At 46.6% G+C, this 51,190-nt stretch overlaps 1 protein-coding gene, 2 long non-coding RNA genes and 1 pseudogene across 5 annotated transcripts; 2 read left to right on the plus strand and 2 right to left on the minus strand.

The window, feature by feature from the left end:
* Positions 1-2,209: 2,209 nt before the first annotated feature.
* Positions 2,210-21,053, minus strand: LOC144143140 (uncharacterized; annotated as a pseudogene).
* Positions 5,442-8,490, minus strand: LOC144141040 (uncharacterized). 3 transcript variants are annotated; one of them, XR_013316421.1, is made up of 5 exons: positions 7,992-8,489; positions 6,772-6,855; positions 5,941-6,004; positions 5,705-5,839; positions 5,442-5,575 (listed from the first exon to the last, which is right to left on the minus strand). It is a non-coding gene; the product is annotated as an uncharacterized LOC144141040 (long non-coding RNA). The 3 variants fall into 3 exon arrangements; XR_013316419.1 differs by lacking the exon at positions 5,941-6,004 and having other exon boundaries at positions 7,992-8,490; XR_013316420.1 differs by lacking the exon at positions 5,941-6,004 and having other exon boundaries at positions 7,816-8,488.
* A 1,746-nt stretch (positions 21,054-22,799) lies between the features above and the next one.
* Positions 22,800-33,890, plus strand: LOC144141042 (uncharacterized). Its single transcript, XM_077672543.1, has 3 exons — positions 22,800-23,087; positions 25,635-25,824; positions 31,945-33,890. Exons 1-3 carry the CDS (start codon positions 23,012-23,014, stop codon positions 32,387-32,389), a joined length of 711 nt encoding a protein of 236 aa, XP_077528669.1. The 5' UTR covers positions 22,800-23,011; the 3' UTR covers positions 32,390-33,890.
* Positions 33,891-41,909: 8,019 nt separating this feature from the next.
* On the plus strand, positions 41,910-50,002 carry LOC144141043 (uncharacterized). The gene is made up of 3 exons (XR_013316422.1): positions 41,910-42,586; positions 45,686-45,834; positions 49,861-50,002. It is a non-coding gene; the product is annotated as an uncharacterized LOC144141043 (long non-coding RNA).
* Positions 50,003-51,190: the final 1,188 nt, after the last annotated feature.

Here is a 51,190-nt window from a genome sequence, read left to right on the forward strand (position 1 = left end):
TGCACGGTGTAGATAAAAATTCAAATTAGGTGTTCGGCATCGACAGTGTGACCTCACACAGTCGAGACTGCGCAAAGTCACACTTCCAAGAGTACCGGAGATGCTCAATGTCAGGGCAGCCAGCGATGCTGTCTGGTGGGAAGCTGTCCAGCGAACTGTACCTTCGAAACCTAGTTGCAACAACATAGGCTATCGGGGGAACAGTATCAGCCATTCATTCAGTGCTACTCCTGCCAGGTAATCAGCGGTTTCGTTGAGTTCAACACCTCTGTGCCCTGGGACCCAGACCAGACGGATTTTCCTGACATGTGCCGGTATAAGCATCGACAGCGATCGGCGAAGTGGAGAAACGGTTGGTGAAGATAAAGTGGAGCAGACCGAAAAAGAATCCGTCACAATGATCACCTGGGAATGCTCTTCGCTGAGCTTTCGAAGAGCGAGCGCGATTCCCAAAAATTCTGCCAAATATATTGACGTGAAATTTGGAAGACGAAAAGGAAATGCCCAGTCAAGCGCAGGTGAAAAGATACCTACACCAGCTTTTTTGTCTCGAACAGAAGCATCTGTGGTTATAACCACATGTGTCGGGAACTCTTCTAGGTAGTTTGCTAAAAGGCCAGATGTCGTTCTCTCCGGCAAACATTGGGCATTGGAGGGGAAAATGTTGACGAAATCAATGTCCACCATCGCAGTGCGATAGTCAAACGTAGGTACAGATAATATGTTGATATTTAAAGGGGCGAGCAAGGTCTGGACGAACACCACCTGTGGACGTGTGTACATGGGCCATGACTGGGCAAAAAAGGACGCTGGGGAGTGTACAAAAACCATTTGTGATCGTGATATAGGCAATTACACTCTTAATACCATTTCATGGAACTCTAAGCACTAGAAGGTGAATGTAGCTGATAGTTTTGCAGAAAGCAAGAAAACTACGAGAGGTTTAGGCACAGCATTCACAAACTTGATTTGACAACAATGAGTCGCTGTACACTACAAAATGCATCAATTATTTTTGAGTCCTCGCAACTGCATCTTCACGGAGGCTAGAGGCCCCGACTTCGCGAGTGCTTACGAGCCACCGAATTTAGAAGACGGCAACGTGGTAATGAAGGACGAATAGCACAACTATGGCACGAACGAGGCGACAGGAGGTGAGCCCTGTAGCCTCGGCGTCTAGAATCGAGACCGAACGACTGGAACAAGAACTGCGATGTTGCATTCGGCGCTGACACGGCTAACCGCTTACGAGAGGAGGCTTACGAGGCCAACGAGGCTAAAAAAACATGGAGGAAGAAAAAAAAATAAAAAGGAAACAGCCGGAACCGTAAAAAGCTGATTCTCATGCCAACGGATTTCACAAGTTCCATTTCTGGTTCCGTTTAAACGGTGATGGATACACACAAACACGGGCCCCTGGCACATCACCCACGGGCCCACTGCATTGCCACAGCCTCGCACTCTGGCACTGCAGTCAGATTGTGAGGATCGCAGCACTGGTGTCACGATGATGATGATGTGATGGCTAGTCCCTTTGTAACGGGTGGACACCAAAATAATATCCAAGCCAAGAGGAAAACAAAAAAAAAGAAAAGGAGAGAAAAAAATGGGCCCATCTCCCCGCGAGGGGGACTCGAGCAAATGCGTCGCATAGGGGGTGGGTGTATTGCGTTAACCTTTAGTGTTTGGGGGGTTGGTGCTATCACGTGTACACCACGCAGCTATCACGCCGCTGAGTCGCCAACGCACGCCGCTGACCACGTAGTTTGAATGAGTCAAGGATATAAGGCGCGTTCCTAGCCTTTGATTCTGTGTTGGTTTTGTGGCGCAGTGGGAAGAGCACCATGTACCTCGAGTTCCGCCCACAGGTAGTGAATGCGTTGTATCAGCAGCTTCTTGACGTAGTTTGAATGAGTCAAGGATATAAGGCGCGTTCGTAGCCTTTCATTCTGTGTCGGTTTTGTGGCGCAGTGGGTAGAGCACCATGTACCTTGCGTTCCGCCCGCAGGGTCGTGGGATCGAAACCAGGCGCCGGTAACTGTTATTTCTTTTTATAGTGTAGGGGGAGGCTGGCTGCTGCGGATGCCGACGCACGGGTGACATCGTGAGTTATACAAATGCTCTGCATTTAGAAAAGAAAGAAAGTTGCTCATGTATGCACGCACAAACACAGCGATCCATCTGTGCCGGCACACACTGTCAATAGGAGTCAGGCCCGGCGCACAGTGGTCCACCACTCAGTCAGTCGCTGTTTGGTTGCCGAGATTGCTTCCTGGTTGTGCCGCTCGCGCCCTTCCGCCCCACCCCCACCACTCTCCCCCACACTTTGGTTCTCACCGTCTTCCTCGAGGGGCGCGCAGAAACCGAGTGCCTGAGGGAGCGAGGCACCATCCACCGGAGCGGTCCGGAGACTAGCACACCAGAGGACGAGATGCTCTCGCGTCTCTGCCTCCAGTCGGCAGAGCCTGCAGAGGGTGGACGTGACCGTGTCGTCGAAGCGGCTGCGGTATTCGAGGGTACGAAGAGCTCCTGCCCTCGCCTCAAACAGAAGGCTGTTGCCAACGCTGTTTTCGTAGAAGCCCACAGCACTTATGTTCGGCTTGTTCTGTCGGTAGCACTCGAGGGTGGGCTTCGGCTCCATGCCCTTGCACCACAGGGTGTTTTCTTCTTGCAAGGTGCGTCGGCGGGCCTCGGTCGTCCACTTGCCTGCACTGTCAGCCGCACTTCTTCTCTAGCTGATATAGCCGGCGTGTCCAGTCTGTCCTCACGCAGGTCGCCGAGAGGTACTCAAACACTTTCCGTGCCCAACGAATGCGTGGCAGGAAGAGGAGACGGCCGCGGTAGGCGATCTTGCTCGAAGCTTCCCTTGCCTCGAAGCTCGACCATCCCACATCCCCCTGCACAGCCTGGTTGGCGACAAGGCCATGGCATCCAAGGGCGACTCTCCCGACTTCCCGCTGCTGGCGCTCTAGCCACTTTTGTGTTCCAGGCGAGAGGCAAATGACTGCGTTTGCAAATGTGAGGCCTGGGACATGCACCAACTTCCATAGGTCGCGGACCATCAGGAAGCGGTTACAGCCCCACATGCACCGCCGCCGAAGGATCCGCTGGGACCGAAGTGCCGCCTGCCGAAGTGCGGTCTCATGGAGGCTGTACTTTGATGCCTCGGCGCAAAGGGTAACCCCAAGATACCTGTAATCAGTACAGGAGACCAGGGGCTCTCCATCCAGAGTCAGTGCAGGTGCATTCGCCCTCTCTCCAGCCAGTTGCACAACCGCCGATTTCCTCACATTGAGGCGCAGGCCGAGGCTCGATATTTCCGCCTGGCAGATGTCAAGAAGGGCATGCAGGTCCCGGCTGGTGTCTGCCATTACCACCAGGTCGTCTGCGAATGCCAAGCCGGGTAGACGGGTGTTCTCGTCGGCGCTGGTGGTACTAAACCGCAGACGACACCCGAGGTTGGAGTTAAAGGAGCCATGAAGAGAAAATGCAAGTTGGTTTTATTCGAAAGATTTCGTGTTTTATAGTGCCCCAGCACTTGTCCGGATACAAACGGTGCTTTATTCACTGAGAAATTAAACACTTTAGGTTAAAATTTTGATTTTCCCGCTCAATCGTGCGTTTTCGTGGTCCCAAGTGACATCACTGGAACCGACCGCTCTGCAGCCTAGAGTACCTTCATTCACGCATCCGCCGTACAGGGTAGAGACACGTATACGCTGGCGCCGCCATTTTCGGTTGCTCGCTCGCCGCCGAAGCAAGTCATTGTGTCAAAACCGCGCTAAAATTATCGCCGCAACGCGGCTTACTGAAGAAGTTTGAATCATATTGTCTGTTTCGCGTTGCTAGGTCTCGTGGGAAACGAAAAGAATAACGCGTTCAGCCCGTTGGCCCAATTGCGGCGGCACGGGACCGTTCAAAGGTTGTCTCCACCCTGTACAGCGGTGTTGGTTTGTTCCCGCGTTTCTTTACGTTCCGTAACCTAGATGGCGCCACCATACCGTGGCAAGCGTTTGGTTTGTTTTTGCCCGCATTTAAACCTGGCTTGTTTTTGTTCTGGGAGAAAATATTCGTTCCCTGAAACAGTGCTCGCTCGACAAATGGGGTCACGTAAGACGCCGTTGCTTGCGTCAATCGGCCAGTGTCGTCTGAGACAACCCCAAGCCCCGTAGGGCTGTGCAGCTAAAACCAAGCATGCTGTGCGCAGTACGAACAGCAGAACGCATCAGTACTTCTATGTTTACATGTGCTTTCGTAACTTCCACTGTTTGTCCCATCATTCTTATTGCGCGCCCAAGTAGCACCAAAACATTAGAAGAACGTATTTTTTTTGTTTGGTGCTAACGTTAGAGCAATGTTCTTAATGTCATTTTTTTTAAATGTTTAACTAATGTTATCAAAAACGTTACAGTAATGTTTTGTCAAACATTATTTAAACATCCACAAAACATTTTTACAACATATTATTAATGTTAGTGTTACGTTGCAGCGAACAAGCTAATAACGTTCAAAAAACGTTTAAAAACAATGTAAAACGTTACATCACATTTCGCCAAACGTTATGCGAACAGTAAGAAAGCATTTCTACAACACATAAATACTTTTGGAGTTACGTTTACCTAACGTTGCAGAAGTACCCTACAAAAACATTTTAAGAACAACTAAAAAACGTTACAGTAACGTTTCGTCAAACATTATTGGAACTGTGAGGAAGCATTTCGACAACATAGTAATTATGTTGGATTTACATTTACTTAACGTTGCAGAAAACACGCTTGAAACAATCTTTTAACGTTGCAAAACCTTTTCAGAATGTGGACCAGGAACGTTACAGTGACGTTTTGCCAAACGTGTGGAATGTGTATCGTGGAGCATTGTTTCTGTTATCCACGTTTGCCGGTTACGATATATTTTAAGCATTTTCAAAATAACAAAGAAAAGTGAAATTTCAAATAAAATTTCATTTTATTTTTGCATGGTTACAACATTTTTTTTATTTACACTCCATTGCTGCTGCTGTGCAGGAGAGGAGGCTCCATCCAGGGGCTGGCTGCGTCTGTGTGGAAAAAGCAAACAATTCCTACTTCAGTACGCTGCGGCAGTAGGCGGTTTTTGCGCGAAAAAGTAGTCGCCGCCTAAGGATTTGTTTAGTTAACGAGCGCACACACGCACACACACGCACATGCACACACGCACGCACTAAAAGGAGAGTAACTGAACAAGCAGCTACGCAGCAACTCGTGCTAACCATATGACCAGAAGAAAGCAAGCGCACAAAATTTTGGGTCACCTGACTCCCAACTTGAATCTCCCGAGTCAGTAACCTATACAGGTTAGTGACTGTTCGTCAAAGTCGCTCGCTAGCGGAGTGTTATGTCTTCAGCATGGTTCATGTATTTTTATTAGGCAGAGATTAGGATGAAAATTATTTAAATATAAATGCACTATTAAATTTTGAGAATATTAGTTTATTGCTTACCTTGTGGGTTCCTGTAAGCCCAATATTCGCAAAGTGGATCCAGTCACCAATGATGTGGCCCGCTATCGACTGTGACCTGCGTCACACCAGCAGCAGCTGGAAAGCATAGGGCGCGACTAGTTATGGGCTGCATAGCAGTTCATAAATTGAACTACTAAAAAAATCAAAATACGCTCTCAGAAATTTTCTACACTCACCAAATACTACTCGGGAACGGATACTAACCTCTCGGACCTTTTTCTTCTTTTCTTCCTGTCCAACTGTATATAGATGACCGCTACCTCAATCGAAACAACCCATCTGAAAATTCGCTTGGTTGTAGAAGCGACGTTTGCTCCTCCAGTCCGGCAGATCTTTCACCTAAAAAAGAACACAAAGTGCTACAGAGGTATTACAGATGGTTCACGCAAAAGAACACACCCATTAAACACGAATATGTATAATGGTCCAAGTTTACTTACGTAATAAAGGGAACCAAAGTGGGAACTCATAAACGCACAACTTCGGTCCTAGTCTTTCTCAGCACTGAAAAGAGTTGTCTGACATGTTTAATACATGCTTGGAACAGGCTAGGGGAAGAAAGGAGGAAGAATTTGAGCATTTTACAACCCGGGCATTCTTCTTCTTTTTTTTTTTTTTTTTTTTGCACGCATGCAGGAATGTTCCGTTTCTCAGTCAAAGCCATGCGTATCATTGCAGCCACTAAATTTGTTAGCGTTCACTTTAACCATGGTTTTTGTTTTTTCACGCTCGGCGTTGTTACCTCGTCATATGAAACGCACCCTGTTATTCATCAGCTGCTGAGCATTTACAGGATTTTTCAAAAGTTGGGAAGAGCGCCTGGAACCACGGCTGTAAAAGCCTTTGATTCAAGCTGTTCGAAACCGCACCACCGATGAACAGTACTAGAACTAGCCTTTTTGTTCGAAGCATGTCGGTTTTATTTCGGCGAACGACGGCTGTGCATGATCAATGCGGCCCCAATGAAAGCGTGTTGGTTCCAAACTTCTGATAAAGTACGCGCAGTAGGCAAAATTCTGTATCCAGAGTGACCTCTTTTGGACGGAACGGCTCCCTCTAGAGGGAGTGGGTGATCGCTAGCATGACCAAGTACCTCCAACACCCCTTAACCCCAATTCCCCCCTTCGGATCTTTATCGGCTTAGTTTAAAGTGGCACCTGCCCTGGTCATTCCAGCTCCTGTTGTGCTGTGCGCTATCGATTGAATTCGCTTTTCCATTTTGATTCGCTAAACCCGCTAGCCATTTACACAATTGAGCAATATTTACTTACCAGTTTCTATGGTCTCGGGATTGGCACTCATCGTCGATGAACTCCGCGGCTTTCCCGGTTTGAGGGTATCTTGAAAACCATAGCCTGCAATGAAAGTGACTTCGACTCTTTACCAGCTGCTATTTACCAGCCTTTTGGGGTGCATTTCTCACAACTCAAGAACGCGCTATGCTGCTTAATGCATTTCAAAAATGTAAGTCGCAAACGAACGCATGTACTCGAACAGCGCACTTTTTCCCACCCGACACCTTCAGCCCTCAAAGTTCCCCTTTCTAACAAAGTTGGCTATATAGTCACGCAGGTTGTCTGGTTGCTTACTCGCCAGCGAAGAAAGCTACGACAAAAGGCTCAGGTTTGCAGCTTTTAACAATATATCCCAGAAGTCTGACGAACTTTTTGCGATAGGTACACCGTCATACCGTCTAAGTTAACCAGCGGCAAAATAGGCTACCAAGGGGTGCATTCTGACCTGTTCGTTTGCATTTGTATCGACTACATTCCGAAGTAGCTGCACTGGCTGCACCCCCCCCCCCCCCTTTTTTTTCACGTTAAGGAACCCCGGCGTTCTCAACATAATTATCGCGTCGCCAGGCAATTGGGGGCAAACGTAATGCTTTTTTTTTTTTTTTCAACATTTCGCACAGCGAACTAACGTGACACGCACATTATTTTGTTTCGCGTGCCCAAGCCGCTACCTCACTTGCCCGGCTGAAGTGAAGATCCTTCGAGTGTGGGCGAGGTTAGTTATCCGAATTCACTTTGCTTTGCACAAAGCACGCAAAAATCGTTTCCATGCAACGAACAAAAATCGTTTCCATGCAACGTACCCGTAACATCGATTCTTCCATCAATACTGCCTACTATATAGTTCACCAAACATATATATAAGGCCCGTTCACACTTGCGACGATGAGACGCGATTTCGGAAGCTTTTGCCGTCCGGCGATCCGTTTTGTCGTTCGGTCTCGGCCAATTTGTCGCCGCGACAGAAATCGCGTTGCTCGTCGCAAGTGTGCACGGGCCTATAAGCAAGAAAATACTCACGAGTTGCTCCTGCACACCTTCCTTGTATGCCGCTTACATTGCCCAAACGCCGCCTCTGGCGCTTCGTTTTGAATATCCAGCGATAAACGGGTCTCGGTTGGACAGACCACGGAGAAAGATATAACACCATCGAACAGGCTACGACTGAACAAGCATGCGCTTGCGCATATACTTACGTCTACAACTGCAGTGTTCCAGGTAAACGATCCGGTGTAACGACTGGAGCTGGGTGCGCACGGGGTCCACTCGGCAGTGGCGAGAAAAGACCCCTTGAGCCCTTGCCCTTTTTTCTTTCCCTCTCATATGGGGCGAGAAGGCAGTGGATCTCCAAGCAACTTTCCGCAGCCGCTGTCTGCGGCTGAAACCTGTCTGAATGAACAAAAAGTCGTGGGGGGATGCTACACAAAGGAACGTCGCACAATGCGACGGGACACTTCTCCACCCGCCCTTGGGGACAGCGCCGCGAAGTTCGCCTTTTACATCGCAAAGTGAAGACAGCCTTACCTGCTCGTCTCAACGAACAGAATGAAGAGGACTCGCGAACAAGATTGACTTTGAACGAGACTGATCGTGATGCCCGGATCAAGGAACGCTTCATAACCAAACATGAAATACGAGTGGTGTAGGGAGAAAATTTGTAAAAAACACCAGTGGCATTTTTTTTTGGCAGCGTCTTCTGCCACGCGCGTGGCACCAGCCACGCCCCCCTGGCAACGGCTGCTGCCACGCGTGACGTCATAATGACGTCATAACATTAATAATTGTCAATATTTTGTGTAGTGTAGTCCGAAATACACATTTTTTTTATTTGTAGTACAAAATAACGCACCATTGAACTGCTAAAACTTTTCTAAACAAACACTTTTTGTTCTTGCGGGAGCAGCCCGTATCGCGTACATGGAGTCGCGTATCCGAAAGCGTTACGAAGCTCCGCTTTTCTCGGGCCGACAACGTAGATAAACCGAAGTTCATATTGTTAGAAGCACTATCTGAAAACGTGAGAAAGTTGCTTGCGATTATGTATTGCGTGGGGACCCAGCCAGCCTTTCCAGACCGCAGCAAAATAGCCGCTCTCGAGTAATGTTGACCCGTGACCGCTTGGTTATGCTTGGTGTACGCCGATGGTACCTGCGTACAGTTTCAGCGTACGTGACGACGTCGCACAGCCGACTGGCCCCGTTCGAACAAGCTACGTTCCACACAAGAAAAGACACCGTCCGAGCGTAATTCTGTGAACCTTCCGACGCATGTCGGCGCGGCGGCATCTGCTATCAACAGTTTGCACCACGGCAAGTTTGCACCACGACCTGAAATCGCGGTGTGTGTTCTCGAAATGAAGACAACTTGGCAGCGCCAAAAGATAATCGGAATGTACAGTGCCGAGGATGAAGGGTAGTGGCGGCAACTGTTTTTTACTAGGCACATGTGCACATTACAATTACAGACAATTGCGCCAAGAATAGGAAAGGTAATCTTTGGTGTCCCCACACATGTACCACGTATGTACCACTACAGTAGATCTCCTCTTCTGAAATATTCGCAAGGAAAACTTCCGAAAGTCGGGAAGTTCTTATTTTCTAGTGGGCGAAATTGTAGCTTAAAATTTGTTTTACACCCACGATACGTTTTATGAGCAGAAAAGTCTTGTGAGCATGCGCCACAAGCATCATAATTGCGTGATATTCAGCGCTTAAAAAGATTTCCTAGTAGAAACCAAAGATTTCGTAGTAGAATACATAATTCTACGACAGTTTAGGACCTGCGACCTTCAAAAGGTAGACTAGCTAGACGCTTCATCGCATAGCCACTGCACTGGTATAACTTTCACGTCTCACTGTACCGTGGTGTACGCTATGTTGGCCAGACTTGACTGTGTCCCTCATGCAAAGGAAGTTAATTCAGGACACCCAGACAATAGGGTCAGAGAAGAGGCTGTACAGACGGTAATAGGAAGGGTGTACGCTTGGCCGGCCATCATGTCTAATACACCTACATGCACTCCAGCATATGAAAACCTATGGGTTCTGCACAGGCTCCATGAGCAACGTCAAAGAGAATCTAATCTTAAGATGTGCCTGGAACGTGAAAGCATCTACGGATTGTTTGTGTAAACAGGTATAAGCAGCGAGCATGCTGCAAATGTAATTGATAGGCAAACGTCAAGGCTGTCATGGGGCGAATTTAACAAAAATAAATGGTGAAAAAGATCCCAATTTCAAACTACACTGATGTTATATGTGCATGCACTATAAACACAGTCATCAGTATGTTAACTGTACGTAAACACTCAAGTGATATGATCAAACGGAACTAGAGGCCCCACTACAATCGCCCAGTTATGTTTCTTTGCAGTGGAATAGGTCGGTATCTGTTAGTCGCACAAACAAGATTCTCTGATGGCATGGAGAAATAGCTGGAAAGTGGCTATGGAGCTCCAGCTGCTTTACACATTTTCTGTTATACTGTTATTTGTTTGAAGTTTGCAATAAAATTGATGTCATTTGTTAGTCCTTTTAATGAACGAAACTTTTCGTGGCCACAAAACAGTGGTCGATAAACAAATGCTCACTTTCTTTGGTGGCTTGTAACGATTCACTAGAATTCCACATGGCCAACCCAAGGAATACATGGCTCGTACACTGCAGGGTAGTGCTAGTCTCCAAAAACATTTGACAGGACGACTGGAAACTAGCGCGGCCCACACGCTCCATAGGTGGAAACCAGTAGGCCACCCACACAGTGCCATAAAACAGCTAATGAATGGAGTGAGTCTCTGCTAAATATTAGGCAGGTTCAAAGGGTAGGTTCGCATTGATAGATTTTATGCCATCGTTCACTGTGCGTAGATTAACTATTTAACGGGCAGAATAGTCATTTTTGTTATTTCGGACAGTTCTTGAAGGGTTGCCTAAATGTTCTTTAACAAAACAAAAAGTGAAAGCTCTCAGGGATTTTAAAAACATTGTTTAGCTTCTCCAGCAATTGTCCCAGCCTGAAGGAACTCTGCTGATAGTTGGTGCCGACTGTCGTCCTCGCTTGCTAGCTCCCTGACCAAGCACATGAATGCAGTGACTAAGAAAGATGGTGACCAAAGTGAGAAGAGAAGGCGGATCCCTTACAACAGCCCTTGATCATCTAAACACCAGAAAAAAACGCCGATGACTCACAGGCCACGACTAGGACGTTAAAATACCTTTTGACATACATTTACAGGGCATTTACAACCTTTTATAAAAAAAAATCTTATGATTACACACAGTCCCTCCATAGAAAGGTTTGTTTCAGACAAGGTCGTTGAAATTTGTTATCAGTAACAACATAAACTCATCATTGGTCCCTTTCATTCAGCACACTTACCGGCTTCGGTTTAAAAACCCTGCTGTTTCTATTTCACATATAAATGAACTGCTTATGCAATATTCTCTTATTTACCTATGTTCGAAGTAAACTGTGTTATACTGTAAAATGTGATGTGCCGAGTGCATGCAGGTGTGACATTCTTCAATCTGACATGCAGCACATAAAGCTCAGTGCTGATAAACTTAAATCAGGGAAAATAAAGCTTCCCATGTTGCTTCTTTATTTTTGTAACTATTCTCTCTACCAAATACCTTGGTGATAACTCGACTAAGCTCACCTTTACCCTAGGCCTTTATAATTATTTTGCTCTGCAATAATACATTATCAGCTGGAGCATGCCTGCTGAATTCAGGCCCCAACCACGCTTTGCTATTTCACATTTGCAGCTGTATGAAATGTTGCTCTTTAGGTTTTGCCAATGATTTCCAACAGGCCACTTCACTAGTGTCAAAACCATTTTATACCTTTAATTGCTATTTATAGCAAACAGTATATCATTTTTCATAACACATTTTGTTGTAACCTCATTCAATGATTTTGTTACCCCGCCAGCCTGGTTCATAAATCTTTGCATGAACATGCCCATCTTGCAGCTAATCTGCAGTAACAGACACCACACATTTTGGCTTTCCAGCGTAGCTTTGGTGTCCGCAAAAAGGAATGTTTTTCTTGGCTCGTCTGCACCGCTTTGTAGAAAAAGATCACTTGCTGGTTTGGCTTTCCCGCAGGACTCTAGTGTAGTGCAAGAGAGTATCGCTTGCTTATTCCTTTTTTGTTGAGGTTTTAATGCTGCATCTTCCAGAAGAACCCTGGCATTTTGTTTAGAAATGGCGCTTCACAGCACAAACAGTGCACAGAAAGTAGAGCTACTCACTTTTTGCATAGACACGGAAGTTTGGCAGATCACTTGTCATTGACAAGCGTTTGATTTCTGGCTTAAGGTGCAATGCTGGGATAGTTTACTAGTTGGGGGGAAAAAACACAGCGGTGATAAACGGTACTGAAGTACTGGAAAGGTGCCGTGACCAACATGGTTTCTATGTGTTGGCAGCTTTTTGGTCCAGTGTTTTTCATGAATATTTGCCAGGGGGCCTTAACATGGCCTGCTTTTGTGTAACAAAAATGTCAACAGTGAAGCACTTATCAATGCTCACATGCTGTTCATTGATACTAGAGCAAAAGTACGTTCAGCAGTCATTTTATTGTTAAAGCCACCCATGATCCATACACCTTCCAGCTGTACTGCAACTTTCACAAACACCGACAGACATTCACATCCACGCACGTGGCCTTGGCTCCAGTTCTTGCGCAAGGTATTAAGAAGTACTCTCGGGAGTGGGCAATGCCACGCTCGACACCAACCTTTACCCCGAAGTTGTACTTGATAAACTATTTTTTAAGCCTGTTGGCTTAAAGGATTGTCTAAGTGCCCGTTTTGTGGAAGAAAAAGAAACAGCTAATGGGCACACAACACACAACCCGTGAATGTGTTTTCTAGCAGCTGGCTTCTGACGAGACTTGCATCATTGTGAACGAAATGTGGGCTATTTTATAATGCCCCTTAGCACTAAGTAAATTCACTTAAGCAATTTTACAAAACAGTTTACACAGTGCGGAGTTAAAAAGCAATAGAATGTGAAACGTCCCCTCACAATTGGAAACTCTTCCTGTTCACTACCCCAAAGGCTTGTACAGTAGACGCTTAAGCACGCTTCACCAGTTGCGAATACAAGCATTAGTGTCAAGTTGAACTCCGCAGAGTGCTTGGGATGGGCATATAGATGTCACAGCCACTTGGAATTTGTGCATAGACTGCAAGCCTCCGAGATAAGCTCTCATCATCATTAGCCTATCCTGCTGAGTGAATGTAAGTATTGTGGCTGGTTATGTTCAATTCCAACCAAGCCAAACACAAGAGTAAAGAAGGAACGAGCCTATCAAAATACATACTCAAAGCAGATGCAGGAGGAAGTTTTGTTGCCTAACCAGGTTAGAGGAGGCGAAAGGTACTGGAGCAAAGGAAAGGGAAATAAAAGCCAAGCAGTAATTTTAAGCCTTGCCTATCATTTCATTAAGTTGAAAGCACAATGGTACTCTAAGCAACAAATCTGAGCATAGATGAACAATAACTGAACTGTCACTTGTTAACCTTATGCACACCATACTTTTAAAGGACTATTAGCAGAAGTTCCAAACTTGGCTCACACGGCGATCTTATCGGCTGCACTTCTCCCATGCTTGCACAGTTGGAGCTTGAGCCTCCTTGCACAAGAAGCCAGCCAGTCAGCGAATGGTTTCAGTGGTATCTTGAGTAGATATCTTTGGACGGGCAGTTGGGCTCCCCCCACGGAAGTGAAGCTGCGCTCCCTGCACGGATTCTGCAGCGCCGCGTGCACAGATCGTTTCTGCAGAATAGTCAGCTGGATACATTTCTCGGCGATAGTACTACTGCCCCGGGGGAAAAATTGCAGAAGCTACATGCGAGGTCGGATTGCGTTCGATGGTTCCGTGCGCTACCTGACGACACTCGATTCGTGCACACGCTGACGCTACGTCGCTAGCGTTGGCATGTCATCAAAGACAGCTACCTCGTTAGCCACGGCGCGACGCGATGGAAAATACTGATCCCCACGTTTTATAATTGAGCCACCACTCCAGAATAGAACACAAGGCTTGGCATGGAAGAAGCGAGGCACAAGTAGACAACGAATGCAGGCGCGTAAAGCCGATAGCACGCGAACTGCAAGACAACGTGAAGCTTACAAAATATTAAACGACAACACGACAGTTCTAGCAGCATGTAAAAAGCGGGCGAAGCAGCGTGCAGAAAACAATTCGTTAGGCTTACCAAGACGTGCAACAGCAAGTTCAAAAAATACCCAATCTAAATAATTACAAGCACATCGCCCAACAAGAAAAACGCGCCGCGAAGCAGCCGCTGTACAGGGAGATAGGGAAGTAACGATGCGTCAGGCCTGCCATTCGAACCACGGGCGGAGAACATCGGGACACAAGACGTAAACACCCGGCTGCCGTCATCGTTAACGCAAGAAAGCGGCATGAACAAATAACGTAAATATGACGTTTGTTTTGTGACGTCACAGGAAGTCACGTGATTATTTTAGCTTGACGTCACTTCTGCGTGGCAGCAGCTGTTGCCAGGGGGGCGTAGCTCGTGCCACGCGCGTGGCAGGAGACTTAACCTTTTTTTTTTGTAAACTAGAGCTTAAACGTTTTGATTCACTAGTCAGAAATATCATGCTTCGATGAAAAAAGAATTGTGGGCAACTTAACCAGTCCGGCTGGTGCGTACGGAATAACTGTGTGGTCACATAACTACAAAAAAGGGTTTTTTTTTTCGTACGTGTATGCTTTAAACAAGCGAGTTACCCCTGCAGCCTTGAGCACTATTAGCGAACACGATTACGTAATTTCTCGCCTGATCGCCGATAAAGCATGCCTTCGCCAGGAATGCCTTCGCACATGGAGTCCATCTCTTCCTCCTCCCCCGTTAAACGGCTCCGAAAATTACATAGTCTCACGACTAGAAATAATAGGATATCATTTCACAGTAAATCACGGAATATTACGCAAATTACGGGATATTACGGCTAGAAACTGCTCTTTCTAATGTTTTCTAAAATGTTTTCTGAGTGAATCTAGAGGAATCTCTCCCCTGCCCAAAGAACCACAACTTAATAGGAAATAAGCCGCAACGAGTAAAATAAATCTGCTTTATAATAGGTGTTGCTTGAAGTGTGTTAAAGAAAAATCAAACAATGGACACAAATCGTAAGATAAACTTTTGAAACGCGGCATTAATATAATAAAAAAATTCAGTAAGTACAGTAAATAGTCATTCACGACATATGATTTACCAAAATCAAAATACAACAATACGTTCAAAGCAAATAAGGCATACAAGAACCAGACCGAAGTAGGTGGCTAGTACCAACAAATATATTTTACATGACCTGCTCGAGACAGCTAGCGCACCGCTGGCGTTGTCTTATTACCGCTGTTTCCAGAAAACTGCCCGTGCACTGCTTGCGTACTCAAACGCTTCGTCGTCGTTTTCTACCGTCGTTGTCTTCTTCCATCGTGGCACGTTAGGAGCACACTACGAGTAACCATATATGTTCTTCAAAATGTTTTCGCATCGAAATGCCTTTGAACCGAGAAGTCCGTGCATCGGAAAGCCCGTGCGCCGAAACGTGCTTCACCGAAATGTCCCAGACCCCGTCATATCAGTAACAGGGAGACACTGTGATCGGATGATTCGTTTCAAATAGAGCCACTATTTAGTGGCTCTAGTTTCAAATTAGCTCGATGGCATAGGCGCCAACAAAGTGGGCGCTGAAAGGCTCGATCCCCCCCTCTTGCCTCCCCCTCCCATTTTTCGAGGGCTTCGTGTCCTTACGCCGCACACGATGATGGGAAAAATATGGGTACGCAGCTTTTCAACAACAAACGCAACTCAAGGTGTTAAACGAAGTTCGCGTAATTGGAGGCTAAATATTGCGCTTCGGCTGATTATAAGGACTCGAATACTTCCTATAATCGCCTTGCCCTTGCCTGTGAGAAGAATTCGGGCTTTGAGTTAGCACAATGTCTGCAAGGCACAAAATGGGAAAAAAGGAGTCATTTCAATTACATTTGAACCAGGATGTAACTAACTTCCATGTGACGAATTCCTGGATTTAACAAAGTTTTTCAAATCCCCATTGCCAGCCTCATTGAAAACGATGCGTTTTCGACCTGACGTCTATATAACGAAGGCATGGCAACAGTTACACCTTCATGTAACGAATTCGCTACGCTGATGAGCCATCGTTTTTTGTACTTTTTCTGAAAAATTGGCTGGAGATATGCACTAATTTAGCGAACATTGCCCGCTCTGCAAACTACCGTGTGTTTCCAATGTGAATGTGGTGTCGCTTAGGTGCTAGGCCCAACTGTCGGTGAGTATATTCGCGCGTCTCCACTGATTTCTGAGGTGTAGGTTCGTTGGTGATGAGTTCTGCTACTAGAAAACAAAAAGATTTGTCTTTTCAAGACAAGCTCGCAATTTCAGGTGCCGTCTCCGCAGGCAAGTAGGATCAACGTTGTCGTTCGGTACAGCATCCCAGATAGCACCTTCTCAAAAAGTTTGAGTGCACAATTAAATAGCATGAAGTTCGCGAAAAGGCGCCGTTTCAGCACACGTTTGCTCCTTGAAACTGGTTAAAGCAGCGAAGAGTGTCAAAAGGCAAAATTGATAGTTACGTTACGCTTGCGAATACAGGGGTATAAGTGACCTTGATTCTTTGGACTGCCGTGTACTGAAAAACTTCGTGGAAAAGCAGAAGCCGCAAATAGAGCATTTTTTTCACTCTGAAATAAATTCTTGAAGGGAGAGTTCACTGTCCCTGATGTCAAGTATTCTGATTTAGTTTCGGCTTCATTTACGGGTGCCTTAAATCGAAACTTGCATATAATGAAAACCTGCATGTAACGAAAATTTTGAATTTTTATCAACTTCTTTACATACAGGTTTAACCCCAGGTGAAAATGTATGTTTTTTTTCTAGCTGGATTATTGAACCAGAAATTTCTTCTAGCTAGAAATATTCTAGCTAGAAAAGGCAAATTTCTAGCTAGAAATAGCAGATTTCTAGCTAGAAATAGCAGAATTTCTAGCTAGAAATAGCAGAATTTCTAGCTAGAAACTAGTTTCTAGTTCATTTCTAGCTGGATTGAGATTTACTTCTAGCTAGCATTTGTCAGTCCAGCTAGAAGGAAAAAAACCGCAAGCTGGAAATAATCGTTTCTAGCTAGACAAAGAATTTTTCTAGTTAGAAAGTTGTCGATTCCAGCTAGAATCTAATAATCTAGTCAGAAATGAAGCTGGAAATTATGATTTCTTGCTAGAAATGATCTATCCATTTTCACGGGGGACTGTACGCGTAACTCTATATTTCGACGTGGTGCGTGCTTGTACACGGCGGATAAACCTAGGCTTGCATCAAAATTGACGAATTGATTACGTCTGCCGCAAAGGGAAGTTTTCAAAGTTTCAATTTCGTCGCCTAAATATTTTATGAAGTTTCATCAAAGGTAATACAGTTGTCAAACATTATAGCTTTTGCAGTGAATTAACAACACCGCAGCAGCAGACATCAAAATATTTAGGCAGCAATCGTGCCGCCAGCGCAGCGCTATGGGGAGGAATTGGAGCGACAGCGGAGTGCAGTTTATATACGTAGATGTTAAAAGTTGAAATCCACTCTAGAAATACAGTTATGCGGCTACAAAGGAAGGCTGTACAGCTTGGTTAGATACTTCGCAAGGGTCCCGGTGCTTGATTTCACCTAGGGTCTACCGCCCATCGACATCATGAAGTCGATTTCCCGACTAAACTTATAACCAGGAGTCTAGCCGTTTGTAGCGCGAGCGTGAGCGTAGGGTATCATCGATAGTGAGCACTTACGCGCTCGTATAGGCTCAAGGCAGGAGCATGGATATATGGTTAGCAACCGCCACCAAAATGTTACAGAGAGGAAGACGTGAAACGAAGATGTATTTACAAGGCGTATTTACACCCGCCTTGGTGGCTCAGTGCCTAAGGCGTTGTGCTGCTGGGCACGAGGACGCTGGTTCGATTCCCGGCCGCTGCGGCCGCTTTTCCGATGTAGGCGAAAAGCAAAAACGCCCGTGCGTACGAGATTTAGGCGCACGTTACAGATCCCCAGGTGGTCAAAATTAATCCGGAGCCCTTCACTACGGCGCGCCTCATCGCCTGCGTTGCATCGGCGCGTTAAACCCTACAATCCATCAACCAACAAGGCGTATTTACAGAACAGAAGGCCCCGCGCAGACCAAGAACGCCAGAGCTTCGGCTTCTTCCTTTTCAATACATGTACACCTCAGAGTCGATCTGAGCGCGCCCAGCGTGTTGTTTTGGCTACAATTAGCACACGTGCGAGCAGGCTAGGCACTGGCGTTCGTGTCTTCTTCCTCTGTGGCTGATGCACCATAACAATGCTGTTGTACTTTATATGGCTAATGCGAAACAAAATAACGCGAAGCTGCGGTGTCGCAGTCTCGCGTTGCATGCGCAGGGCAACTCTGGCTTTCACTGTAGGTGTGAGTTCGTTACAGATCTACCAAATCATGCAATGGGTGTTAATTCGATCGCCGCATTGATAAGAAGCAGCTCTCGCATTTTTGTTTTCTGCTTCAATGGCGCAGAATTTGCGGTGCAAACGTGACAGGAATGTAAAAATTACACATAACACGGTCAATTCCTATTCATTTTTTTCTATTCCTATTCATTCCTAGTCATTCATTCATTATTTCATTCATTCATTCATTCATTCATTCATCCTAGTCATTCATTCCTAATCATTCCTAGTCAATTCCTAAAATAAATTTAACTTCATATGATGCTTACTGAAAATAGTTAAAAGCGTGCTTTCGTGTATATTTGAAGTAACCTGCATTTGACTTGCAAATCGTTGTTTCCCGGCAACAAGTGTATTTCTCGATGACGCAAAACACCTTCTGCTGCTCTGTGCTGTCGCTCTTTCTTGCGCTCGGTGCAGATGGCAGAAAAGAAAAATACCAGACACAAGAACAGGCTTTTGACGCACTTCCCCTGCAGGTCTTGAGAGGGGGAGCAAGCCCCCACCCGCCGCGCGCACCCGCATGATACACGCCTTGCAAAACGAGGGGAGCGGCGGTGGGCAACAATAGGACTGGTCATAAATGGGACCGGTTGTTGACGGAGCTATTCCTCTGAGGGAACAAAAGGCAACTGAGGGGAAAGCCGCCTTGCCTGAGAAATGTTTCGCGCGGACTCGCAGCGGCCAAAACCACAACTGATGACACGATTGGCGCTGTAATTTACCCTCCTCAACACGTTGGCTTGCCTATGTCCTGGGCTGGGCTGGGCTCATAACACAAAATAAACACGCACGCATACACACTTACAACATTTGTCTCAGCACATCTCCGGCGGCGTCAAAATGCAGTCAAGCACTGAAATAATGTGGCTGCGATTTTTAAAAGCATTGGCGTAGCCAGGATTTTATATCGGATGGGGGGGGGGGGGGGGGGGGGGGGGGGGGTGTGAGCCGCCAGAGCTGCTCAAACGAGCTGGAAGTTGGACGCGGAAGACACGCCAAAGATAGCAGAATCGGTGGCGACACGCCGACGGCAGGAGATGCAAAGTTCTATATATGTGAAATAAGGAAATAACCCGAAATATCCTCCCCCCCCCCCCCCTTTAATATGTCAAAATGGTGAAGAGGGAGCCAGAAGAACCGACCGGTACGTGCTGGAGCCTGGAAGCGTTATCTGGCGCGTGCGATTCACGTTCGCGCGAATCACCCGTCCTGGATGACCCCCCCCCCCCCCCCCTCTCCACTTCCCTCACGAGAAATTTCGGGGGGAGGACTTGTTTTGACCCCCTGTACCCCTGAAGACTTTGGTAAAAGCCAGTTGTATTGTGCAATTAGTTTGAACATTTCGCTAATGCTTCAAGCATAACATCACCCTGCCGTTGTAACATAAATGTTAGTATGCTTATGTTCAGATTTATTATGTTACCTGACAGTATTACCTGGAGCATTTTAATAACGTTAAATTTCTAAAATTACTTCAACGTTATGCCTTGAACATTGTAATAATGTTGCAATAAAGATGTTACCTATAACGTTGCTTTGCGGGTACTTCTTAACATTATAATAATGTTTACATTTTTACATCCCATTAATTTTCTGCCGTGAACATGCCCTGAACGTTATTATAATGTTTCAATTTGTACATTACTTTAATGTTGAGTCCTGAGCATTTTAATAACGTTACCATTTCTAACATTGGTGATAAGTTGTTTCCTGAACATGTCCTGAACGTTATTACAATGTTTGTATATTTACATTACTTTAATGTTGAGTATGAGCATTGTAATAACATTAGTATTTCTAACATTGGTTTTAAGTTGTTTCCTAAACGTTAAATAAATGTTCTGAACAAAACGTTAACATACACGTTTGTTTTCAACGTAAAAATAACGTTTCTAACATAACATAAACATTGAATGTTTTTTTTAAACGTTACATAAACATTGCCTCGTAACATTTAACGTTATTTAAACTTTCGCAACTTCCAGATAACGTTATTCTAATGTTCTGTGCTACTTGGGGCGCTTTGTAAAGAATGCGTCTAGTTTGTAAGCTCTACCTAATTTGCGTCTGCTTCTGCCAGCCTCCGCCAATCGCAGAGCTTAGCTCATGTGACGACATAGGTTCTGTTGCGGGAAATGAGCTGGTGGGTCGCATGACTATTCCCGTTTTTCCTAATTATGTAGCTTATTTGAGCGAAGTTTACGTTACAAGTGGTGTCAGTATGATTCTAACGAGACAATCTTTTGAATGAACCAAACTTGTGTTTTCTCTTCATGGCTCCTTTAAGCAGTGCCCGCTCCAGCCTTGATGCGTACAGGATGTAGAGCAAGGGTGAGAGCGGGCAACCTTGTCTAAGGTCCTTAGTGACCACAATGCGGTCAGCCATAGTGGTGCCCAACTGAACGGTTACGACGTTATGGCTGTAGGTCCGCTGGATTGTCGACAGGAGCTGTGGCGGCAGGCCAAGAGCAGAAAGGCAGGCGAAAAGTGGCCCATGGGGGTCACTGTCGTAAGCTTTCTCCACATCGAGAAAACAGCACAGAAACATCCGCCCTTCTTTCCGTGCTATTTCGGCACATTGTGAGACAACGAACAGGTTGTCGTCGAGCCGCCTGCCCGGTCGAAAGTCATTCTGCATTTTTGTCAGTAGACCCTTCGCTTCGGCCCAGGCGCTGATCCACTGCTTAAGTACTCCCGCAAACAGGCGGTACATTAGGACCAACGCCACCTTGCCCTGATGCCAGTCGTCGGGGATAGGCGCGCCCTCGATGATGGCAGTGAACAAATCCGCCAGGTGCTCCCTCGTGTCAGCGCCCATGCACCTGAACAAGCGGGCTGGCATGTCGTCGGGACCCGGGGCTGTGCGAGCACTGATCCGCGCCAGTGCACAGTCCATCGTGCGTCTCGACACGGCCCAACGCAGATCTGCCTGGCTCTGGGTTCCTCCGGCTGGAAGCGAGCCAGTGGGACTAGCTGTCGGACTAGCTGTTGCACCGACCAGTTGGGTATGACCATCAGGGCTTGGTGAGCTGAACACCCTTGCGAAGTACCATGTGAGGTATTCTTTGAGCTCGATGACCGGCTGGCCAGTCGTTGCATCCACAAGTGAGGGAGGCGGGGGAGAAGCTCTGTCCAAGGACCGGACGTAAGTCCAAAACTTGTGAGCCGCGGACTTTCCTTCCCTCCTGATGGATTGGATGAGCTGAGCGTTGTGATCCGCAATCTTGTTCTGAACCAGTGCCTGCACCTTGTGTTTTTCGTCCAGGTACACTGCCCATGCCGCCGCACACGCCTCGGTGTCCAGTTCCTTCATGGCCCTCCGATGCTCTCGATTCCACGCCGCCTCAACCTCTCTGTCCCACCATGGGTTCCATGGTTTATGGGCCGCCCGACGTCTTGCACCATGTGTGCGCGCATGATCGATCGCAGAGTGTGGACAAATTCGCCATACGTCCGGGACTCTCGCCTTTGTGCACATTCCTCGAACTCCTCGGCCACCCGTTCGAAGGACCGACTAGGCTGGTTTTTAATGCACCCGCTTAAAGGAGTACTGACACGAAATTTCAAAGCTGAGATCCGCTCTAGCAATCAAGTACAACGACAACACAAATAGGTGTCTGTGAATAAATGCATCTTTCTTTCTTTGTAGTTGTGTGTGTGTGTGTGATCTCTCTTTCGCGAACATTACCGAACCGCGCAAATTCAACTCGTGCATTCGCACTTTCACGTTCTTCCCCTCGGGGAAATGCGGGGAATTTTTCTGACGGAGGCGAAAAGCAAAAACGCCCGTGTGTTCGAGATTTCGGCGCATGTTAAGGATCACCAGGGGGTCAATATTAATCCGGAGCCCTCCACTTCAGCGCGCCTCATCGCGCTGAATCAAAATACGCGCATTACGTTCGGGGCATTCGGGGCGCAGGGTGAACATCTTCGACGACAGGACCCGAGACCGAGTACATAATGTAGAAGGATTGTCGTGTTGAATTTAACTTTTCGGCAATACCTACGTGCTAATAACGAAGGAAGAACTCTATGACTGAACAGACTCCTGCAAGAATAATAAAACAACAAAATAACAAGAAGCGAACATGCTAGTTCACACAACTCCCGTTCTGTTGTTGCAAAAGCGGCGCTGCCGTTCAAGCGCTGTGTGGGGTTGTTAGGCACTGTGCGTCCTCGAAAGGTGATCGCAGAGTTACGACGTGAAAATTTTAGGCAATTTGTTGGCTGCAAGCTTAAGCCTTAGCTGTTGGTGAACTTCTTTAGCCCAATTTTTTTTAATTTGATTTAATGTGCTCTGCATTACGTGATTGCCTAGACAGTTTTGGAGGCAAAAGCAGTACTGCAAACAAAAATGTGTCCCTAAATAATTGAAGTAAAATTTATTACATGCAGCCGAGTTTTACACACTTGAAATTCTTTCTGTCATGTTTACAAAAAAAAAAAAAAAAACGTAACAAAACCGACTAGAATCCCGGCCACAGAGATCCCCGCCAATCCAGTCCCAGTGTGGTCCCAGCCGCTTGTCTTTGTGCATTTTCCCGATTTAGTAAGAAAACAGAGTGTCTGCGAAGAAATACTCTGCCCAGAAACTTCTCCTTTGCGGTACTCCATCTATGCCAGCCGCTTCCCGTGTGATCCCCCGCTTGACACTTTCATCCGTTGCTTTGAATGGCAGCGTACGAAGAGAATCCGCCAGCAGCGTGGACGATGATGATCCTTGTCGAGCAGTGCGCAACGAACTCGGGTAAGTGGTACGTCAACCACGAGTCATTTCAGCCCAGTGGTTTGAGAAGCCCCGCTGGTGCCTCTAGTTGTTTTCTTTTTAGCCTGCGTAGTACGTCGCGCTGAATTCCGCTGTACATTCTGGTGTGGCGGGAAGCGTTGACCAACAACGCGACAGGGCGTGCTCAGCGGAAGAATGCACTTGCCAGCGCATCGTGGACGGGAATTCACGAGCCCGCAATCACGCGAAATTCGCACTCTGGCCCGTTAAACCTCACAATCAATCAATACTCGCACTCTAGCCCGCGGCGACACTTCGGAGATGCGCTCGGAGCTATGGGGCGATCATCGTTATCCAAACATGCCGCGGAAGCCACGGCGAAAGGAAACAGCAGGCGCATCTGGTCGACTGCCCGTTTGTGCAGGGCATCCGAAACGTTTTTGCGGGCAGGTTCACGCCTCCGTAGCCTGCACAGGTCCGCGCTGAAGTAAACGGAGCACGGACGGGGTGGACGAATGGCATCGCGGCGCCGCGTAGGCAGGCCAACGAAAAATGACGGACGAGCGGCGTTGTGGGGATGTGTGCAGGCCGTCCGGTCTGATTAACCATGTTCAATCGTCGCTCTGCTGGCGTTTACGACTGGGCGTGACAGAATTCAAAGGGCAGCGCTTGCAACGTTGGCGCAGTGGCCACCGAGTCCGCCGCTGTTGGGATTGAGGAGGCTGCGCGCTCTTGAAAAGGTGCCTCGCTGCCAGATATAAGGCGCAACCATCAATTAACCGAAAAAAAAAAGACCCTCCAAGAAATCCTGAAAAAGAACGATCTATATGCTGCCGATCTGTGTTCGCTGAGTGCTCTGTTCACTGACCTAATAAGCATTAATATTAATACCATCGCAGCTGTTATCCTACAGGATAAACAGTCCAGGCAAAGGATGAAAGCCTGGCTGGTTAATTAGGTGTGGTTTGTGTCACCGCTTCTGATGCTTTATTTTCCTTCGTGATTCCCCGGCTGCGAACGGTTCTGAACTTGGAACCTAGCGCACATGAATGCGAAAGCTCATTAGTGATGCAGCGCCCCACTCTTAGTTGAAGCTTTGCGTGGTCCGTGCTGTGCAGCTACATTGCTATAAGGCTTGAATTGGTAGTGGACCTTTTTTCAGTACCAGTCCACCTAGCGGCTGCCACGACGAACTAAACAATGAAAATCTGGCACAACCCCCCAAATATCTTGCTGTCTAAAAACCCGTGCACAAAACATCCTCATTGCTCAATCTCTTCCACGCCTGCCCGTCGCACCTTTCACATGAAAGCCACAGAAGGAGGTGTACATTCCCAAAGACTTACCTGCAGTGGGCAAAGTGCCTTTTTCGTAAGTGCAGAGCACTTTAGGCACTCGCCTTGTCATAGCTCGCTCAGTGGACCCAAGTAGAGCAACAGGATGTTTCGTTGTAGCGCTGTCGTCACGCGTACCCCAGAGGCTTTGAAATCCAAGCGGTTTGTTTAGTCATAAGTGTTTGAAACTCGTGAACCGCTGGCGCTTGTCCTACATCTCCCTGTTGTTTAGCGCAAAGAAAAATATAGGTACGTTTGAGGCAAAATATATGTAATTAACCAGCAGCGCTCACGTTCATTCAGTTAGGAACGCTCGTTCGGTTAGTTTTTACGATAGTAAGTGACAAAAGTGGCCGCACAAGAAATAATTGCGCATTAGAAATGACGCAGAAAGGCTCCATGTGCAAGAAGAAAATGATGCATTTGAAATGCTGCGGAAAGGCTCCAACTGTGCATGAAAAAAAAAATGGTGCATTTGAAATAGTGCAAAAAGCTCCAGCCCCCGAATAAAAAAATTGCGCATTTGAAATGATGCGAAACAGCTCCAGCATGCGAAATTAGAGCAAGCACAAAAAGAACAGGGCTCCTGCTTACACAGTTTCAGGCAGGGGGCCGCGAGCACTGCGAAAGCGGAAAATTTGAATTGCATGGGGTGGTAGCAGTGAGCGGATAACAGCGGTACAGCCCATAATGGCCAATCGCTGCTCTGCACTTCCGACAGCTTTCACATTGAGTGAAACGGCTTTAGTTTTTTTCTTTGTGACTCCCTGGCTGGTAGCCGTGTGCTCCCAGCGTGGCTATCCTCAGGTGTTTGCGCTTTTTCTTTGTAAGCATTTTTGTTAACAAGTAAACTCACCGCCAGCTGTCGAAAAATTGGGAATAAAGACGTGCAGCGGTAGAAAGCTCAGCCTTAGTCGAAACAGCAAGCTGAAGATGCTGCTGCCATGCGTCCTTTTGTTTGTGTTGCCCGAGGCGACTGCAAGGAAAAATGGAGCGACAGTGCATGCATGCACACATCGCTGCTAGAAGAAGGTCGCTCAGCTTTTATTGGAGCTGTTACTCGAGGCAGATGAGCTCCAACGTCGACATTGCGGAACGTTAAACCAAGTGCAGTGGTGAGGTTGAATTTAAAGAGACTAAGCCTTCTTTTGAAATGTGCTTGATTGAGCTGCAGAAATTTATGGGAATGCTTGCTGGCTGTGTTAACTTCTGCCTGTTTCATTGCTTCTTCCAGAGGACAATGCTGCCCTTACAGAAGACAGTGCTTCCCGTGTTGCTGCCAGTCCTGCGGTCTTCGTATGTCCTGAGTGCGGGGACTGCTTGTCCTCGCAAGAATACCTCAACAAACACATGCTAGATGCGCACACGCAACTGCCAAAAGGGAAATGGCAGTGTCCTTACTGCCCATACACAAGCAAGAAGCGGTAAGAGCATGATGAGGTTTGGTTGAAGACCCACTAGCACGTTTTAAGGGGCGTTTTGCTGGCTTATCTTCCAGTTTTCTAATCTTTAACAGCTGTGTTACTAGGAAGCAGTGCCTTTGTCTCTACGAGAGGTACAGCTGGCACCAAATTTAGGCAGTACATACAGGGTGATTGGTGAAAGTTGTTCAAAGATTATTGGTATCAATTGTTCACCTTGCTTTGCTACTGGCCTTCCAATACATCCACATGCTTTTCTAACAGAGGCCTGAGAGGTCTTCTATGCTTGGTGTTCTCATTTAAAAAATGGAGTGCCCTTCCACTCTGGGAATAAGGATGACCAACAAAGCTGGGTGCTCTCCAATGAGTGTACGAAACAAGGCACATTTGCTTGTAATTTGCACTTAGCATACCTCCTAGCCAATTAGCTGAATGAAAACTTGGAGGGACCACAGTTTTACTCTAGCGGACAAAGTGGGGCTGTCTGCTTCCCTGCCGTGTCATGGGCATCTTAATGTCTGTAACGCACCAACCTGAACTGCCGGATTGTAGAAGAGAGCAGACAGGTCGCGCTGGGGCACGAGACGTTTACGTTTAAATCGTCCACCAGCACAGCGGGCATGTTATCGGTAAGGGCATGAAGCCTAACTGCACGTGCACGCCCCTCTCCCTCTACACCCACCCGTGCCCGCATAAACCTGCCACCGGGGAAGTGCACGCACTTAGACGTGAAAGTCACCGGTCGGTGAAAACGTCACTCCGAAATCCCGTCAAGCTGAACAAGAATTAATCGCTCGCGTTCGTGTTCCAATTGGCAGAGTTGACCTTCATCCAGGAGAGATTCACAGCTACTCCATGAGGTGGAACTTGAGGCAGCAACGGTGGCGGCTTCACATTCTATGGCAGTGTCTTTCCATTGTTTTTGCGCCCCTTCGGGCGCGAAATTTCATGCCGAGGTTTCAATATCCACTTTTCTTCTCCTGAGCGAACAACATGCGCCCGTCGCATAGCAACTTAAAGGAGCTATACAAGTTGGGTTTATTAGAAATACTGCTTAGTCCCGATAACAATGGTACCAATATCATCGTAATGTTCGAACAAATAACGGAGATATGAAAGAAAACGTGTGAAGCATTTGCGACCCCCTAGCTAATTTCCTGCAACTGTTCTATGACGTCACGGAACATTGTTTGTGCGATTGGCGGCTGCGACGACACGACTGGACGTCTGTAATGGGGCCTCTAGTTTCATTCGACCGCATCACTTGAATGCTAACGTGCAGTTAACGCACTGAAAATTATGTTTTATTGTTGGCCCCTATGACGTCATTCTTGCTCATAACACGTCACTGTGGCGCAAAATGTGAAAGTTTCTAAACACTTCTTGCTTTTTTTTTTTTCGTTAAAAAAACATCTTTTGTGGCTGTAATGGAGCTGAGTGCGATACTGAATCCTAGTTCTTTCAAATTAAATGAAGTTGTATTTTCTCTTCATGGCTCCTTTAAAAGTGCAACTGCTGATATTGGTGCGAGCACTGTTGTCAACCAATTGCGGTGTGGAACTTGTGTGGCATTAGTGGTGGCGAAGCAAAGTGGAGAAGTGATGCCGAGTAAAGTAGCTTCACCGGAATGAGAGCGTGGAATGTTAGCCATACACAGCCTCACTTTAAAAGTTGATATAGAATGTACTTTTCTGCTATGCTTCAACTAATATCAGAAATGGTGATAGTTGGGAATGACAAACTGTAATAGGGAGCGTTGCCAAAAGTTTTGTTTTGCTTGAAAACTTAGTAAGACAGTGGCTCCCATCGTGCCATTTCGATATCGTCATGTTTGTTGTACCACTATTTTTGAATGTCGGAAAAAGGTAAAAACTATTGCAACGTGCCAATGTGTTTACAGCTGGAAGTTTACGTGGCTATGCAGCAACGAAATTTTCGTTCCCTTAAATGCACTGCTTTTCTGGCAGTATTACTTTAAAAGGTGCTAAGTGCGAAATCTGGAGGCCCAGATATGCGTCACTGCATCTCAAATGGTCAAAAATTGCTCTTTTTCCAAAGCGAAACTGGATGAAAGGGCGGCTAGTGCAGCCAGCCCGATCTGACGTTAGACATTATTAGACTCAGAAATCAAATTGGTGCGACTGGCAGATTCACTCGTGGCTGCCTGCGAGAAGACAGCGCACATTTGAGGTGCTGCAGGTAGTGCATTTCCTCGAAAACTCAAAACATGCACGAAAAAGGGTTAGGAAGTTGGTGCAATCATTATTGCTTCACTGTGTGCAGCTGGGACGTGCCTGTTGTTATCTGGTAAAATGTAAACATGGGCATCACAAGGTGTCGTGAGGCTAAGAGCTAGGAAACTAGGTTCACAAACAGCAGTGTAGCGTGCAAACGGGCTGTGCAACATTGGCTGTGCTGAACGAACTACCCTGCGTTTGTTTATAAAAAAAGCTACCATATGCCGTCTACCGTGTATGAATTCAGTTACAGCGCATGTTATTTAAGTTCATATCCGGAATTTATTCTTTTTGTTTTTGTTAGCAGGTTGCCCACACCAGATATTTAGATAAATAGCAACGCCCACCTGTATATATAAAAAGTCGTGCAGCGCCAAAAGCACGGCAGTGTCTTTGCTGGCGTCGGGAGATAGCCACCCTACCCAAGACTCAATGTCGCCAACGTTGTTTTTCCCATTCTGCCAAATGAGCCCCGCCCCCGTTTTTTTTCTTTTTATTTCCTGTGGCAGTGAGTGAAATGCTGCCAACAGTGGGTAGTTGGTTGTGTTTTTTTTTTCTTTCTTTCTTTCTTTCTTTTTTTTTCCGTGACGTGGTTTGAACTGAATCGATTCCTTGTAGTGCGCCGTATAGCTGCTGTATGCCGTACAATTGTTGACGCCCCAACAGGCCCAAACAACAGCTTATCGCCTTGCATCGGCAGTGTGGAGTGAACTTTCCTAACGAATTTTGCAAGGCAGAAAAAATTCCGCAGCAAGATGCCTCTGGGTTGCTCTCAGCGTGGAGGGTAACTGAACCTCCATGAGGAGAATCAGCAGCGTTACGTCTGCGAAAATATTTGTTTTCAGCTTGCAAAAGCATCAACGGCAGTAGGAAAAGGAGGAGGGAGAGTCAAAGTTGAACAGCAAAGAAAAAAAGAAAGAAAGAGAGAACACTGTCGGGGAGATTCGAACTAGTGACCTCCTCCAAGGCATGGAGCCGGCGTTTGCCCTGTCACCCATACCAATATATGGCATCCTGTTGCAAAATAAACCATGTCCAACTAGGCCATCAATACATACGGCTTGCTGCTTCTACTTTTTGTCGTATTTGAGAGGCCCTTGCAGTAATACTGCCTGTTCCTCACGTGCTGATCTTGCAGACGAGCCTCCTTTTGCTATTAGAAAGTTTTAGCTCCCCGTTTCTGATGGTTTCTTCCGCTCCGATTGCAAGTGGGAGCGCCATTGCGCCTGCGTGGCGCACTAGGGTGCTAGCAGCTATACCGGAGTGGGGCCCCGCTGCGCTAGCCGGGGCCTCTTGTACCCCTGTCACACGGCAGATCTAATGACATTTACAGCAAATGTCATTCGCTCTAAATGTCATTAGTTCGGTGCTACACGAGAATACCGAATGACATTTGAGGCGAATGACATTTAGCGGCTAACTGAGGTCCCGGACCTCAGTTAGTGGCCAAATGAGTAGCCTCGACAGCAGTGGCACGTCCCTGGACAGGAAAGTTCAGTAACAAACCAAAGAATACTGTTTCCAAAAACTGTCAGTAAACTTATATTTTCTTCTTTGTATTGTTGTTCAAATAAAGAAAGACAAACAAGTACTAACAAAAAAGAAAATCTCGTCCCCAATGTGCCCGCTACCCTAATCCGGATTTTTTGCAGACTTGTCTCAGCTTATGATGTCTACTGATCACCTAAATCGGTAGTTTTCTTGTTCTTATTTAAAAAATATTTTTTGTTACGTTTTTTTTTTAAAATAGTATGCGTGAAAACATTCTAGATGCACTTGGAATGTAATTTTGCGGTTTTGCGAGCTCGCTAATCGTCACTGCTATCACAATCAAATGACATTTGTTCCTCCGTGTAGACCCGCACGGCCGAGTCGAATGTCATTTACAGCTAATGTCATTTAGTTTGAATGACATTAGATGTACCGTGTGACAGGGGTATTAGTGGACCGTCGCGCAGCCTGCGCTACTGCGCGGAATTACAACATGGCTGCCCCCTTTGATGTGAGCGTGCTACGGCAAACTAGTCTTTCAACTGACCAAACGGTCAGTTGAAACACGAGCGATGAAACCGCGAAGGTGCCACACACCTCAACAAGCGTTAGAACGGAAGCAAAAAAACGTCGACCGAGGCAGGAGCGTACTTTTATGCAGCGCCGAGAAAGACTGCCTTGTCTAGGCTACTCCTACTTTGAACGGCTTCTTTTAAATTATTTAGGACCATTGTATCGTGCCAGCCAGCGAGTACATTGTATTAAAAAAGAGAAATAAGGCAACAAACATGTATTTTACTTTTATTTGAGCAAGCAAAGTACCAGTTCTAATTTTTACTTTGGAATGACGTTTTGGTGTACACATGCACAGGACACGATGGTGATGCGAATGATTCCCTTCGAGGGACATACAGTTATCACTTCGCCGAAGGCCTTTCTGCTGCTGATGCTGCTGTTCTGAGCGGGCCGCCAATACCGGAGCAGTCCATCTAAAACAGTCAGCTAAAACTCTAATAATGCAGGTAGTGTAGCCAGATTGCCTTTATTTAACCTAATAAAAGCTAATGTATATGCCTATCTTTTTGACACAAGCCACGGCAGTTGGGTCGGGACCGTGTTTCGCTTGCAGCTTAAGCTATCAGAATCACAGGGACTTCACTTGTTGCAACCTCATTTTCCTCAAATTATCTCTGATTTACAATTTGCAATCCGCTTTTTTTCCGCCTCCGCGCATCGGGCGGGTGAAGCTGGGCATTGTCCATCGGCTTTTCGCCGCACATTCGATCCATGTATTCCGGCCGTGACTCGTTCGTGCGCCGATGCACCGACTGGCTGCGCCAACAGTATATCGTCTCCCATCGCCCATACTCTCATCTCGCATAGGCTGTAATCGCAGTCCGCGTACTCGTATAATCAACCGCAAACCTGCTACTGCCGTCACGACCACAAAACCAGTCATTGTGCAGCTGCCATACACTCGATCGTCGGTGGTGTATCGCCTTGTGTCGACCAGCCCCGGCTCCTCTCTTTGAATTCGACCTCTTTGTCTCGGCAACCCTGCGCTTCTCCAGCTTGTCGCATTTCGGGAATGCACGACAGCAGCTATTCCTGCAAGAGTCACGAATTACACCACTCACTCGCATAAGGCCGCACTAAAAGGGCTACTGAGGAGAGATGACAAAAAGCAACGGGAGACCTGACTCGAACTTCACATCCGGAAGTGCGCCGCAGTGGTGACACTCTTTGCGTTGACTGGCACGGCATGCTTTCAAGCGGTTTTAAGAAAAATACTGCACATGTGTACAGTTCAGAATTAGGTCACAAGAGTCTTTAGTGGTGTATACCACACGTTGAAACAAAATTTGGGCCAGGTAAATGTTCGTTGCAGTTCGCCTTTAAGCACAGAAAAGAAGCCAAGGCGGCAGCATGCGTTGCCACAAAGGTACCAGCTGTTTCACCACGTACTGTGTGTTCCGCCACAGATGCCACTATCAGTGTGCGACTAACAGTTGGCATTGTGCCAGTGAATTTTGGGCTGCCCATTCGCATACAAAGGATAGGTCTGGAAAAAGCGAAATGAGTGCCACGGGTTATTTCATTGACAATTAGTGGAAATAGGTATGTAAACATGTGGTAAGCATGTTTAGATCTTTTTTTTTTGTTATGTTTTTTATGGCCGATATGAATAGCAGATTCTATTTTAAATATTATAAAGCGTTTAATATGCTTAATTATTATTAGGGCGCTTTCATGAACTGTTTTGTTATGTTTCACCTAAAAATACAGGAAGTTTGTCGATGACCTGTTCTTGTAAACAGAGTTTTCAGTCCACTGGTGTAACCAAAATAATAGCCTGTCTGATCACTATCTGCTTCACGCTTGCGGCCTTTTCCAGGGGCAATTTGGTGCAACACGAGCGAACGCATACGGGTGACCGGCCCTTCACCTGCCCATTGTGCAACCGGGGCTTCAGGCAGAAGAAGAATCTCGTCAAGCACCAGAGGGTCCACACGGGAGAAAAACCCTACAAGTGTTCCCTGTGTGGCCGGCAGTTCCGGGACGAATTTTCGCTGTCGAGGCACAACAAGCTGCACCTGGACGACGACAAGCCCCACGCGTGCCACTTCTGCGGGAAAACCTTCCGGCACAAGTTCAACCTCACGCAGCATCTCCTCATCCACATGGCGGAAAAGAGGCATGCCTGTCGCGTGTGCGGTCAGGCGTTCACCCTGTTGTGGAGTGCCAAGCAACACGAGCGAAGAGTGCACGGCGGGCAGCCCCCTTCGGTTGACTGTGCCTTTTCGATAGTTAGCTCTGTTAAGGTTGAACTGAAAGAATAGGCCCGTGGAGGAAAGGAAAGCTTAGGAGAGGCCCCGGCGGCCACCGGCGCATCTGGAAAAGTTATGGAAGTGACGTGGTTTTGTCACACTCTCAGGGGGCCTAGCAAAGACACGCCCACAAAGACCTCATGTCACTGCACAGCCCAGCTGATAAACGCTAGCCAGTGGCCAGCAGGTGCAGATGAAGCAAAGGCGGTGGAGGTGCCGTATGTTAGCAAAATACAACCAAAAAAGGGAGACCTCCGGAAATGGCGGAGCGTCTTCTTGAAACGTGACGTCAAAGCCTCTCCATAGCTTTTGTTTCCTCTGTGGAGTAGACCTTATGCAAAAATGCTGCCATCTATACCGGGAGAAAACTGGCGATGCCATGTTGGGAGATTGCGCTCACGGGATATCCTGGTGCGGATGGCGTGAGCGGCTTTTCGGCTTGACGGTCCTTTTATTTTCCAATTTAGAACAAAATGGGAGCGTCGAGTGGTCTCTGGACCCTCCCTTGTCGGTTCCCCACATTTTCAGGCGACTTCGCACATACGTATTATGCATCAAAAACGCAGTCGGAGAAGCACAGTCAACTTTTGTAATGGAGGCGAAAAGCAAAAACGGAAGTGAAAACGAAAAGCGAGATTTCAGTACATCACAAAGATTGCCAGCTGGCTGAAATTAATCCGGAGCGCTCTACTACTGTGTGCCTCATAGCCCTCATAGCTGTCTGCCTCGTAGCTTGTTAAACCCCACGTTTAATTAATTTGAGGCATCGGCAGCAAACCTTCCAGTGGCTCACGCGTTTTAACAGCAAAGCCGTTTAGCAAATCGTAATTTTGCACGTCCGCAGTTAAAAATACCAAGAGATTGCCAAGTGCGCGCACGTGAGCGCGGACCTCGTGGTGGCCGCCCGGCAATTGACGAAACCAAGAAAAAGCCTAGCACTTGTGTGTGCTTGCCTCACGACGACTGCCCAGCGTCCCCTGCACACATTTGTCAAGTCAAGCATACCCACTTAAAGGGGCCATGAAGACAAAACGCAAGTTTGGTTCATTCGAAAGATTGTCTCGTTAGAATCATACTGACACCACTTTTAACACACACTTTGCTCAAATAAGCTATGTAATCGGGAAAAAAGGGAAAGGCCATGATGCGACTTTTTAGCTCATTTCCCACTACAGAACCTATGATGTCATGCCAGCCTGCTCTGCGATTGGCGGAGGCCAGCGAAAGCAAACGCAAATCAGGCAGAGCTGATAAGCTTCCCGAAGGAACTACAGTAGAATCTCGATAAACGGAAATCACTTAAACGGAATTGCCGCTTAAACGGAGCAGTTGCCTGGAATTTGGTTGGTTTTGTATTCAGATAACGTAAAAAAACTCTCGGTAATCGGAACTAAAATTTCCGCATCACCGTGTAAACGGAACCAGAAATGGAACTTCTTGTGAAATCCGCTGGCATGAGAATCAGCTTTTTACGGTTCCGGCTGTTTCGTTCTTGTTTTTTTTTTTTTTTTTTTTTCCTTGTTGGCCTCATAAGCCTCGTCTCGTAAGTGGTTAGCTGTGTTAGTGCAACGAATGCAACATCGCAGTTCTTGTTCCAGTCGTTCGGTCTCAATTCTAGACGCCGAGGCTACAGGGCTCACCTCCTGTCGCCTCGTTCGTGCCATCGTTGTGCTGTTCGTCCTTCATTACCACGTTGCCGTCTTCTAAATTCGGTGGCTCGTAAGCACTCGCGAAGTTGAGGCTTCTAGCCTCCGTGAAGATGCAGTTGCAAGGACTCAAACAAAAATAATTCACACATTTTGTAGTGCACAGTGACTCATTGTTGCCAAATCAACTTTGTGAATGCTGTGCCTACGCTTCTCGTAGTTTTGTTGCTTTCTGAAAACTATCAGCTACAGTCACTTTCTAGTGGTTAGAGTTCCATGAAATGCCCTTAGAAGTGTGTACGCACATAAATTTGCGCCTTAGAACATCTCTCAGTAAACGGAACTCCTGTTAAAGGGAACTAATTTTTCCGGTCCCTTGAAGTTCGTTTATCGAGAGTCTGCTGTATTTGCGCTTAGGTTTAGGGCACATTCTTTTTATAGCAGTAAGAATTGGGTGGATAAACAGTGCACATGTAAACATAGAAGTACCGATGCATACTGTTGTTGGTACTGCGTGCATTATGCTTGTTTTAGCTGTACAGCAGTCGTCCGCTTTCGAGTTGTATGCGCACTGACTGATTGGTGCAAGCGACGTTGTCTGACGTGACCCTGTTTGGTGAGGGTATTCCATGTTTCATGAAAAGATTAGTTTCTACTGCAGTAACACAAACAAGCCAGGTTCAAATGCGGTCAAAAAATTACACCATCTTCCCCTAGGTGAACCCTGAGTAGTATGCGAAGCAGTCATGGGGTCGACTGAAGTTCCCATTAGCTTTCAGTTCGTCATTGCCGTTGACGTTCAGCTTCGTGTGCCTTGGTTGTATCAGTAGCTTCTTGACGTAGTTTGAATGAGTGAAGGACATAGGCGCGTTCGTAGCACATGCTCCCGTGTTGGTTTGTAGCGCGGTGGGAAGAGCGCCACGTACCTCCCGATGCGGCCAGAAAGTCGTGGGATCGAAACCGGGCGCCGCCTAACTATTTCTTTTTATAGTGGACTGCGTTGACGTCAGCCCAAACGCTGACGGGGCTGAAGAGACGCACATGCGCAGTAGAGGGCGGACGGCGGACAACAACATGGCAGGGAAGGAGACAGCCACGACCATGAAATGCTTCGCATCTAAAACACACAAAGCAGTGGCAACTCCCCAGGCACTTTCGAGCTGTTTCTGTGTGACAGCACAGTCTCCTTTTTGTGCGATTGGCAGCAGCCCCAGGGCCCCCTGCTGAGAAACATGGAGACTCTGGTTTTGGTCTATTGTATCACTCGAATGCTAACCTTGCGGTTAACAGACTGGTACCTGTGTTTTTAGTGCTCGTCTGTATTATGTCACTCGTGCCCATATTAGATTGGCTGTGCCTATTTTGCCGGCAGATTAGCCCAGGAACGGAGTTGCCGGCACTTCTTCCCCATGTCACGTGAGTGCAGCCAGCCAGTGGCAAGGAATACCTACCGGCAACTTTTCTCCTGGGCTAATCTGCCGGCTGCAAGTGGCTGGCAAAGTAGGATGCGCTAAATGTTGCCAGCACCGCGCCACCATTGGCCGGTCGCAACCATCTCCCACGCGGAGGAATTGCTTTCCATGCGCACATTATTTGTAGGCATGTTAAAGGAGCCATGAAGAGAAAATACAGCTTCGTTTAATTTGAAAGAACTAGGATTCAGTATCTCACTCAGCCCCATTACAGCCACAAAAGATGTTTTTTTAACGAAAAAAAAGCAAGAAGTATTTCAAAACTTTCAAATTTTGCGCCACAGTGACGTGTTATGAGCAAGAATGACGTCATACGGGCCAACAGTGAAACAATTTTCAGTGCATTAACTGCACGTTAGCATTCAACTGATGCGGTGAAATGGAACTACAGGCCCCATTACAGACGTCCAGTCATGTGTCGTCGCAACAGGTCAGTTAGGCAACTGCCAATCGCACAAACAAGGTTCCGTGACGTCATAGAAAAGTTGCGGGAAATTGGCTAGGGGGTCACGACTGCTTCACACGTTTTATTTCATATCTCCGTTATTTGTTCGAAGATTGCAATGATATTGGCATCATTGTTATCGGGACTAAGCAGTCTTTCTAATAAACCCAACTTGTATTTTGTCTTCATGGCTCCTTTAAGGCAACGTGTAATCTAACCTAACCTAACCTAACTTGACCCAACATAACGCTATCCATAAAGGCAAGTAACGAATAAAAAAGAAAACAAAACGCCATGACAGAACCGGGCGGATCTGTATCGCCTAGTAGCAAGGATCTAAACAAACAAACTCCATGAATAAGGTGACAAAAATTACAAGGAACAAAGTTTAAAAATTTTTAAAAATGATTGCACCAGGCGGGATTGAACCAGGGACTTTACAATGAGGAACCAAAGGCACAACCACTGCGCCACACTAACCGTGGTAGACAGTGCTCCCTGCAGAGGTAAACATACCATTCACAATGAAGTAAACCTGAACAACCAATCGAAGAGAGTTTCCGGCAAACATCCCTACCAGCTAAAGTGCCGCCAATATACCCACCTCCTATTACTTCTCAAATGTGGAAGTTTTTTTAGTATTTCTTGAATTTTTCACTTGAAAAAATGTCTGTCATGCTGGAATGGGACTTGGTGAGTTACCAAAGGGTAGTTTTTAAATGAAGGCCAATTTGTATTGTGTCTTCACGAGCCCTTTAAGCAGCATAAAAAATTGGCGCAGCTTGCACTATACTCGGTTACAACTCAAGAACGGCACCACCTCATGTAGTGTATCACTCCGCCAAAGCGCCGGACCCGTGACGTCAGTGCGCGCGCGTTTTGAAGGGGGCTTGCCATGAATACGTGATATCGTCTGCCTTGTCTCGTGCAGTTTGTTTGTTGTCACTGGAGTCGTTTATAAGCATATTAAGTCCACAAAATCACGGGAACGGCTCACGCCATGTTCAAAATATTGTTGGTAACGCCCTACTTGCGCCGCGCGGTGAAACATCTGGCTACGGTGATAAGGCATAGCGGCAACTTCCGGTGCCGTTCTTAAGTTGTCACCGAGTATAGTGGTGCAAGGCTGGAGAAACAGCAGAGAGCTGGCGGCCCCTCTCCCTTCGTCGGCCACCCGGCTGTTGCTCCTGACATGGATTTTCGAACTTGCACTCCTTGACTGGCAGGCCCGGATTGTTTCGTCCGCAGCCTTTCACGTCGCCCAAAGTGGAACGCCTTAGCACGTGCTAGAACCCGCGGCAACAGACTTGGCAAACTTGGTGTCTGTAGCACGAACTTGGCGTGAACGCACGTTAACTGGTGAGGAGAACAGCGTGCAGGAGATCACGCCACGAATGCAATCACATAGAAGCCTATTTCATAACGCAAGGGACCTACTTTGGATACTGACCACAAGAAGCATTTTTTTCTCTGGTTTTTGTCTTTTTTTCATGTGGCTGCGGTCTTTTGTTTTTGGTTATGCTTGATTAGGGGGCTGAAGTTTCGCGTTTTTTTTTTTTTCATTTTTTTAAATTTATTTCCAACCTCCCAAACCCATGTGTGATTTGCCTTGCCGTCTCGTAATGAGGCAGACGGAAGGGCGAAATGGAATGGTTTTTGCACGTTATGGGTGCCTAGATTTGTTCTTTTTTTTGCTTCAAATTTATAGCGATTAGCTCCAATACTTGGGAAAATTCCTATCTGGCCTTTTTTGGTCAACATCTGGCCAACACAACATTTTTTTTTTTTTCCAGTTGGCTGCTCGTGTTATTGTTCACCGCCGCTACTAATTCCGTACCCTTCGGGTCTTTGGGGTGGCCCAGTGGTTAGGTTGCTGGTTTCATGGTGTAAAGGTCCTGGGGTTGGTTCCCGGGACCTCCCTAACATTTTTTTCTTGGGGCGCGCACTCCCAACGTCAGCTGCCGGGCTCCTTGCCCCCTCACCACTTTCCCTCACAGTTCTTGGCTTAGCATTTTTACCCTCTCCACTTTGCCGATGCTGATAGTCCTCTGGTAACACTCCGCAGCGAAACTAAAAGCTTAAACACCTTCAATCGTAAAAATTGCAACTTTTACCGTGCGAAAAGCACTTGTCGCCCGCTAGCGGTTTCTCGCCAGCCTCGCACCATGCTCCCATTGATAAATGATTGATTTGATTAATTATGGGGTTTAACGCGCCAACGCTACACAGGCGATGAGACGCGCTGTAGTGGAGGGCTCCGGATGAATTTTGACCACCTGGGGATCTTTAACGTGCGCCGAAATCTCAACATGCGTGGGCATTTTTGCTTTTCGCCTCCATCACAAAAGCAACCACCGCGGCTGGGAATCAAACCCACATCCTTAGTGACAAATAAAGTGTTCGAAGTGAAGCTAGAACCTCGACCTTGTTTCCTTGGTTATCCTTGGATCATTTTTGTGTACAGCAAGGTACACAGCAGTATTTGGGCATCTCGAGCAACCATAATTTCCAGCGTGCCTGTTGCTAATTCCAGGCTATCTACACTGCTCTATAAAACATCTATGAATCCCCGAACATGGCAGAAACGCGCGTGGTCACCACAATTGGGCGCCAGTTTTTGCATAAAGTCTACAACAGTCATCATCATCATCACCCTATTTTATATCCATTGCACAATAAAAGTCTCTTACTGCTTTAGTCCTCCTGCGCTGTCCAAATTTATCCCTTGCTGCCAACTAGCGTTATGTCATACTTGCATACCTACTAATACCTACTTTTAGTTGTACCTCTTCATCAGTTGTCGACATTACGTGTCGCCACATCTTTTTCCTAATTTGAGCTAAGATATCTACTCAAGTTTGCTCCCTAATCCAAGGTGTTTACTCATGTTTTACGTGTGGCTCTGGCCAACATAAGCTTTCTTTGAAGAAACTTAGTTAGTCCCCAACTTTTTTATCCAAAAGTTGTCACGTGGGGTTCGCATTGGTTGTATAGCTTTCTTTTGAGCTGGAATAAATGTATTCATAATGAACTGCAGCATTCTTTGTGCACATCATTCTCACATCCTGAGAATTGGCAACTGCGTCACTGTGTAAATTTGTGTTCATAGGTTTCAGGTCAAATTTTCGTTCTGTAAATGTACTCATTGGGCACTGTGGTGAGCATAAAAATAGCCAATTTCATGCCATTCACTGATACAACAGAGTTGCAATGAGTAGTGTTTTTTTTTTTTTACGGGAGATGAATATTTTCAGCCAAACTAGAAGACTTATTTCTGCAAAAAGGCAACGTCCATTGTTTTTTTTTAAGTCTATTTCCAAGATCAAAAGAAATGCCCTTGTCTATGACCATTTGCCTTAACCTTTGATGAATAGCTTGTTTTTTTAAAATGAATGAAAGCAAAAGTTATTGTTGTCCGTGAGCCGTCTTTTAAAAATATGCTGCTCGGCAATATAATGTGCTGTCTTTTGCATGTTTGACTGATGTACAATGCACCATTTGTTGCATGCTTGTCTGAATGCAGGCGTTTTTATTTTTACATTGCAATAAAGACGGCCACAAAATGATTTGTGTTCCTTTTGTTCCACCAAGAAAAAAAAAGGGTTCCAAACCTCGTATACTGCTTGTCCCAAATGTCTACTTTGTTCATCAGCAGAGTTCGATCTAACCTTGTCCTACAAGAAGATAATACAATTTTCTTTCCTGTGCTGTAATCTTGAAAAAGCATTCTATGTAAAATTACATGTTATGCTGTCTTGGATGTTTACTTTGCAGCGACACACTTTTAAAGTAGAAAAACAAGCTGAATCATGTTAAATAATAGTTATGGTTCCCTAGACTTTTCTATGGCTTCTTGTGCATATTTTTGCGGTGTTTTAGCCCCACTAACCTCAATGAAAGGCTTTTATATAAGTGGAAGTCTTTTGTGTTTCTTCACATTTTTGGTTTGGTCAAAAAAGATGCTCGTCAAATATCTTCTGCGATGGTAGGCCTAACTGCCATAGGGCAGCTGAAACTGCTCCATCAACCTTCGGATGTTTGCATGTTCCCACAAAACAGTGAGGTAATAGTATGGTTCTTTTGTAATTGGCCTCCATGCTCGAAGCAATGCGCACCGAAACCGATGATTTCAGCCCGTTTTACGAAATTACCACAAACACATGTATTTAGCCTGCTGTATAGGAATTTCTAGGCCTTTATCATCGATAAATGCAATAACAAGCAAACAAAAATTTGGTGTCTTCTGAAAGTACGCTTACACAGCTCGTAACTGCCACAGCTGTGTCGTTGGAAGTTTGGGTTTTGTTGAGGACGCCAGATCACCGTTCTTTGTGGCGTATGGAAGCCACCAGTGACAAGGCGCCAAATACCAATGCTTCGCTACGAACAGTGTTGCCAAGAGTGCAGGACGACCACTTTTGGCTAACAGCACCCCGCCTTCAGCCATGCTACTCTGGACTGCAACTGTATGGTTACTAAGTATGGTATACTTTTTGATGCTGGCAGTGAGTGAAGCTTCGAGCAGTGACCTGTCACGACAGCTGAGCCAGCCTTATGTTGGTGACTAGGATTACCGGTTTTTCACGTGTGGCAGCGCTAAGTGTCTGCACCAGTACCAGTGCTGAAGAGTGAGTGTCATACGTTTCGAGGTAAATAACATCAGCATTGGATCTCCAGGTGTCCCCTACAGTGTATGCCACGCAACCCATAAATTTGGGCGAGTAAAGATGAGTAATGATCTCCGCTTTGAATCGGGCGACAGCATGCACCATCGTGAGTAGGTTAGTCATTTACATACTGTGGCCTACATCTCTAACTTCCAACTCGTATTCCTCTTTAGTTTTCTCCAGATGCTGTCTCTGGCTGCTTTGGCCCTTGATGAACTCCTTCCGTAGTTTTTTTTTTTTTTTTTTCAGCAATACTTTGATCACTGTTGACTAATATTCACTACCGACCAGTTAATGCTTCCCCCAATGGTGAAACCCAATGCCTCAGGAGGAGGACTTTCCCCCCACTTCAAGCTGGCGGGATCTTTTGGAATTCCATTACTATGTGGTGGACTGTTTCTTAATCTTTCCCACAGCCCACACACGCCTCATCCTGGATACTGGCAATGCGGCACTAGCCAACATCACGTGGTGAAAGACGGCGAAGTGAATTTCCCCCCAACAGCAGAGTCGGCCGCGCTCCCTTCAGTAATAGTGGTTAACACAGACGGGACGCCGAGCAGCGTAGAGGGACACACGCTCAATCATGAGCCACAAACGTCGACTGGAACGCGCGTACAGTTTACACCGCGACGTCACCACCCGCCCCGAGCTGCAGCGTCACTGCCACGCACTCCTGCACACTGGTCACATCACGATTCACGGGTATCAAAAACTGCGTTGGGCACGCGACTGAGCGCGCACGGGAGTCATGGGGGAATGTGATCTGACTAGCTGAGCTCAACTAGCGCACATCGCGCGTCGTACACGCCGTCGGGCTGTGGTGGGCGGTGTAGACGATAGGCAAAACCCCGATCCATCTCCGACACAGTCTCTCGTGGAGAGCCACCGGAACGGGTCTGTGCTTCAGTAGATACGCGCACAGTTGGGCGCGATGAGCGCGTTCACATGGACACTGCACGGCCGCACATGGCCTCAACAGTCGCCGCAGCATGAAGACAGCTACCTCCGCTAATGGGGTGGCGGCAGCGACGAAACGCCGACTCCACCGAGACGGCCGTCTCGGAGTTGGTCACGATCTCGTCCGCCTGGACCGTTTTGTCGGCGACGAGGATAACGCCCGCGTTGTCCGGGCCCGTCATTAGCTCGCGGGTCTCACTTGGACGCCACTGTGGCTAGCTAAGACCCAGAGCCTGCGTTGCGGCCTCATCCGCCACGACCGACGACGTTTCGCCGGCCGTCCATGCGATCGACGCTGCGGCGTCCCTGGGGCCGAAAAGCACGGTGCTTTATTTAGTGGCTATAGTCCCGACTTCAGGGGCTCGTTCTGGAAACCTGGGGTCATGTCTGCTTAGCCTTCAAGCTGCTTTACAGCGTTGGGACTGTGATGTGAAACAGCCGGTGGCCACGATCCTGAAGCGGTTTGTTTACATGCAGGCTTCCGGTACTCACCGCAAGGGGAAAGGGCTGCGCTGCTGTCGTGGTATCTCTTGCAGACCCGACGCTGTCCTCTTGGGCTCGTGCTAATTACATAGAATCAATGTACTAATTGCTAATTAGGCCAACAGAGAATCATACTTATGCAGCTAGTATAGCATTTTATGAAACTATATGCTGAAACTTCACTAAACAGTAGCCACGGGGTTTACGAGGTCGTAGCCCGTACGTAGCCGAAAGCGAGAATTTTAAGAAGACGAAAGCGGCCAAAAACCAGTTTCTTTTATTTTCATTTTCAAGGTAATTTTTGCTTTCGCTTTCTCCTCGAGAATCTTTCTTTTCCTCCGTTTTCTCTTGCTCCCGGGACGGTTTCGGCCTCCATGTCCGCTCTTTCATCGCCTGCGGCGGCCTCCCTCATCGACGTACCGACAATGCGGATTCGCCGCCGCTCCGCGCTCGAAACTGCACCTAGCTCGACCATCGCGTCGTCAGCTGCGATGGTAGCTGCTGCCCGTGGTCGGTCTCGATCGCCAGGACCGCAGGTGAGCCAGCTGCTCCCGCAGGGTCTCGGTCGCGGCCACGGTCGCGGCCATCGCCTCCGCGCGGCCGTGCGGCCTTCATGGCCGAACGAGTCGCACGGCCCAGCGAATTGCTTTGCGCCGGAGAGCTCGTGCACGAGGTGATCTCGCGCATTGTTATCCTGGTAAGAGCTCCGCTTAAGTAAGAGCGCTTAAGTTTCACTCATGGAAATTGTTCACCAACTAGCTCGTCTCTCCATTTTGCTTAAGAGCTCCGAGGCAGCCCGCAAACCAACGACTTTTTACGACGAGACGGTCCCTTCAAACTGTCAACTTGGTTTTGGGGCCTGGGGAGCGCCAGAACGTGATTCTACGAGTTGTGTGTTCAAAGTGGTTTAACGCGCCGAAACTGCCCGGGCTACGAGCCGCGCCGTAAGTGGAGGGCTCCGGATTGGTTTTACCACCTGGGTATCTTGAGCGTGCGCCGGAATCTCGACAGCGCATTTCTAAAACGAGAGCGAAAGCGCACGTTGTCCGAAAAAGAGGTGTTGTCCGGTACACAAAAACAAAACTGGAGTTACGTCCGATGGAACCCAAAGTGAGAATTATGTTCCACGGAACCTTAACCCACTTTTTAAGGTAACATCCGACGTTACTTGGAATAAAAATTGAAGTTACGTCCGGCGGAACTTCGACCAAATTGAGTTATGTCCGATATGCAACCTGAAATTGAAGTTGCGTCCGACCACAGTATCACAAAACAAAAAGTACTGCTGGCGGAACCCGGAGTTTAAAATTAAACCAACGTCGGATTTATAATCAAGAAAAAAAAAAAAAAAACGCTGCGCGGAGCAAAAATAGTCGCACCCAATTTAATCTACGCACCTTATACCTTATTAAAATGGTCTGTTTTACGATAAATGACATCGAATGAAAAGGAACAGGTGTGTTGCTCGCTCACATTCGATTCAGTGCAGCATTTGTAAGCTATAGTGTGAACCGCACCCTTCCATCAGCTTCTGTGTGGAAAACCAATACCAGGGCATTCCTTCTACTATCAATGTCAATAATTATATTTGTTAAGAAACTGTTGGCCCATGTCGACTTCGTTTTCGGCAAGAGCTATGGATGCTACGTGCTGGCACTGTGACTGTCGTGGAAAGATGTTTCTTGTGAATTAATTCTCATCTTTTCCTTCTCTTTCGGGTGTTGCATATGGAAAGAAGGGCATGTGCATTCGTATGAGACAAAAATGTTTCTTGTGAATTAATTCTCATCTTTTCCTTCTCTTTCGGGTGTTGCATATGGAAAGAAGGGCATGTGCATTCGTATGAGACAGTTCAATAATTTCATTCTAAGAACAATGAGAAGAACTTTTGCGCATTCGACAGTATTTGAAACCACATCACTGAAACATTCCGCATTCGAATAACACGCTCCAGCCCGCTTGACCAATTCACGCAAACGCAACTGTGCGGTTTCAACCATAATTTACCGATGGTGCGTCGGGTCAGATGTAAAGCAGATGTGTGTTGTTTTTTAATTGACGCCACATATCGTAAAGGGAGCTTGCGTATGTTATAATAGGGCATGACTGTACCTTGGCTCTGTCAGCCACAAGTTTTTTTACGTGACCCTACTTTAAACGACAGTGCCATTTTGGGATCTGCCGGGCAGACGTGGCTAATTTTTTACTGTGGGATACGTCGGACACAACTTCAATTACATTTTCAGGTTTCGTCGGACGTAACTTGATCGAGGCATTGGGGTAAAGTTACGGCGTGCGTGAGTGTAATTTTTTTACTTTGGGTTTCCTCGGACATCACCTAAAAACCACGGGTTAAAGTTCCGTCGGAAGTAATCTTAATTTCTTTTTTTTGGGGTCACATTGGACGTAACTCTAACGTTCATTTTAGGTTACGTTGGATGCAACTCAAAACGTTTCGACAAAGTTCCATCGGACGTGGCTTTAATTTTCATTTTGGGTTCCTTCGGACGCAACTCTAGACACTGCGAAATAAAAGGCACTTCTGAGTTTGTACTAGCATTAAAGGAGCCATGAAGACAAAATACAAGTTGGGTTTATTAGAAAGACTGCTTAGTCCCGATAACAATGATACCAATATCATCGCAATCTTCGACCAAATAATGGAAATGTTAAAGAAAACGTGTGAAGCCGTGGCGACTCCCTAGCCAATTTCCCGCAACTTTTCTATGACATTACGGAACCTTGTTTGTGCGATTGGCGGCCGCCTAACTGCCCTGTCACGATGACACATGACTGGTCGTCTGTAATGGGGCCTCTAGTTCCATTTGACCGCATCACTTGAATGCTAACGTGCAGTGAACACACTGAAAATTATATTTTATTGTTGGCCCGTATTACGTCCATCTAGCTCATAACACGTCACTGTGGCGCAAAATTTGAAAGTTTTTAAATACTTCTTGCTTTTTTTCGTTAAAAAACATCTTTTGTGGCTGTAATGGAACTGAGTGAGATACTGAATCCTAGTTCTTTCAAATTAAACGAAGTTGTATTTTCTCTTCATGGCTCCTTTAAACCCAGGTTTCTAGAGTAGGAGCTGAGCACAAGCCAGCTAGTAGAACAAAAGTTAGCGCAATGCGTGCAACGCAGGCGTCATATCATGTGACAAGTAAACGTGACAGTAAACAGGTGCACGCCAGCCGCAAAGCACTCTAGTTCTCCCGTATTTGTGATTTCGGGCTGCTTAAAACTGCTTCGGAAGAACACCGTGTTTTATTGCGGACGTCCATCATGTTACTGTGGAATGTGCGTCCGCTGTGGTTACAGTGCAAACTTTTGTGCAGTTGTCTGCTGCAGTACGCACTAAATGTGATTGCACTGCATGAAGGTGATGGCTTTTGCAAGGCTACTCTGTCTGCGACAACACAGCATGGACTTGGTTGCATTTCTGTGGTGGGGCCTGAGCAGAGCAATCTTGCACCTCTTTACGCATCCTTGACGAATTGCTCAGCGGGTACGTCAGTGCTTTGAGGAATTATGTGCCGCAGTGTGTGTTTGTGGCACTGTGACTACACCCCTTGGTTGTAGCCCGTCGGTGCGCATGCCAATGTGTACTTTCTTGGATCCATCATTACTAGGCAGCCAACCCGGTGCTCTTCTATGGACCTAACATTTCCTCCGCTGCGTCTGAATGTGCACGACGAGGGGACATCGCCCGACAGACCAGTGCCAAGAAAGGATTTCTGGGATGCCATGCAATGCCCTAACCTCATCCTCCTGACCATGGGTAAGTTGGTGTTGAGCCACAATAGCCCCCCTGCTACCACCCTTGATCTGAGGTATGGGCCATTTAGGGCTGGGGCTACCTGGAGTTTCAGGAGCTTAAGGAGCCATGAAGACAAAATACAAGTTGGGTTTATTAGAAAGACTGCTTAGTCCCGATAACAATGATACCAATATCATCGCAATCTTCGAACAAATAACGGAGGTATGAAAGAAAACGTGTGAAGCTGTTGCGACCCCCTAGCCAATTTCCCGCAACTTTTCTATGACGTCACGGAACCTTGTTTGTGCGATTGGCGGCCGCCCAACTGACCTATCGCGACGACACGTGACTGGACGTCTGTAATGGGGCCTCTAGTTCCATTTGACACCGCATCACTTGAATGCTAACGTGCAGTTAACGCACTGAAAATTGTTTTATTGTTGGCCCGTATGACGTCATTCTTGCTCATAACACGTCATTGTGGCACAAAATTTGAAAGTTTTTAAATACTTCTTGCTTTTTTTTTTTCATTAAAAAACATCTTTTGTGGCTCTAATGGAGCTGAGTGAGATACTGAATCCTAGTTCTTTCAAATTAAACGAAGTTGTATTTTCTCTTCATGGCTCTTTTAACCACTGATATTGTCAGTAGTCAGGAATGACGCAAGGTTCTTGTGGTGGTTAAAAGGGCCATGAAAGCAAGACTTAAGTTTGGTTCATTAGAAAGACTATTTGTCATAATAACGATATTTGTCCTAATAACACTGATACCATTATCCCAAACTTTAAACAAGTATTCAAGATACTGAGGAAAACATGTGAAGTACGGGGGACTTCCCAGCCTGTTTCAGGCAATGTCTCTACTATGATGTAACAGGATCTTGTTTGTACTGATGGGGCTGCCAACCGAAGCCATTTCCGTGAAACATGACTGGGTAATTTGATCTGATCACTCGAAAGCGGATGGGCTTGTAGCACTGATAGCAGTGATATTTAGCGTTCCCTCTATTGTGTCACTTCTTCCTGTACTGCATCACTGCTGGCACTGCGTAACGCAAAATTGGAAAGTACTTCAACATTCCTTGTTTTTTCGATTTAAAAAAACGTCTTTAGTGGCTGGAGTAGAAATTATTGAGTTACCAAAGGCTAGTTCTCTCATATCTAACGGAGCGAACTTGTGCTCTGCAGTAAACTACAAGAAAAGCATAAACATCAAAGAAGCGGTTAAACAAAGTGGCCTGGACACTTTAAGCGTCGGAAAATCAAATGCCGTGGCATTTGCAGTGCATGTATCACATATTGATCTTGGAGTGCCCTCCTTTTAAAAAAGACATCTGATCTTATTGAGAATGTTGCGAGTTAAACAAGAACAGTTCATCTGGGTAGGATAAGGTTAACCATGTAAGATCAGGCACCAGCAAGTAAACATAAGCAAAACAATTCCCAAGACCTTGTCTGCAGCATTACCCTCTTCTAAAAGTGCATCAGCATGGGGCTAAAAGAAGTTTGTAAAGCAACAAAGTCCATTATCTAAAGTAGTATGGGTTGAGGCGAATCACATGAGCGACCTGTGGTGCATGGTTGACACTCAATGAATAAACCTTTTTCCAGTGCTGGGTGCACCCTGTGGCTGCCATAGCAAACTAAATACTCCAGGCTGGCAAGGCCCTCAACGATCTTGCAGCTGAAAAAACCCATACACGAAACATCCAGGTCACTTAATCCCCGCCCCATCTGTCACCCCTTTTCTTTTAAATGGAGGCCCTAGAAGCAGGTGCACATTTCTGAGACTTAACTGCAGTGGGCAAAGTGCCTTTCCTTTTTTTTATTTTGTCTTTGTTGCTCTCTTTTGGGCTGCCATCTGCTCACAGCATGGACGCTGTCAAACTTGTTGGCTTTCTTTTTTTTGCAAGCGTTTGTGTGTGTGTGTGTGTGTGCACGTGCCTGTACGAGCTCGCTGCAAGCTGTCGAAAAACCGGGCACAAAAACGTGTGTCGCTAGAAACCAGTACCACCCACGCTCTGAGCAGCAACCTGCGAGTGTGTTCGTTTGTTTATTTTGCCCAAGGCTCCTGGTGAGAATGGCAAACTGGCCAAACTGGCAGCATGTTCATGAGAAGATCACTACTGACCTGTGCCTTGTGGTTTGAAGTATCATCGCAGAAGCTGCTCACTGAGGCCATGTCAGAGTGGGGTCTAATCCCACATGTGATCTCCAAGATGATACCTAGCATCGAAATTGTATCTTTTGGTATCTGTAGAACGAGCTGCTGCTTCAATGTTTTGACACGAAGAAGCTGGTGGGCCTTCTCCGCACTTAAGAATCCTTGGATGTTGCAGTTGAGGTCGTCATATTTATCGTGGCAGCACGGTGTCCAGCATTGTAGTTACCTGGCGTTGTAGACAACCCCAAAAGTCATCTGCGTCGTTTCTTAGATAGATGCATTGTACATGAGTATGACAAAAGGCAGTACTTCGTCCAAAATTTCGTGATCAACGTTGACATACATGGACAACATATCGATGATAGCCTTGTTGAAGCATTCTGCTAATCCAGTTGTGTTATGAGCTAGCAGTGAAAAAAAAATAAGTTGAAGAAGAGAGTTTTTGTGAGTGTGTGCCGGGAATAAGAGACCACCAGCACAAGGATGAGTGAAAAAAAATGGCGAATCAAGGAGACCCAGGTGGAGGTGATGGGTTGTGGTGCCAAGGAGGAGTAGAGGAGGTGCAGAAAAGAAGGTGGGCTGAGTGGTTGGGTCGATGTAGCAGGAGGCCCAGCATGCATACCAAAATTCTGCGGTAGGCCCGTGCCAGTTGACGTCACAGCAGGTGCGACGGTCCGAAGCCGCCTGGATGCCCGAGTGCCAGTACCAGTCTGTTGCCCGGTGGAACTCACCATGGCTCTGCCAACGCCTCCTGCCACCTCGACCCAACAGCTTGGTCCACCTCCTTCTCAGAGAGCAGTGGGAGACACTGCTGTCCAGCCCCTGCCTCTCGGACCAGCTCCTGCTCACGAGAGGGCAGCCGGTGCTAAGACAGCTCATGGATTCCTGTGTAGAGGGAACCACTCCTACAAGAACACCATAAATGCTCTGACAACAAACATGTTTCTGTCTCTCTCTCTCTCTCTCTCTCTCTCTCTCTCTCTCTCTCTCTCTCTCTCTCTCTCTCTCTCTCTCTCTCTCTCTCTCTCTCTCTCTTTCTTTCTCTCTCTCTCCTTCTCAGCATCTCCCTTGCTCCTCCTCACCTCCTCCCACGTCACCCTCTCCATCGGTCTCTCTAATTTGCCGGTTTTTCACCCCTCCTGATGCTAATAGCCTCTTGTTCCCAGCACAGACGCATTAATCTCCTCCTCCTCTTAACTTCTATCCTCTTATTCACCGCATGAGTCTCTTCTTCTTCTTTCTTTTTTTTGACCGCTACCTTATGACAAGATGTCACCTAGCCAAGAATAATGTCAGATTCATGTGTTTAAAGTTTGCTGGCGCAAGCTCGTGCCTCACAATGATCTATAAAAGTACGAACGTCCAAGAATCGGTCAAACAGACATGCAATAGAGGTTTGGTGAAATGAATGGTTTGTTGTTTGGTCTGCCTGAATTTGTGTTGGAGCACTCTTCTTTCAAGAAACATCCAGTCAAGTCAAAAACATTGTTGATCAAACTAGAAAAGTCTGCGTGAGCGGTAAACGGGTCACACTCACTTTTTATTATACAGGACAGCTGGGTGCGGCGTTATGACAGAAGGAGCGCTCAGATGTTCTGACTTCAGCATGTGTAACCGGGCGCTGGTAGCGAAGCAAAATACCGATTGCCACTAAGGCAGCCGAGAAGTTGGGAACGTACTTTGCCGTGCTCTTAATCTTTCCATCAGTGTTTCATGCCAGAGAAAGTGGGCAAAAAGGCGTAATATTTTCTGGGGTAGGAGAGTGCATGGAGGGTTTTTGGTCACTAGGCTTCGATCATGCTGTTCAAAAAAAGCTGATATTAGAAGTACATGAACGTAGATGAGGAAGGAGTACCAACTGTAATGCGTGGTCTTCTCATGCAGACCTGGGCTTCTAGTCGTCGGCCTGGAGCTCAACCTGCCTAATGGAGCTGGTGTCTACACGTGAAGGGGGACTTGGCTGTGCAGAGTCCTAGCAGCCCTGCAGGAGTCACAGGCAGATCATGGGGAGCTTCTGCGAGTGATTCCAAGTAAGGTCAACAAGTTTTCCATCTGAGGTGCGGGGCTGAATTCGCTGTGGACCACTGCAGTCTGAATGGTGTAATTGTAGGGTTGTTCATTTTCGGGTTTTATGTACATATTTTTTTTTAAATCAAGAGGTAAGAGTCAGGGGTTATTTTGCTATCTGATAATCGGTTTTCCAGCTTTCTGAACTGAGAAATTGTGTTTCCTTGAAATACGGGTTTTTTCTAGTTAAATCTACAGATGTACTAAGTAATGCACTCAGTTTACCTTATCACCAGGTATCACACACTTATACTATAACACATCAAAATTGGTGTTTGTTTCAAGCTGTTATAGGGATATCAGGGTTTTCTAGCAAATAATCTTCGAGGTTTCGCATTTGTTTGGAAATGAATTAGTAATGGTGTCTGTAAAAAGTGTTGATAACTTCTAAGAAATGTAACGTTCTATTCACGAAAAGCTGGTCATCGATTTTTTTACACGTCCCTGTTTACGACATTATCAACCACATTTGCAACATGTTGGTCTCCATTGGAGACATGTCCAGTCGTTGAGCGTACCTCAAATGAAAAAATGTTCTCCCCACATCAGAGCTTTTGTTAGCTGGGCACAACAATGTCAGGGCAGCGTTTGCCTGCCTGGGGTAGGGTAGAGTGGGAAGTCATGCCAATACTCAAGGAGTTCGAAAGCTGTGTTTGGGGGGCTTGCTTCCACCAAGTACTGGTCGGGAACGGTGGACCGTCAGCACACGATTGCGAAACTTGGTACTTTGAATAGGTTTATTCGGGAAGAAATCGGGGTTAACCCTATCCTCCTGAAACATGTTTGGGGTGTAAAAATTAGGTAGAATCGGGTCTTACCCCAAAAAAGAACAAAATTGTGTATTGTGCATCAAGTGGTTATTGTTCTCAGGGGTCTGAATGCCAGTTGGGTCAATCAGCTAACAACAAAAGGCCACCACCACAGCTATGACTGTTCCCCTATCACCTGAGGACTCTGCTACTAGCTGGGATCATCTGACATTTGGCTGATTCTGGCAAGCCAGCATTGAGCGACACGACAAAAGCCAGTGACAGCAGTACCTGTTGGCAGTACAATCTCCTTCGTGTTGCCATGGAGCAGATGAGTGTACCATAGAGTTACGACTGTTGGGTCGCTCACCAAAGTCACTTCATGTGGTTACGGCTTG

The sequence above is a fragment of the Haemaphysalis longicornis genome, unplaced genomic scaffold, assembly GCF_048455015.1.
Source record: "Haemaphysalis longicornis isolate Haplotype H1 unplaced genomic scaffold, Haemaphysalis longicornis Haplotype H1 scaffold_6, whole genome shotgun sequence".
NCBI classification, from domain to species: Eukaryota; Metazoa; Arthropoda; class Arachnida; order Ixodida; family Ixodidae; genus Haemaphysalis; species Haemaphysalis longicornis.

Excerpts from the sequence above, each read along its gene's own strand:
- LOC144141042 (XM_077672543.1), top strand. The coding sequence starts at position 23,012 with ATGGCAGCGTACGAAGAGAATCCGCCAGCAGCGTGGACGATGATGATC. Across the intron at positions 23,088-25,634 it reads GCAGTGCGCAACGAACTCGG|AGGACAATGCTGCCCTTACA; the intron begins GTAAGTGGTACG and ends TGCTTCTTCCAG. Across the intron at positions 25,825-31,944 it reads CCATACACAAGCAAGAAGCG|GGGCAATTTGGTGCAACACG; the intron begins GTAAGAGCATGA and ends GGCCTTTTCCAG.